This window comes from Oncorhynchus keta, unplaced genomic scaffold, assembly GCF_023373465.1.
Source record: "Oncorhynchus keta strain PuntledgeMale-10-30-2019 unplaced genomic scaffold, Oket_V2 Un_scaffold_2042_pilon_pilon, whole genome shotgun sequence".
NCBI classification, from domain to species: Eukaryota; Metazoa; Chordata; class Actinopteri; order Salmoniformes; family Salmonidae; genus Oncorhynchus; species Oncorhynchus keta.
Window position 1 is genome coordinate 122183 of NW_026290857.1, and position 60948 is coordinate 183130.

The following is a 60948-nucleotide window of genomic DNA, read 5'->3' on the forward strand; positions in this document are numbered from 1 at the left end:
AGTCCCTACCTGCACCACCATATCAGTATGTACTGACTGAGTCCCTACCTGCACCACCATATCAGACAACTGTACTGTCCTGAGTCCCTACCTGCACCACCATATCAGGCTTACTGTCCTGGAAACCAGCCCTGCACCACCATATCAGACATACTACTGTCCTGGTCCCTACCTGCACCATATCAGACATACTGTGACTGTCCTGAGTCCCTACCTGCACCACCATATCAGACATACTGTACTGTCCTGAGTCCCTACCTGCACCACCATATCAGACATACTGTACTGTCCTGAGTCCCTACCTGCACCACCATATCAGACATACTGTACTGTCCTGAGTCCCTACCTGCACCACCATATCAGACATACTGTACTGTCCTGAGTCCCTACCTGCACCACCATATCAGACATACTGTACTGTCCTGAGTCCCTACCTGCACCACCATATCAGACATACTGTACTGTCCTGAGTCCCTACCTGCACCACCATATCAGACATACTGTACTGTCCTGAGTCCCTACCTGCACCACCATATCAGACGTACTGTACTGTCCTGAGTCCCTACCTGCACCACCATATCAGACATACTGTACTGTCCTGAGTCCCTACCTGCACCACCATATCAGACATACTGTCCTGAGTACTGTCCTGTACTGTCCCTACCTGCACCACCATATCAGACATACTGTACTGTCCTGAGTCCCTACCTGCACCACCATATCAGACATACTGTACTGTCCTGAGTCCCTACCTGCACCACCATATCAGACATACTGTACTGTCCTGAGTCCCTACCTGCACCACCATATCAGACATACTGTACTGTCCTGAGTCCCTACCTGCACCACCATATCAGACATACTGTACTGTCCTGAGTCCCTACCTGCACCACCATATCAGACATACTGTACTGTCCTGAGTCCCTACCTGCACCACCATATCAGACATACTGTACTGTCCTGAGTCCCTACCTGCACCACCATATCAGACATACTGTACTGTCCTGAGTCCCTACCTGCACCACCATATCAGACATACTGTACTGTCCTGAGTCCCTACCTGCACCACCATATCAGACATACTGTACTGTCCTGAGTCCCTACCTGCACCACCATATCAGACATACTGTACTGTCCTGAGTCCCTACCTGCACCACCATATCAGACATACTGTACTGTCCTGAGTCCCTACCTGCACCACCATATCAGACATACTGTACTGTCCTGAGTCCCTACCTGCACCACCATATCAGACATACTGTACTGTCCTGAGTCCCTACCTGCACCACCATATCAGACATACTGTACTGTCCTGAGTCCCTACCTGCACCACCATATCAGACATACTGTACTGTCCTGAGTCCCTACCTGCACCACCATATCAGACATACTGTACTGTCCTGAGTCCCTACCTGCACCACCATATCAGACATACTGTACTGTCCTGAGTCCCTACCTGCACCACCATATCAGACGTACTGTACTGTCCTGAGTCCCTACCTGCACCACCATATCAGACATACTGTACTGTCCTGAGTCCCTACCTGCACCACCATATCAGACATACTGTACTGTCCTGAGTCCCTACCTGCACCACCATATCAGACATACTGTACTGTCCTGAGTCCCTACCTGCACCACCATATCAGACATACTGTACTGTCCTGAGTCCCTACCTGCACCACCATATCAGACATACTGTACTGTCCTGAGTCCCTACCTGCACCACCATATCAGACATACTGTACTGTCCTGAGTCCCTACCTGCACCACCATATCAGACATACTGTACTGTCCTGAGTCCCTACCTGCACCACCATATCAGACATACTGTACTGTCCTGAGTCCCTACCTGCACCACCATATCAGACATACTGTACTGTCCTGAGTCCCTACCTGCACCACCATATCAGACATACTGTACTGTCCTGAGTCCCTACCTGCACCACCATATCAGACATACTGTACTGTCCTGAGTCCCTACCTGCACCACCATATCAGACATACTGTACTGTCCTGAGTCCCTACCACCATATCAGACATACTGTACTGTCCTGAGTCCCTACCACCATATCAGACATACTGTACTGTCCTGAGTCCCTACCTGCACCACCATATCAGACATACTGTACTGTCCTGAGTCCCTACCTGCACCACCATATCAGACATACTGTACTGTCCTGAGTCCCTACCTGCACCACCATATCAGACATACTGTACTGTCCTGAGTCCCTACCTGCACCACCATATCAGACATACTGTACTGTCCTGAGTCCCTACCTGCACCACCATATCAGACATACTGTACTGTCCTGAGTCCCTACCTGCACCACCATATCAGACATACTGTACTGTCCTGAGTCCCTACCTGCACCACCATATCAGACATACTGTACTGTCCTGAGTCCCTACCTGCACCACCATATCAGACATACTGTACTGTCCTGAGTCCCTACCTGCACCACCATATCAGACATACTGTACTGTCCTGAGTCCCTACCTGCACCACCATATCAGACATATCAGACATACTGTACTGTCCTGAGTCCCTACCTGCACCACCATATCAGACATACTGTACTGTCCTGAGTCCCTACCTGCACCACCATATCAGACATACTGTACTGTCCTGAGTCCCTACCTGCACCACCATATCAGACATACTGTACTGTCCTGAGTCCCTACCTGCACCACCATATCAGACATACTGTACTGTCCTGAGTCCCTACCTGCACCACCATATCAGACATACTGTACTGTCCTGAGTCCCTACCTGCACCACCATATCAGACATACTGTACTGTCCTGAGTCCCTACCTGCACCACCATATCAGACATACTGTACTGTCCTGAGTCCCTACCTGCACCACCATATCAGACATACTGTACTGTCCTGAGTCCCTACCTGCACCACCATATCAGACATACTGTACTGTCCTGAGTCCCTACCTGCACCACCATATCAGACATACTGTACTGTCCTGAGTCCCTACCTGCACCACCATATCAGACATACTGTACTGTCCTGAGTCCCTACCTGCACCACCATATCAGACATACTGTACTGTCCTGAGTCCCTACCTGCACCACCATATCAGACATACTGTACTGTCCTGAGTCCCTACCTGCACCACCATATCAGACATACTGTACTGTCCTGAGTCCCTACCTGCACCACCATATCAGACATACTGTACTGTCCTGAGTCCCTACCTGCACCACCATATCAGACATACTGTACTGTCCTGAGTCCCTACCTGCACCACCATATCAGACATACTGTACTGTCCTGAGTCCCTACCTGCACCACCAGTTCTACCTGCACCACCATCAGACATACTGTACTGTCCTGAGTCCCTACCTGCACCACCATATCAGACATACTGTACTGTCCTGAGTCCCTACCTGCACCACCATTCAGACTGTCTCTCCTGTACTGTCCACCAGGTTCACTTGCCTGCAGTCCCTACCTGCACCACCAAATCAGACATACTGTTTCTGAGTCCCTACCTGCACCACCATATCAGACATACTGTACTGTCCTGAGTCCCTACCTGCACCACCATATCAGACATACTGTACTGTCCTGAGTCCCTACCTGCACCACCATATCAGACATACTGTACTGTCCTGAGTCCCTACCTGCACCACCATATCAGACATACTGTACTGTCCTGAGTCCCTACCTGCACCACCATATCAGACATACTGTACTGTCCTGAGTCCCTACCTGCACCACCATATCAGACATACTGTACTGTCCTGAGTCCCTACCTGCACCACCATATCAGACATACTGTACTGTCCTGAGTCCCTACCTGCACCACCATGGCGTCTTGTTGCCCTTGCCCAGTGAGTCCTGCAGCAGGTATGTGAGGCGACTGTTTCTGAAGGGGATGTGTTTCTCCTTCCCCCTCAGAGCCTGGATAACGTCCCCCAGAGCCAGCAGGGAGCGGTTGATGTTCTGGGCCTCCTTCAGCCTCTCTCCCTCAGCTCCTGACTTCCAGACCCTCTCAGAGCCAGCCAGGTCCACCAGGTTCAACTTGCCTGCAGACGTCACAAAACAAATCACCCGTTAACATAACATTTTCTGGTCCCTTGAATCGTGTCAATATTTGGAATGACTGACAACACAGCTCTTAGCTCCCTCAGTAGATGCCTACTGGATAACTTATTTGTATTGCTTTTAATCTTTTAAATGAATTTATCTTATTAACACTTTGTTCTAGCTAGCTATTTGTGTAGGTAGCTATCAAGTAAACGCAATGATAATGATCACAGGCAAAACAACCACCTGACAAACGGTGAAAAGTCTCAGGTGTGACATACCTGCGTAGGACAACCATGGTTAGTTGGTGATTCGGTGGTGATTCAGCATGTAGAATCACGTGATGAACAGAAAATGACAGCCGCTGTTCTGATCACAGGCAATAGGACAGCCACCTGCTGCTTCTAACGGTTAGTTGGCACTGTGTGTCCCGTCTCTAAGGTGTGACGTACCTGATCACAGGCAATAGGACAACCACCTGCTGCTTCTAACGGTTAGTTGGTACTGTGTGTCCCGTCTCTAAGGTGTGACATACCTGATCACAGGCAATAGGACAACCACCTGCTGCTTCTAACGGTTAGTTGGCACTGTGTGTCCCGTCTCTAAGGTGTGACATACCTGATCACAGGCAATAGGACAACCACCTGCTGCTTCTAACGGTTAGTTGGTACTGTGTGTCCCGTCTCTAAGGTGTGACGTACCTGTGGTCTTGGCCCCGCTGGCCAGGTCAGTCCCCAGCACAGTGATCATGAGGAGGGCATGAGAACGAGAGCTGTGCTGGTTCATCTGGGTCCCGAAGGTGATCCGGTTACGACGCGCCTGCGCCAGAAGCTACACAGGAAGTGACAGATTTAATGGAAATGTGATATAGAATTATAGGAAACTTGCATGTGGTATATTTTCATATGATTGTATACACTTTCCCATTACAGTAAATTAACCATTAGGGTTCTGATGGAGATGTATGGCTCAGCAGGTAGAGCACGGCTCTTGCAACACCAGGATTGTGGGTTCTACTCCCTGGGCAACCCATATGTAAAATGTTTGCCGGTTGACTGTAAGTTTCTTTGAATAAAAGCATCGGTTAAATGGCTTAATACAGTATATTAAATTATTATCATATTCGAGGTCGAAAAGTCAAGGAAATTATCTATTGCTATAGTTGGAGAAATCAGTCTCACTGAAAAAAGTATACAGTTGCCAAATTCCGGTAACTATCCCCAAATTCCCAGGTTTTCCAGAAATAATGGTTGGAAGATTCTACCGATCAGCAGGGAATAAACTGGAAAGTTACCAGGACTTTCACCCTGAGAAAAATAAATGTGAGTCTCCTCACTTTCTTGATGTGTTGGAAGCTCTTGACCTCTATGAGCCGGAGTCCAGGGACGTGCAGCTGTCCTGTTCCGTCTGGGTTGATCTTAATGTCCAGCTTCTCTCCATCCTTACTCAGCAGGTCTCTGGGGACAGAACAGGAACAGGAAGTTATTGTCAGTTTATCACAACACTAACTTAAAGCACTTTTCATATATTTAAGGCCTCCTTTACTAATATAAAACAATATAGTAGCACAAATATAAAACAGAAGACTTGAATAATGAATGATAAAACATATCACCACTTCTAAATGCTGGGATATTTTTCTGCCAGTCATTGAGAGGGAAGGAGAGCAGCTGGGAAGGTACCTGAGCACCTCGTTGTAGATCTCCACAGAGCTGACAGTCACGGTGTACGTCCACATGTCCTTCCTGTCCTCTATCTCACTAAACAGGTGTTTCAGAGCACGCTGGTTGATGCCTGGGTTCTCTGTGCTGCCCTGACGACAACAAAGGATGGAGATTTTGATACAACGAGTCAATTTCAGTCAAATATTCAGCCTTATTTAACAACAACACATTTATAAACCTTACATTACACATTCGTATGCAGTGCTACAACACACCTCCATGGTGTAGGTCTTCCCAGAGCCAGTCTGCCCATAGGCAAAGATGCAGACATGATATCCATCTATACAGGATGTCACCAGGGGCTCGATCTCCTGGAAGACCTTAGACACATTAGAAAACCAACGGTTAGCGAGTGTGTATCGTTCACAGTCACTGCTGTTTTTTGAGTCACACCACAGAAACTGAAATACCACCCCTGAGCCATCATGGCGTCCACTCATTGAAATAGATAGAGAAGTGACAGCACTGTGTCTCGTAATGGAGGCTGAGTTTCTCAGTACCTCTTCCTGAGTGGCCTGAGGGTGGAAGACACGGTCCAGTTCAAAGTTATGGCTTCGGCCCTGCCCTTTCAGCACGGAGAGAGCTGATTCGTTGTTGGGGTCCGTGGTTACCACCACCGATTGGCCCTCCTCATGCTGGTCCTCCTTCAGAACCGGCTTCACACGGCACAGCACACGGATGTTGCCTAGCAACAATGACAGTTTATTTTAATAATGATACAGAGTTATATATAATTGCCTTTTTTTTTCAATAGAACAAAGAGACTCCCTCCTCCAGTCTCTTCCTTCATCTGGAAGTTGTTTCACCTTTGAGCTCGACCAGCTGCTCGTGGTACTTCCTCCGCAGTGCCACCTCCTTCCTGTACTTCTCCAGGAGGTCCTTGTTGGCCTCCGACATCTCACTCATAGCTGCTGATATCTACACAGACAGGCCAGAGATAAACGGTGAAATCTCACTCATAGCTGCTGATATCTACACAGACAGGCCAGAGATAAACGGTGAAATCTCACTCATAGCTGCTGATATCTACACAGACAGGCCAGAGATAAACGGTGAAATCTCACTCATAGCTGCTGATATCTACACAGACAGGCCAGAGATAAACGGTGAAATCTCACTCATAGCTGCTGATATCTACACAGACAGGCCAGAGATAAACGGTGAAATCTCACTCATAGCTGCTGATATCTACACAGACAGGCCAGAGATAAACGGTGAAATCTCACTCATAGCTGCTGATATCTACACAGACAGGCCAGAGATAAACGGTGAAATCTCACTCATAGCTGCTGATATCTACACAGACAGGCCAGAGATAAACGGTGAACACACACCGCACCTTTTCAGCTTGGCCTTTAATTAATGTTCTATCTTTACTGTAACTTCAGACGTTGTTTTCTCTTTACATCTGTTCTGCTGCCTTCTGTTTTTTTTTTATCTCTTTCATTTGATTGATTTACAGTTTTGTGGGTTTAAATGTCACTTTAAATAAAGTTTGATTTGACTTGAAACAACGCAGGTTAATCCAGCAGCAGTGTTTTGTGGGACCTGTTTCTTGGCGTCGGTGATGGCTGCTCCGTAGAAGTCGGAGAAGTTGCGGACCTGACTCCTCAGGCTGGCGTAGTCTGTCTTCATGGTGCGCAGGGTCGGAGGGAGCGCTGTCAGACGCTTCTGCAGGTCTGCCACAGGACACACACACACACACACACAGACACACACACACACAGGCACACACACACAGGCACACACACACACAGGCACACACACACACAGGCACACACACACACAGGCACACACACACACAGGCACACACACACAGGCACACACACACACACACACACACACACACACACAGGCACACACACACACAAAGAAAGAAAGAGATAAAGAAAGAGAAAGAGAGACTGTCACAGATGCTCAATGGTGATGTGATGAGCATGAAGCACAACATCCTATGAATCAACAGCGCTCCCAGATTCAACAAGCCCATCATAGCATATCTGCACAGCCTGTAGAAGCTTCTGAAGGTTGTACTAGATGGGACTCACTAAAGAACTGGTCCTGCAGGCTCTGGAAGTGTTCTACGGAGCAGGTCGCTGCAGCCTTCACAGCCTCCTCCTTCTTCTCCTCCAGGTGACCTATCTCCTTCAGCAGTTCCTCCTGCAGTACACTGATCTCCCGCTCGTACGCTGCAATCTGGGAGAGGCAGTGCCATTCACATTCAGCATATGATGATGAGGTTCATGAATTGGAATGCGTCCCAAATGCCACCCTGCTCCCTATTTCGTTCACTACTTTAGACCAGGACCCATTGGGCTCCAGCCAACCTGGGTCCAGTAGTACGTGACATAGGGAATAGGATGCCATATTGGATGCAGACAATAACTTTGCATAGCTTGGTAAGAATGAAGGTTAGTATTATACACTTTAGTTTCTAATTCTGGTTAGTAATTTAACTGTTAAATCTCGTCATTGTGAACTTTGAAGTAGAATACATTTTTTGTCAGGAATGTAATATTTCTTCATGAATATTTCACAGAACATATTGACCTTTTTCTGAGGACATTCAAACCAATATGGTGACTTTTCATTGGTTCTCACCTTGTGTTGCAGGCGACTTTTCATTGGTTCTCACCTTGTGTTGCAGGTGACTTTTCATTGGTTCTCACCTTTTGTTGCAGGTGACTTTTCATTGGTTCTCACCTTGTGTTGCAGGCGACTTTTCATTGGTTCTCACCTTGTGTTGCAGGCGACTTTTCATTGGTTCTCACCTTGTGTTGCAGGTGACTTTTCATTGGTTCTCACCTTGTGTTGCAGGCGACTTTTCATTGGTTCTCACCTTGTGTTGCATGCAACTTTTCATTGGTTCTCACCTTGTGTTTCAGGTGACTTTTCATTGGTTCTCACCTTGTGTTGCAGGTGACTTTTCATTGGTTCTCACCTTGTGTTGCAGGTTACAGCTGAATTCATCTGACTTCCTGATGTGCTCCTCCAGTTGTCTGCACTTCTCGTTCTGATTGGTCAGTTTCTCTGACAGCTGCTCGTTCCTCTCTCTGGCCTCAGCCAACTGCCTCAGAGTCACCGGTGACTCCACCTCCACAGTTTGAGTGACAATCTGTCCCGGAAAATACCAATGAAGGTTATAACCTCATTTAATATAAAACCATTTATTCAACAAGACCAGTTTCTGATTCCAAACCATCAGAAAACTGTTATCAGATTCATTTGAATGAATCCGGGACCGAGTGGCGCAGCAGTCTAAGGCACTGTATCGCAGTGTTAGAGGCATCACTACAGACCGGGGTTCGATCCCGGGCTGTATCACAACCGGCTGTGATCGGGAGTCCCATAGAGCGGGGCACAGTTGTCCGGGTTTGGCCGGGGTAGGCCTGACTTGTCTAGTTAAATAAAGGTAAAATAAGAGAATGAGAAGGTATTGTATATACAGCAAGGTGTCTTTTTCAGACAATCCCTACCTTGACCTGTGGCTCTTTGGCCCTCTCTTTATCCAGCTCTAGCTGCAGCTCCCTCACTCTCTCCTCTCTTCTCCTCTGCTCCTCTCCTCTCCTCCACTCGCTTTGTTCGCTCTGTCGCTCCAGGTGAGACAGCTGATCAGCCCTCTGCTGCAGGGAACTCTCCAGGTGCTGCACCCGGCTGCGCAGGTTCTCATTCTCCTACAGGGGGAGACGTTCAATTTTTACGCTGTTTCAGCTTCAAACAGCTTAAAATTCAATATTTGTGGTTATTGTATAGGGACTAGTGTTCCGTTTGGGACTGCTTCTCACCTTGATGAGTACAGAGCTGGACTGGGAGGGGATGACAGAGAGCTGCTGCAGGAGGCCCTGGGTGACAGTCAGACTCTGTTTCAGACTCTCGTTCTCCGCTGACAGACAGACAACCCGCTTCTCCGAGTCTGTAGCTCCCTGAGGAGGAACACAATGGATTACAGTAAGCATGACGAACAGGTTATATCACACTAAAGCATGACGAACAGGTTATATCACACTAAAGCATGACGAACAGGTGATATCACACTAAAGCATGATGAATAGGTTATATCACACTAAAGCATGATGAATAGGTTATATCACACTAAAGCATGATGAACAGGAGATATCACACTAAAGCATGATGAACAGGTTATATCACACTAAAGCATCACGAACAGGTGATATCACACTAAAGCATGATGAACAGGTTATATCACACTAAAGCATGATGAACAGGTTATATCACACTAAAGCATGATGAACAGGTTATATCACACTAAAGCATGATGAACAGGTGATATCACACTAAAGCATGATGAACAGGTGATATCACACTAAAGCATGATGAACAGGTTATATCACACTAAAGCATGACGAACAGGATATATCACACTAAAGCATGATGAACAGGATATATCACACTAAAGCATGATGAACAGGTTATATCACACTAAAGCATGATGAACAGGTTATATCACACTAAAGCATGACGAACAGGATATATCACACTAAAGCATGATGAACAGGTGATATCACACTAAAGCATGATGAACAGGTTATATCACACTAAAGCATGATGAACAGGTTATATCACACTAAAGCATGATGAACAGGTTATATCACACTAAAGCATGCTGAACAGGTGATATCACACTAAAGCATGATGAATATAGGTTATGTCACACTAAAGCATGCTGAACAGGTTATATCACACTAAAGCATGATGAACAGGAGATATCACACTAAAGCATGATGAACAGGTTACATCACACTAAATCATGCTGAACAGGATATATCACACTAAAGCATGATGAACAGGTTATATCACACTAAAGCATGACGAACAGGATATATCACACTAAAGCATGATGAACAGGTGATATCACACTAAAGCATGATGAACAGGTTATATCACACTAAAGCATGATGAACAGGTGATATCACACTAAAGCATGACGAACAGGATATATCACACTAAAGCATGATGAACAGGAGATATCACACTAAAGCATGATGAACAGGTTATATCACACTAAATCATGCTGAACAGGATATATCACACTAAAGCATGATGAACAGGTTATATCACACTAAATCATGATGAACAGGTGATATCACACTAAAGCATGACGAACAGCATGACGAATACTGGTCCCACAATATTGCCTGTTTGTTGCCTAACCAGTATGATTTCCCTATAGGTTTAAAACCAAGCCAGTTAAAGATACCTCAATGCTGACACACCGCAGGGATTTTCACACGACACCATTTTGTCTCTGACTACAGCAGCAGTGTAAACATGTACCGCGGCAGCTTTGCTGATAACAAATGGAGCAGATTGTCTCGAATGCTTACAGAGTCCGTTCTCAGTCTGGACAGCTCCTCCTCCCGCTCCTCGATGCAGCTCTTCAGTTCGTCGATCTGGGGAGGAAACAGGGAAAGTATGTCGTCTGTAGTCTTGTACAAGAAGCTTAAAGGGAAGACGATGGGATTTAAAAGGACGGATTGGATGCTGAAAAAGAGAGTAGTTTTTTTTGTTCATTGATTGGAAATGTGCATTTGACAGTGTGCGGGTACTGTCATAATGTTTTTAAAAGAATATGAATTGTGACTCATAGCACGCTAACTTCAATCATCTCCAAACTGCACGCAGAAACATTTACATTTACATTTAAGTCATTTAGCAGACGCTCTTATCCAGAGCGACTTACAAATTGGTGCATTCACCTTATGACATCCAGTGGAACAGTCATACAAATGGTATTCATGAGGTCACCTGTCTCTGGGGAAGTAGAAAAAAGACCTACATCTCTAAATCTCTCATTATCCTTTTAAACATGAACACCCCATAACAGGGTTTTGGGCCAATTTAAATTCAATCAATTGAAGATGTTAACTTTATTACACTTTATAGTCAGATGGCTGACAAAACAACTGTGGGGGCTGATAATGGCAATTAGACAAAGTTCTGTGTTTGTGGCCAAATCCCCTGAAGTTAATAGTGGCTATTTAAACCACTCTGAACCATGGAATACAGTTACAGTATGGATGGATTACATGGATTACAGTTCGAATATGGATGGATTACAGTTAGAGTATGGATGGATTACATGGATTACAGTTACAGTATGGATGGATTACAGTTAGAGTATGGATGGATTACATGGATTACAGTTACAGTATGGATGGATTACAGTTACAGTATGGATGGATTACATGGATTACAGTTAGAGTATGGATGGATTACAGTTACAGTATGGATGGATTACATGGATTACATGGATTACAGTTACAGTATGGATGGATTACATGGATTACAGTTGATCCTGGCCCATAGACGACTTCCAGGGTAAGGAACTGTGCTGCCAACCCACAGCTCTCTGCGTCCTCCCCCAACAGGACGGGTAGCCTACTCTCATCAGAGAGGTTTTTGAAACCTTGGGGAAATGACACTCTAATTGTTTTATATATATTTTTTTTTTATTCAGGAAATGCAGCTCTGTCTCAGGTTCTGCTGTTGTGCAGTGGATACACAGTCTTTCCTCTACAGGGAGCCAGGTTTTCCTGTGTCTACCCTTCTCAATGGCAAGGCTGTGATCACTGAGCCTGTACTTTCTCTCCCTCTCTCGCTCTCTCTCTCTCTCTCGGTGTGCATGCGTGTTTACATTCGTGCATGCATATGCATGTGTGATGGACTGTACCTGATGTTGGAAGACCTGTACTCGTGAGTGTCGGTCCTGTTCTCTCTGCTCCAGTTGGGAGTGCAGCAGCCGTAGTTCTCCCCTCAGCTGGCTCTTCTCTCCCTGTAGTCCATACAGAGACTCTACCAGCCTGTGGAGCCCTGCCCCGGCACCAGGGACATCAGCACCACACTCACCTAAAGGCAGACAATACTCTAGGATTATGACAGACATCTTTGTCATTATACTCATTATCATCAGCAGCAGTATTATCATCATCACCACCATCATCATCATCATCATCATCATCATCATCATCATCATCATCATCATCATCATCATCATCACTATTGCCACTATTATCATCATCACCAACATTAGCATCAACATTATCATCACCCACTTTCATCATCATCATCATCATCATCATCATCATCATCATCATCATCATCATCATCATCATTATCAACATTATTATCACCACCATCATCACTATCACCACTATCATCATCACCACTATTGCCTCTATCCCTCACTATCACCACTACCACTATCACTCCTATCACCACTATTATCATCACCACTATCACCACCATCATCACTATCACCACTATCATCATCACCACTATTGCCTCTATCCCTCACTATCACCACTATCACCATTACCACTATCACTCCTATCACCACTATTATCATCACCACTATCACCACTATTATCATCACCACCATCACCACTATTATCATCACTATTATCATCACCACCATCACCACTATTATCATCACCACTATCACCACTATTATCATCACCACTATCACCATTACCACTATCACCACTATTATCATCACCACCATCACCACTATCATCACCACTATCACCATTACCACTATTATCATCACCACTATCATCATCACCACTATCACCATTACCACTATCACCACTATTATCATCACCACTATCATCACCACTTTCACCATTACCACTATCACCCATGTTATCATCACCACTATCACCATTACCACTATCACTCCTATCACCACTATTATCATCACCACTATTATCATCACCACTATCATACTATCACCACTATTATCATCACAACTATCATCATAACCACTATCACCATTACCACTATCACCACTCTCACCACTATCATCATCACCACTATCACCCTTATTATCATTACCACTATCACTCCTATCACCACTATTACCATCACCACTATCATCATCACCACTATCACCATTACCACTATCACCACAACCACCACTATCATCATCACCACTATCACCCCTATTATCATTACCACTATCACTCCTATCACAACTAGTATCATCACCACTATCACCACTATTATCATCACCACTATCACCTTTACCACTATCACCACTACCACCACTATCATCATCACCACTATCACCACTATCACCCCTATTATCATCACCACTATCACCACTACCACCCCTATTATCATCACCACTATCATCATCACCATTACTACTATCACTCTTATCACCACTATTATCATCACCACTATCACCATGACCACTATCACTCCTATCGCCACTATTATCATCACCGCTATCACCACTATCACTCCTACCACCACTATTATCATCATCACTATCATCATCAGCACTATCACCATTATCACCACTATCACCATTATCACCACTATCATCATCACCACTATTATCATCACCGCTATCACCACTATCACTCCTATCACCACTATTATCATCATCATCACTATCATCATCACCACTATCACCATTATCACCACTATCACCATCACCACTATCACCCCTATTATCATCACCACTATCACCATTACCACTATCACTCTTATCACCACTATTATCATCACCACTATCACCATTACCACTATCACTCCTATCACCACTATTATCATCATCACCACTATCACCATTATCACCACTATCATCATCATGTAGAAATACAATGTATCAACATCACTATTACCTGACCTTAATTAAACTCATTGTGCACTTAAAACACAGTATAGTAATCACACACACAATGTACACATACATAGTAGTCACACAGTAGTCATAGTAGTCACACAGCCATCATAGTAGTCACACAGCAGGCATAGTAGTCACACAGCCATCATAGTAGTCACACAGTAGTCATAGTAGTCACACAGTAGTCATAGTAGTCACACAGCCATCATAGTAGTCACACAGTAGTCATAGTAGTCACACAGCCATCATAGTAGTCACACAGTAGTCATAGTAGTCACAAAGCCATCATAGTAGTCACACAGCCATCATAGTAGTCACACAGCCATCATAGCAGTCACACTGTAGTCATAATAGTCCCACAGTAGTCATATTAGTCACACAGTAGTCACATAGTAGTCACACAGTAGTCATACTGGTCACACAGTAGTCATGGTAGTCAGATAGTAGTCACATAGTAGTCAGACAGTAGTCAGATAGTAGTCACATAGTAGTCAGACAGTAGTCAGATAGTAGTCACATAGTAGTCAGACAGTAGTCAGACAGTAGTCACATAGTAGTCAGACAGCAGTCACTCAGTAGTCACATACCAGTGACATGGTAGTTACTCAGTAGTCATACAGTAGTCAGACAGTAGTCACACAGTAGATTAGTCGGATAGTAGTCACATAGTAGTCAGACCGTAGTCATACAGTAGTCAGACAGTAGTCAGACGGTAGTCACATAATAGTCAGACAGTAGTCACACAGTAGACACATAGGAGTGACATGGTAGTTACTCAGGGGTCATACAGTAGTCAGACAGTAGTCACACAGTAGAGTAGTCAGATAGTAGTCACATAGTAGTCATAGTAGTCAGACAGTAGTCACATAGTAGTCAGACAGTAGTCACATAGTAGTCAGACAACAGTCACTCAGTAGTCACACAGCAGTGACTTGGTAGTTACTCAGTAGTCAGACAGTAGTCACACAGTAAAGTAGTCAGATAGTAGTCACATAGCAGTCACTCAGCAGTCACACAGTAGTTCATACAGCAGTGACATGCTAGTTACTCAGTAGTCAGACAGTAGTCACAGGGTCGTCACATTTTAGTCACATAGTAGTGACTAAGTAGTCACATAGTCATCGCACAGTAGTCACATCTAATGCACAAAGTGAAGGTGTATGGTCCACACTCACAAGCACTGCCTTTAGTCTACAACCTTTATAAAGTTCAGGCAAAGCAAGTGAGACCAGTTCTGTGTCCCAGATGGCACCCTATCCTCTTTGTAGTGCACTATTTAACCAGAGCTACAGTACTTTAGGGCCCTGGTCAAAAGTAGTGCACTAGAAAGGGAATAGGGTGCAACCCTCTCAGAACATGGTGCCCAGTAGATGTTTTAATCAGTTTCCTCCTCCTGCATGATTTATGGTGTTCTGTCTCTGCCAGGACTGTTTCTGTTTCTCTTTCCTGTTCTCTACACTAATCAACCACACAGCCTCTGGTTGAGCCACGCAGCCACACATCCTCTGTCAGCTCTGCTGTGCCGTGTCACTGTTTTAGGAGGTGGGGAGAGGTGGTGATTGGAGAGAGACAGGGGAGGAAGAGGAGAGGGGGGTGGGGGCCTACATAGCCAGAGGAGAGGGGGGGACTACATAGCCAGAGGAGAGGGGGGTGGGGGTCTACATAGCCAGAGGAGAGGGGGGTGGGGGACTACATAGCCAGAGGAGAGGGGGTGGGGGCCTACATAGCCAGAGGAGAGGGGGGTGGGGGCCTACATAGCCAGAGGAGAGGGGGGTGGGGGTCTACATAGCCAGAGGAGAGGGGGGTGGGGGTCTACATAGCCAGAGGAGAGGGGAGGTGGGTTCTACATAGCCAGAGGAGAGGGGGGTGGGGGTCTACATAGCCAGAGGAGAGGGGGGTCTACATAGCCAGAGGAGAGGGGGGTGGGGGTCTACATAGCCAGAGGAGAGGGGGTGGGGGTCTACATTGCCAGAGGAGAGGGGAGGTGGGTTCTACATAGCCAGAGGAGAGGGGGGTGGGGGCCTACATAGCCAGATGAGAGGGGGGTGGGGGTCTACATAGCCAGAGGAGAGGGGGGTGGGGGTCTACATAGCCAGAGGAGAGGGGGGTGGGGGTCTACATAGCCAGAGGAGAGGGGGTGGGGGCCTACATAGCCAGATGAGAGGGGGGTGGGGGTCTACATAGCCAGAGGAGAGGGGGGGGGGGGTCTACATAGCCAGAGGAGAGGGGGGTGGGGGTCTACATAGCCAGAGGAGAGGGGGGGTGGGGTTCTACATAGCCAGAGGAGAGGGGGGGTGGGGGTCTACATAGCCAGAGGAGAGGGGGGGGGTATACATAGCCAGAGGAGAGGGGGTGGGGGTCTACATAGCCAGAGGAGAGGGGGGTCTACATAGCCAGAGGAGAGGGGGGGGGGGGGTCTACATAGCCAGAGGAGAGGGGGGTGGGGGTCTACATAGCCAGAGGAGAGGGGGGGTGGGGGTCTACATAGCCAGAGGAGAGGGGGGGGGTCTACATAGCCAGAGGAGGGGGGGGGGGTATACATAGCCAGAGGAGGGGGGGGTATACATAGCCAGAGGAGAGGGGGGGGGGTCTACATAGCCAGAGGAGAGGGGGGTCTACATAGCCAGAGGAGAGGGGGTGGGGGTCTACATAGCCAGAGGAGAGGGGGGTGGGGGTCTACATAGCCAGAGGAGAGGGGGGGTCTACATAGCCAGAGGAGAGGGGGGGGGGGGGGGTCTACATAGCCAGAGGAGAGGGGGGTGGGGGTATACATAGCCAGAGGAGAGGGGGGGGGTATACATAGCCAGAGGAGAGGGGGGTCTACATAGCCAGAGGAGAGGGGGGTCTACATAGCCAGAGGAGAGGGGGGGGGGTGGGGGTCTACATAGCCAGAGGAGAGGGGGGGTTCTACATAGCCAGAGGAGAGGGGAGGTGGGGGTCTACATAGCCAGAGGAGAGGGGGGTGGGGGTCTACATAGCCAGAGGAGAGGGGGTGGGGGTCTACATAGCCAGAGGAGAGGGGGGGGGGTAGCCAGAGGAGAGGGGGGTCTACATAGCCAGAGGAGAGGGGGGGGGGTATACATAGCCAGAGGAGAGGGGGGGGGGGGGTATACATAGCCAGAGAGGGGGGGGGGGTATACATAGCCAGAGGAGAGGGGGGGGGGGTCTACATAGCCAGAGGAGAGGGGGGGGGGTATACATAGCCAGAGGAGAGGGGGGGTCTACATAGCCAGAGGAGAGGGGGTCTACATAGCCAGAGGAGGGGGGGTGGGGGTCTACATAGCCAGAGGAGAGGGGGGTCTACAAAGCCAGAGGAGAGGGGGGTCTACATAGCCAGAGGAGAGGGGGGTCTACATAGCCAGAGGAGGGGGGGGTATACATAGCCAGAGGAGAGGGGGGTCTACATAGCCAGAGGAGAGGGGGTCTACATAGCCAGAGGAGGGGGGTCTACATAGCCAGAGGAGAGGGGGGTCTACATAGCCAGAGGAGAGAGGGGGGGTGGGGGTCTCCATCATTTACAGATAGCCAGGGGCAGACTCCAACACTCAGACATCATTTACAGATAGCCAGGGGCAGACTCCAACACTCAGACATCATTTACAGATAGCCAGGGGCAGACTCCAACACTCAGACATCATTTACAGATAGCCAGGGGCAGACTCCAACACTCAGACATCATTTACAGATAGCCAGGGGCAGACTCCAACACTCAGACATCATTTACAGATAGCCAGGGGCAGACGCCAACACTCAGACATCATTTACAGATAGCCAGGGGCAGACTCCAACACTCAGACATCATTTACAGATAGCCAGGGGCAGACTCCAACACTCAGACATCATTTACAGATAGCCAGGGGCAGACTCCAACACTCAGACATCATTTACAGATAGCCAGGGGCAGACTCCAACACTCAGACATCATTTACAGATAGCCAGGGGCAGACTCCAACACTCAGACATCATTTACAGATAGCCAGGGGCAGACTCCAACACTCAGACATCATTTACAGATAGCCAGGGGCAGACTCCAACACTCAGACATCATTTACAGATAGCCAGGGGCAGACTCCAACACTCAGACATCATTTACAGATAGCCAGGGGCAGACTCCAACACTCAGACATCATTTACAGATAGCCAGGGGCAGACTCCAACACTCAGACATCATTTACAGATAGCCAGGGGCAGACTCCAACACAGAACAACCAAACAACCTTTCCTTTCCTGCACCAGGATCACAACACTGGGAAGTGTGGGAAGTGCCCCCCTCCCATCCCTGTCCCAGGGATATTTATATCTGACACGTACACGTGGAGGTCTAGCATCTAGCATGTGACGGAGGCTGGTATGTAAGTGCTCTACTCACAGTGGAGGGAAGAGAAAGCAGCACTCACAGGGATAGTTTATTCATGATATAACAACTGATTCCCTGGCCAAGTACCATAGTACCATTGTACCATACATCCATCCATCTCTTTATCTAACTCTGTCTAACACTCACAGGGATAGGTTATAACAACTGATTCCCTGGCCAAGTACCATAGTACCACCATCCATCTCTTTATCTAATGCTGTTTGACGCGTATAATGAGAGGAAGTGATGCCTGAGGTCTCCCACTTAGGAAAGCCACACATTCTGCTGCAGAGCAGAGAGAACCATGTTTTGGTTCATCAAGTGGCATGTTTCTCCAGGGTTATACTGTACTAGTCAGAGAGGAGTATACTGTATTAGGAGAGAGGAGGGATCACTTACTATGCAGAGCCCACTGTCACTGTCACACCAAGCTGTCATTACATCCTAAACACTCAAATGAGTAACTCATTTGATTTTGTGTGCCGACATTACTGTCACACATACAGCCAACACACACATTACAGAACGTTTATGATATTATACACATACAGCCAACACACACATTACAGAACGTTCATGATATTATACACATACAGCCAACACACACATTACAGAACGTTCATGATATTATACACATACAGCCACACACACAAGCATGGGCATATATGCTACAGACGTGCGCGTACGACCACACACACACACACACACACACACACACACACACACACACACACACACACACACACACACACACACACACACACACACACACACACACACACACACACACACACACACACACACACACACACACACACACACACACACACACACACACACACACACACACACACACACACACACACAGAGATAGGTTGATAAGGGTGAGGGTTACCATAAATCTCCTTAAAAGGACTCCTTCCATTTTCTCCTCCTCTGTCTTCCACTTCCTTTCCATCGACTCCCCCCACCTAACACCTCCATCCCCTGCTCCACCTCTCTCACTCTGTCGTTCCTTCTCTTCCTATGATCCTGGGCTCAAACCCCCTTGAAATGTAATCCCCCCACCTAACACCTCCATCCCCTGCTCCACCTCTCTCACTCTGTCGTTCCTTCTCTTCCTCTGATCCTGGGCTCAAACCCCCTTGAAATGTAACCCCCCCACCTAACACCTCCATCCCCTGCTCCACCTCTCTCACTCTGTCGTTCCTTCTCTTCCTCTGATCCTGGGCTCAAACCCCCTTGAAATGTAATCCCCCCACCTAACACCTCCATCCCCCACTCCACCTCTCTCACTCTGTCGTTCCTTCTCTTCCTCTGATCCTGGGCTCAAACCCCTTGAAATGTAATCCCCCACCTAACACCTCCATCCCCCACTCCACCTCTCTCACTCTGTCGTTCCTTCTCTTCCTCTGATCCTGGACTCAAACCCCTTTCCTCCTCCTGGACTCAAATCCCCCCACCTCCTCCCACTTCACACCATGTACCACCAATACCTCCCTCCAACCCCCTCCCAAACCCATTCTCTCTCTCTCCTCTTGTCTCACCTCCCCGCCTCCCTTCTCCTCCTACTTCCTTGTACCCCCCTTCCCTCCCTCCCCTGTCTCACCGTCGCTCCCCGGGGTGCTCGGTGTGTATTGCTGGGTGGCGATGACCTCCTCCAGGCTGTCGATGACGCTGTTCTTATCTCTCAGCCTCTGACGGTACGATGTCCTCAGGGTCTTCATCTGGCGGCGGTGCTGGGCCCGGTGCCTCTTCAGCTGGACCCGGTACTGATCAGCCTGCTGCTGCAGCTGCTGGAGGTGGGAGTACTGCTCCAGAAAACTCAGCAAGTGGGACATCACCGCCACCAAGGGAGACTCAGACATCAACTGGACCAGGAGGAAATGTGGGTTCAGATGGATTTCATCTAACAAGGCCAAGGCTTGAAGCAAGAAACTGTAGTAATTATTGCATGTGTACTTAACCAAGGGAGACTCCCACAACTAGACCAGCAGGAAGTTAGATACAGCATCAGTTCTAAGAAGGTCATGGCTACAACTAGACCAGCAGGAAGTTTAAATGTAAATTTAAATGTAAATGAGACCCTATATTGACCCTATATTGAGCACTACTTTTGACCAGGGCCTATAGGGAATAGGATGCCAAAGTGTTTGTGGTGAAGCCTACCTTTCCTGCCGTCTCTAGCTGCACCTGGACCTCCCTCCTTTTCTCGTTCTCTTGTTTAAAGGACAGGAAGGCACCCAGAGGAGTGCATGCTGGGATATCGGGCACTTCACCACCTCCACCATCATCTTCATCACTCAGGGACAGGCCGTCACTATCACTGCTACTGCCTTGAAGAAAATACATCAGCATTTTAATAAGGGCATGAATTCATATGATCAATCACTGTGAAATCACCATGAGAAATCACCATGAGAAATCACCATGAGAAATCACCATGAGAAATCACCATGAGAAATCACCATGAGAAATCACCATGAGAAATCACCATGAGAAATCACCATGAGAAATCACCATGAGAAATCACCATGAGAAATCACCATGAGAAATCACCATAAATCACCATGAGAGATATACCACATCAAAACACTAGCTATTATCATTCCTGTTATTCCTATTCTACAGTAGCTATTGGGGTCCTGAGTGGCACAGTGGTCTAAGGCACTGCTTCTCAGTGCAAGAGGCATCACTACAGTCCCTGGCTCAAATCCAGGCTGTATCACATCCGGCTGTGATTGGGAGTCCCATAGGGCAGCGTACAATTGGCCCAGCGTTGTCTGGGTTTGGCCAGGGTAGGCCATCATTGTAAATAAGAATTAGTTCATAACTGACTTGCCTCGGTAAATGAAGGTAAAACATTTTTTAAGCCTGGTATTTAAGTGTCTATTGATCACCATGAGAAATATCTATCTATACCATAATAACAGCAATTATCACTGATATCTGTCAGTAGTAAGTACAGTAGTTAAGTATTTAACCAGTGTTACAGATGCTTCTATTTATAGACATTGTTGTCAAAAAGCATCCACTCACTGGAGTCACTCAACCTGCTGCCACGCCCCCTTTTCCTCCTCTCCTTCCTGGGGGTGTGGCCTTTTCTTCTCCTGCTCCTTGTTTCCATGGAAACACGTCCTGGCTCCTGATCACAGCAACAGACAGACAGGGGGATGTCAGAGAGGAGAAACAGACATTAGTGTTACTAAATACTGTGTTAACCTCCAACACAGACACGACACACACGTACACACTGCCAGCCTGCAATGACACTGCCAGCCCAGATGCTGTTCACCATATACAATAAACCTACACAACATGTATGACAGCATGAACATCTCTCTCTACCGACATAAAATAGCATTTCAGATGTACGTCTGTGAGAGTAGCAGTAAACATATCCCCCAGACAGCAGACTTACAGAAATAGCTCAGTATCTATACAGTTTCCCTGCTGTCATGGGATTGGTTGTCCTGCTGATGGTTACCATCAGATGACAAGACAAAGGAACCGCGTGGGGCTGTAGATAAACCCTGTTACTAGACTCTATTGAGGGCTGTAGATAAACCCTGTTACTAGACTCTACTGAGGGCTGTAGTTATACACTGTTACTAGACTCTACTGAGGGCTGTAGATAAACACTGTTACTAGACTCTACTGAGGACTGTAGATAAACCCTGTTACTAGACTCTACTGAGGACTGTAGATAAACCCTGTTACTAGACTCTACTGAGGGCTGTAGTTGAACACTGTTACTAGACTACTGAGGACTGTAGATAAACCCTGTTACTAGACTCTACTGAGGGCTGTAGTTATACACTGTTACTAGACTCTACTGAGGGCTGTAGATAAACACTGTTACTAGACTCTACTGAGGACTGTAGATAAACCCTGTTACTAGACTCTACTGAGGACTGTAGATAAACCCTGTTACTAGACTCTACTGAGGGCTGTAGATATACCCCATTACTAGACTACTGAGGACTGTAGATAAACCCTGTTACTAGACTCTACTGAGGGCTGTAGATATACCCCATTACTAGACTACTGAGGACTGTAGATAAACACCATTACTAGACTACTGAGGACTGTAGATAAACCCTGTTACTAGACTCTACTGAGGACTGTAGATAAACCCTGTTTCTAGACTCTACTGAGGACTGTAGATAAACCCTGTTACTAGACTCTACTGAGGACTGTAGATAAACACTGTTACTAGACTCTACTGAGGACTGTAGATAAACACCGTTACTAGACTACTGAGGACTGTAGATAAACCCTGTTACTAGACTCTACTGAGGACTGTAGATAAACCCTGTTTCTAGACTCTACTGAGGACTGTAGATAAACCCTGTTACTAGACTCTACTGAGGAGTGTAGATAAACCCTGTTACTAGACTCTACTGAGGGCTGTAGATAAACACTGTTACTAGACTACTGAGGGCTGTAGATAAACCCTGTTACTAGACTCTACTGAGGACTGTAGATAAACCCTGTTACTAGACTCTAATGAGGGCTGTAGATATACCCCATTACTAGACTACTGAGGACTGTAGATAAACACCATTACTAGACTACTGAGGACTGTAGATAAACCCTGTTACGAGACTCTACTGAGGACTGTAGATAAACCCTGTTTCTAGACTCTACTGAGGACTGTAGATAAACCCTGTTACTAGACTCTACTGAGGACTGTAGATAAACCCTGTTACTAGACTCTACTGAGGACTGTAGATAAACCCTGTTACTAGACTCTACTGAGGACTGTAGATAAACACTGTTACTAGACTCTACTGAGGGCTGTAGAGAAACACTGTTACTAGACTCTACTGAGGACTGTAGATAAACCCTGTTACTAGACTCTACTGAGGGCTGTAGATAAACACTGTTACTAGACTACTGAGGGCTGTAGAGAAACACTGTTACTAGACTCTACTGAGGACTGTAGATAAACCCTGTAACTGGACTCTACTGAGGACTGTAGATAAACGCTGTTACTAGACTCTACTGAGGGCTGTAGAGAAACACTGTTACTAGACTCTACTGAGGGCTGTAGAGAAACACTGTTACTAGACTCTACTGAGGACTGTAGATAAACCCTGTTACTAGACTACTGAGGGCTGTAGATAAACACTGTTACTAGACTCTACTGAGGGCTGTAGAGAAACACTGTTACTAGACTCTACTGAGGACTGTAGATAAACCCTGTTACTAGACTCTACTGAGGGCTGTAGATAAACACTGTTACTAGACTACTGAGGGCTGTAGAGAAACACTGTTACTAGACTCTACTGAGGACTGTAGATAAACCCTGTAACTGGACTCTACTGAGGTATCTGTATACTACACATTGTGAGCTTCAAAGTGCATTATATTAGTGCCCTGTAGTGCCCTTTATAGGGAATAGGATTCCATTTGGGCGTAGACGCTGTGACTAGACTCACCGCTGAGGCTCCGCCCTGAGCAGCTCCCAGGGATTCTTCCTCCTCCTTCTTGAAGACAGTGTAGAAGATGTAAACTAGCAGGGAGTAGAAGGCATACATCTCCCCTCCGTCTGGGACTCACTGTTACAGTGACAGTCACGGAACTAGATACCCAGGGAAACACTGTCACGGTCCAGCACTGCCTCGGCTCACTCTGCAGAGAGGAGAAAGAGAGAGATAAAAGGAAGAGAGAGAGAAAGGAAAGAGAGAGAGGGAGAGAGAGAGAGAGAGAGAGAGGATGACAATGTCGTTCTATAGCCGATTCATTTTCAAAACACCAAATCTCCCAAGGAGTGACGCCTATTCACTGACAACAAAGGCTCTGGCAGCTAAAATATCAAATGCTGACGGATGAGGATGCCACAGAGAAAGACCGATTAGCATAGATCTGTCTAAATAGATCTGGCTGGTTACTGTTGATCTTTCCTCAGAGATCATCCTTCCATCTTCCTCTTTAATCTGTTTTCTGATCTTAAAACGCTCCTCCTCTCCATCTGTCAGAAACATTTTGTCTTCTCCTTTCTTACCCATACTTGTCTTCATGTCATTAATGATGTCCTGTCCAGACAATCCAACATTCTGCATTCCACCACAACATTCTGCATTCCACCACAACATTCCATGTTCTCCCTGTTTGGTCTGTTATTGTTCATTCCTTTGCAGCCCCTCTCCTCTCTGCTGCAGCAGCATCACTGCACTGACCAGCAGCTCCTGTGTGATTCTCTGTCTCTCCTTCTCTCCTCCTCCTCCTCTCTACTCCATCCATCCACAGGCTGCAGATGCAGTGGGCATGCTCAGTGCAGCTCTCTGCAGTGCTGAAGCAAGCAGCTGAGATGGAGATTGATTGTGTTGGGGAACATGTGGCCTCATGCTGTCAGCAGTATGCAGCAGCCACGGTTGCTTCACAAATGGCACCCTTTTCCCCACAGGGCTCTGGTCAAAAGTAGTGCACTATGTAAGGAAAAAGGTGCCATTTGGGATGCAACCCAGGAGTCTGAGCTGGAGGAGAGGAGAGACAAGACAGTCACTGATACTCTCTGATGGGCACTCACATGGAAAGGATCAGGAGCCATTGTTTATGTGTACAGACACGAGTCGCAACAACACATTGTTTATGTACTGTATCTACAGACACGAGTCACAACAACACATTGTTTATGTACTGTATCTACAGACACGAGTCACAACAACACATTGTTTATGTACTGTATCTACAGACACGAGTCGCAACAACACATTGTTTATGTACTGTATATACAGACACGAGTCACAACAACACATTGTTTATGTACTGTATATACAGACACGAGTCACAACAACACATTGTTTATGTACTGTATATACAGACACGAGTCACAACAACACATTGTTTATGTACTGTATATACAGACACGAGTCACAACAACACATTGTTTATGTACTGTATATACAGACACGAGTCGCAACAACACATTGCTTATGTACTGTATATACAGACACGAGTCACAACAACACATTGTTTATGTACTGTATGTACAGACACGAGTCACAACAACACATTGCTTATGTACTGTATATACAGACACGAGTCACAACAACACATTGCTTATGTACTGTATGTACAGACACGAGTCGCAACAACACATTGCTTATGTACTGTATGTACAGACACGAGTCGCAACAACCCATTGTTTATGTACTGTATATACAGACACGAGTCACAACAACACATTGTTTATGTACTGTATATACAGATGCGAGTCGCAACAACACATTGTTTATGTACTGTATCTACAGACACGAGTCACAACAAACCATTGTTTATGTACTGTATCTACAGACACGAGTCGCAACAACACATTGTTTATGTACTGTATGTACAGACACGAGTCGCAACAACACATTGCTTATGTACTGTATATACAGACACGAGTCGCAACAACACATTGTTTATGTACTGTATATACAGACACGAGTCACAACAACCCATTGTTTATGTACTGTATGTACAGACACGAGTCACAACAACACATTGTTTATGTACTGTATATACAGACACGAGTCACAACAACCCATTGTTTATGTACTGTATCTACAGACACGAGTCGCAACAACACATTGTTTATGTACTGTATGTACAGACACGAGTCGCAACAACACATTGCTTATGTACTGTATATACAGACACGAGTCGCAACAACACATTGTTTATGTACTGTATATACAGACACGAGTCACAACAACCCATTGTTTATGTACTGTATGTACAGACACGAGTCACAACAACACATTGTTTATGTACTGTATATACAGACACGAGTCACAACAACCCATTGTTTATGTACTGTATGTACAGACACGAGTCACAACAACCCATTGTTTATGTACTGTATGTACAGACACGAGTCGCAACAACACATTGTTGTTATACTGTATATACAGACACGAGTCGCAACAACACATTGTTTATGTACTGTATGTACAGACACGAGTCACAACAACCCATTGTTTATGTACTGTATGTACAGACACGAGTCGCAACAACACATTGTTGTTATACTGTATATACAGACACGAGTCGCAACAACACATTGTTTATGTGTACAAACGTGAGTCGCAACAACACATTGTTTATATACTGTATATACAGACACGAGTCGCAACAAACATTGTTTATGTACTGTATATACAGACACGAGTCACAACAACCCATTGTTTATATACTGTATGTACAGACACGAGTCACAACAACCCATTGTTTATGTACTGTATATACAGACACGAGTCACAACAACGCATTGTTTATGTGTACAAACGTGAGTCGCAACAACACATTGTTTATGTACTGTATGTACAGACACGAGTCGCAACAACACATTGTTTATGTACTGTATCTACAGACACGAGTCACAACAACCCATTGTTTATGTACTGTATCTACAGACACGAGTCGCAACAACCCATTGTTTATGTACTGTATCTACAGACACGAGTCGCAACAACACATTGTTTATGTGTACAGACACGAGTCACAACAACACATTGTTTATGTACTGTATGTACAGACACGAGTCACAACAACCCATTGTTTATGTACTGTATATACAGACACGAGTCACAACAACACATTGTTTATGTACTGTATATACAGACACGAGTCACAACAACCCATTGTTTATGTACTGTATATACAGACACGAGTCACAACAACCCATTGTTTATGTGTACAGACACGAGTCACAACAACACATTGTTTATGTACTGTATGTACAGACACGAGTCACAACAACCCATTGTTTATGTGTACAGACACGAGTCACAACAACACATTGTTTATGTGTACAGACACAAGTCAATGCTAAGGACCAAATTACATCATTGGGTTCGATGTTTCTGACAATTACTGTTTCTGTGTGTATACCCAACAACATATTGTCATTTTTGTTAACAAATGATGCACCAGTACAGAAATGACTTAAATCCCAAACGATGCCAATATCCAAAAAAGGTTCATTCAAGCATCTAATGACTATAGGTATTACTCATCCACTACAATGTAAATAAGGACATGAATTAACAGGTAGATATCCTTAGTTAAGTCTGGCCCTATTTATGTTTGGCTGAGCTGGGCTTAGAGCTTTGGGAGGAAGTCTGCACAAAAGAGCAAGTCTTGTAAATAGCAGATCGAGGCTGGCGCTGTGCTATCCTGGAGTCCTGGGAATTACAGCAGTTCCGTTCTGCAGTGTCCACTCAGCGTCTCTATCCAATACAGAATTAAATTCTTCCTTGGCTGTGCTTTGAGGAGAAGAAAATCTTGATGCATCCCAAAATGCATCAAACTGAGCATCTATCTGACAATCAAATAGTCATTTATTCACAAGTCATCACAAATACAACATAATTTACACAGAGGGTTAACCAATTAGCATCCCAAAATCAATGCACAATCCTCAAACTAGTATCGAATATCATTTTATTGGTCGGGTACACAAATTTATCAGATATTAATGTGGTTGTAGTGAAATGCTTGTGTTCCTAGTTCCAACAGTGGAGTAATATCTAACAATACACACAAATCTAAACGTAAAAAAAAATAATACATTAATATTGAAATATTAGAACGAGTAATGTCGGAGTCCAGAGTATAAATATATATATATATATATATATACAGTACCAGTCAAATGTTTGGACACACCTACTCATTCCAGGGTTTTTCTTTATTTTTGCTATTTTCTGTATTGTAGAATAATAGTGAAGACATCACAACTATGAAATAACACATGGAATCATGTAGTAACCAAAAAAGTGATAAACAAATCAAAATATATTTTATAATTGAGATTCTTCAAATAGCCGCCCTTTGCTTTGATGACAGTTTTGCACAGTCTTGGCATTCTCTCAACCAGCTTCACCTGGAATGATTTTCCAACAGTCTTGAAGGAGTTCCCACATAAGCTGAGCACTGCTTTTCTTTTACTCCGCGGTCCAACTCATCCCAAACCATCTCAATTTAGTTGCGTGATTGTGGAGGCCAGGTCATTCTGACTCAGCACTCCATCACTCTACTTCTTGATCAAATAGCCCTTACACAGCCTGGAGGTGTGTTGGGTCATTGTCCTGTCGAAAAACAAATGATAGTCCCACTAAGCGCAAACCCGATGGGATCGCGTATCACTGCAGAATGCTGTGGTAGTCACGCTGGTTAAATGTGCCTTGAATTCTAAATAAATCACAGACAGTATCACCAGCAAAGCACCACCACACCATCACACCTCCTCCTCCATGCTTCACGGTGGGAACCACACATGCGGATATCATTCGTTCACCTACTCTGCTTCTCACAAAGACACAGCGGTTGGAACCAAAAGTTTCACATTTGGACTCATCAGACTAAAGGACAGATTTCCACCAGTCTAATGTCCATTGCTCGTGTTTCTTGGCCCAAGCGAGTCTCTTTTTCTTACTGGTGTCCTTTAGTTGTGGTTTCTTTTCAGCAATTCGACCATGAAGGCCTGATACCCACAGTCTCCTCTGAACAGTTGATGTTGAGATGTGTCTGTTTACTTTGTAAAACATTTATTTGAGATGCAATTTCTGAGGCTGGTAACTCTAATAAATGTATCCTCTGCAGCAGAGGTAACTGGGTCTTCCTTTCCTGTGGCAGTCCTCAGGAGAGCCAGTTTCATCATAGTGATTTATGGTTTTTGCAACTGCACTTGAAGAAACTTTCAAAGTTCTTGAAATCATCCTGATTGACTGACCTTCATGGTTTAAAGTAATGATGGACTGTCGTTTCTCTTTGCTTATTTGAGGGTTCTTGCCATAACATGGGTACAGCTGTTAATCGAAATGTATTCCAGGTGACTACCTCATGAAGCTGGTTGAGATAATGCCAAGAGTGTGCAAAGCTGTCATCAAGGCAAAGGGTGGCCACTTCATCTCATTTGCTCACATTGTATATCGACTTACTTTTCCACTGTGTTATTGACTGTATGTTTGTTTACTCCATGTGTAACTCTGTGTTGTTGTATGTGTCGAACTGCTTTGCTTTATCTTGGCCAGGTCGCAGTTGTAAATGAGAACTTGTTCTCAACTTGCCGCCTGGTTAAATAAAGGTTAAATAAATAAACTTTGAAGAATCTGAAATATAAAATATATTTTGATTTGTTTAACATTTTTTTTTGGTTACTAAATGATTCCATATGTGTTATTTCATAGTTTTAATGTCTTCACTATTATTCTATAATGTATAAAATAGTAGAAATAAAGAAGAACCCTTCTTGTATAGACATTATGGACAGTATGTGGATATAATATGCAGTATATCTGAAGAATCAATGAATATAGATCCATAGTGTTAGTGGTGTGAACTCTGCAGATGTATCTAGTTAAATCTCACTGTATACAGTAGCTATCTGCTGATGCTTCAGAATTAACAGGATCCTGAATCTGAGGCGACTTAGGGGTATGCGTCCCAAATGGCACCCTATTCCCTTTATAGTGCACTACTTTTGACCAGGGCCCATATAGAGCTCTGGTCAAAAGAAATGTGGCTATATCGGGGATAGGGTGCCGTTTGGGACGCGGCCCCGACTGTTTTGGTACCTCGGCCATGTACCCCGGCCATGTACCCGGCAATGTACCCTGGCCATGTACCCCGGCCAACTAAAGCTATCGGCTCTCAGACGTGTCCTTTCTGTCAATGACATTGTCTTCACAGTGAGCATAGTCTAGTACAAGCTGTTTGGCTTCACAGTGAGCAGTCTAGTACAAGCTGTTTGGCTTCACAGTGAGCATAGTCTAGTACAAGCTGTTTGGCTTCACAGTGAGCATAGTCTAGTACAAGCTGTTTGGCTTCACAGTGAGCAGTCTAGTACAAGCTGTTTGGCTTCACAGTGAGCATAGTCTAGTACAAGCTGTTTGGCTTCACAGTGAGCATAGTCTAGTACAAGCTGTTTGGCTTCACAGTGAGCATAGTCTAGTAAAAGCTGTTTGGCTTCACAGTGAGCATAGTCTAGTACAAGCTGTTTGGCTTCACAGTGAGCATAGTCTAGTATAAGCTGTTTGGCTTCACAGTGAGCATAGTCTAGTACAAGCTGTTTGGCTTCACAGTGAGCATAGTCTAGTATAAGCTGTTTGGCTTCACAGTGAGCATAGTCTAGTACAAGCTGTTTGGTGCTCATCGTAGGACAAGACACTGAAGTCAAGCCAGCCCAGGTTCAACCAGAGTGTGCCCCAAAATGCCACCCTATTCCCAAAATGGGCTCTGATTAAAAGTAGTGCTCTACATAGGGAATAGGGTGATATTTGGGAGGCAAAATGGGCTCTGATTAAAAGTAGTGCACTACATAGGGAATAGGGTGATATTTGGGGGGCACCCTCATAGACATAGACAGTAGTAAATGTCTGGAAGGCACTTCCATCCTCCTCATAGAGCCACCGTTGGGAGGATATTTTCACAGAGTAAGCAGATAGAATCTTTTATAGCCAATTGGTAATGACACTGTCCTGTAAATCAACATCCAGAGATGAGTTAGACTTTCTAACATGCGGAGTGGAAGAGGTTGGGAGTATTAGTGACCCATGACAATCAGTACATACAAGCGTTAGATCCAAGCACTACTCCTTTTGTTGATACTTTAGCAAATCAATATTTTAGCACATAAAATATTATCAACCGCTGTTACTAATATCATCAATAATGTTTACAGTTTTAGAATTAGACACCAGTGCTTCTTCGACTTGCATAGATGACAGTACTTGGATAACAGAGCAGAGCTCCCTGGCCATGACGATAAGCTGAACAAGTAGAACAACGTCCTTGACAGTGCTCATACACTGGCAACAGCCACCTGTCCCAATGGTGGATCATGTCACCTCCAAATTGGCAGAATGGCATCCTTATATGGATCATATGGATAATGTCTTGGAAAGGTCATTGGCCAGTAGGAATTGGAAAGGTCATTGGCCAGTAGGAATTGGAAAGGTCATTGGCCAGTAGGAATTGGAAAGGTCATTGGCCAGTAGGAATTGGAAAGGTCATTGGCCAGTAGGAATTGGAAAGGTCATTGGCCAGTAGGAATTGGAAAGGTCATTGGCCAGTAGGAATTGGAAAGGTCATTGGCCAGTAGGAATTGGAAAGGTCATTGGCCAGTAGGAATTGGAAAGGTCATTGGCCAGTAGGAATTGGAAAGGTTATTGGCCAGTAGGAATTGGAAAGGTCATTGGCCAGTAGGAATTGGAAAGGTCATTGGCCAGTAGGAATTGGAAAGGTCATTGGCCAGTAGGAATTGGAAAGGTCATTGGCCAGTAGGAATTGGAAAGGTCATTGGCCAGTAGGAATTGGAAAGGTTATTGGCTACAGATCAAAGGCAAGCCACAGTGCTAGAATACGTAGAACAAGCGTGCTCATTTTGAGTGCACCCATGACTTTACCAGTCATATCGCCAGGGTCAGAGATTCCAGACCGTTCTATTCGTTCTACTTCTATGAGGCAAGGCCCTGCAGGACAAAATAAATAGACCCTCCATCTGGTTCTCTTCTGTCAGCAGCTCTATGTGCACATCATGAGACCACATCAACTTAACAATCAGTCATGATCATGTGTGAGGGACTATTGAACTGTTCAGACAGTCAGTAACTGTTACAGTGATGTTACAGTTTCCCAAACTCCATGCCCGGGACTCCAAGGGGTGCACCTTTTGGTTTTTGCCCAAACACTACAAAGCTTGATGATTAGTTGATTATTTGAATAAGCGGTGTAGTGCTTAGGAAAGAAAGGAAACCCCGGGGTCCTGAGAACTGAGTTTGGGGAAACCCTGAGTTACAGTGGTAACAAGTTAAAATGGGGAGTCCAGGTCCTTCAGTTCCAACAGGTACTTGCTAAGTGCCTTCTCAGAGGCCCAGCACCCTACAGCCATGGAGCCCTTCAGGAGCCACTGAAGCAGTCCCACGGTGGCCCCTGGAGAGACAAGGGGAGCCAGAGTCTTGACCCCCACCATGGGGGCCACCATTTGGGGCAGGCTGAGGGCCACACTGCCCAGGGCCCCGACAGCGTTTCCCGCAAACAGACACACAGTGAGCGAGCAGGAGACGGCAGACAGCGCCAGACAGCGTGACATCAGCATCAACTCGTCCGCTGACAGCCAATCGCAGAGCACCGGGAGGAGAGCTGAGCCAATAAGGAGGGTGTTGGCTGTGGTGCGGTCTTCGCTGAGCCACAGGAAGCCGAAGGAGACTAGCGGTGGAGCCAGGACCTCGCCGGCCCACTCCAGGTCCCCCTGTACAGAGGTCAGGTATGGGCTGAAGGAGAGAGGCAGGGTGCAGAGGCCTGAGGAGAGACCGAGCAGAAAGAAACCCACTGCTGGAGCTCTGTGGTCCTACGAGAGAAAGAGGGAGATGAGGGAACAGTCAGGGTGAGGAGAAAGAACGAGTCATGACAATAATCAGTGGCAAAGGGGTTGAGAATGGTTTAATGGTACACAAGAGTTACACTCAAGTGAACACCAATATATCCCAAAATTACCTTGAAGAGCTGATATGCTGTGTACAGGGCAGAGACGGACAGTGTGATGTTGGAACATGCTGTGATCAACTCTGTCAGACAGCCTGCCATTGGTCTTGACTCAAATCCAAAGCTACAGTTGGAGGATCACTGTTCATTTCATATGAAGAGACTGAGTGGGATTTGGGAAAGAGAAGAAGTTTTCAGATATCTGCAAGTTAACTGTTGAATACCATACCAAAGTTGAGAAAACACTGTTGAAAGTAAGCTAGTAGTCTTGTCTTGCACCATAGCTATGTGTACAGTGTTAACATTCTAAACGGCTATGTTTCAGGTAAGTAGCCACGTTTAGAATGACCAAAGTCAAGACTGAAACTAATATGTGAGCTGAAAAATATCTGTTATCATTCAACATTACCTTTCTCTGTTCCGCTTGTTTGAACACGTGAGACAAGCAGTACCAGGATGTGGGCGTTCCCAGACCGTAAACAACTGCGCATGCTCGGCTCGGATTCCACCAAATTGGAAAAATATGGCGGCGCTGTTGACAACAGTAACAGAGCAGTGGATACGAGAGAAGCTACATCTAAATCACCATTGCCTTGGTAATATATTTGACACTTAAATTATAGCTTGTAAGTTGGTAGCCTAGATGTATGATTAGTTTGATTTAAAACCAGTTTTAAACTTCCATTAATAGCTAATTAACGCACAGAGACTTTGCTTAGTGCTAACGTTAGCTCGCCTGCTAGGCTAGCTGACAAAACAGTGCTTTGAATTTGTCTGGCCACAGTGAAAGATGGACAACGTTACCATGGGTCTACAACTACCCAACTACTCTACTACTTTGATTGCTGGCTACTAACATTCATGACCACTTTACAGCAGATGTGAGATCACTGAGCCTCCCAGGATCATACAAGGAGAAAATCAGACATCTGGGAATCTCACTAAAGAACTTTGTCCGTTTGAAAACCCTGAACCTCTCCTGTAATGCACTAATCTCTGTCGAGGTGAGATGTCTATCAACAGACAAATGTATATACAGTACATGGTGAAATGGTCACTGAAGTCTGAATGTGTAGATGTGTAGATCTGATTGCGTCCACAATGGTACGCCATTACATATTATTCCCTATATAGTGCACTACTTCTAACCAGGGTTCTGGGCAAAAGTAGTTCACTATGTAGGGAATAGGGCACAATTTGGGACATACACTGAATGTGTAAGTCACATTTGTTTGAGTGGGTATAATTTGTGGAACGTTCCAACAGGAATCTGGTTTCCAACAAACAACGCATAGTAATACAAAGTAGCATGATCAAGTCACCTCGCTAACTAGCTGCCGAATAGGCATCAACTCACCACGTAGCTAACTAGCTGCCGAATAGGCATCAACTCACCACGTAGCTAACTAGCTGCCGAATAGGCATCAACTCACCACGTAGCTAACTAGCTGCCGAATAGGCATCAACTCACCACGTAGCTAACTAGCTGCCGAATAGGCATCAACTCACCACGTAGCTAACTAGCTGCCGAATAGGCATCAACTCACCACGTAGCCAACTAGCTGCCGAATAGGCATCAACTCACCACGTAGCCAACTAGCTGCCGAATAGGCATCAACTCACCACGTAGCTAACTAGCTGCCGAATAGGCATCAACTCACCACGTAGCTCAACTAGCTGCACGAATAGGCATCAACTCACCACGTAGCTAACTAGCTGCCGAATAGGCATCAACTCACCACGTAGCCAACTAGCTGCCGAATAGGCATCAACTCACCACGTAGCTAACTAGCTGCCGAATAGGCATCAACTCACCACGTAGCATCAACTAGCTGCCGAATAGGCATCACTCACCACTCACTCACCACGTAGCTAACTAGCTGCCGAATAGGCATCAACTCACCACGTAGCTGCCGAATAGGCATCAACTCACCACGTAGCTAACTAGCTGCCGAATAGGCATCAACTCACCACGTAGCTAACTAGCTGCCGAATAGGCATCAACTCACCACGTAGCCAACTAGCTGCCGAATAGGCATCAACTCACCACGTAGCCAACTAGCTGCCGAATAGGCATCAACTCACCACGTAGCTAACTAGCTGCCGAATAGGCATCAACTCACCACGCATCAACTCAGCGTAACTAGCTGCCGAATAGGCATCAACTCAGCCACGAATAGGCATCAACTCACCACTAGCTAGCTGCCGAATAGGCATCAACTAGGCATCAACTCACTCCACGTAGCCAACTAGCTGCCGAATAGGCATCAACTCACCACGTAGCCAACTAGCTGCCGAATAGGCATCAACTCACCACGTAGCCAACTAGCTGCCGAATAGGCATCAACTCACCACGTAGCTAACTAGCTGCCGAATAGGCATCAACTCACCACGTAGCCAACTAGCTGCCGAATAGGCATCAACTCACCACTAGCTAACTAGCTGCCGAATAGGCATCAACTCACCACAGCCAACACGAATAGGCATCAACTCACCACTAGCCAACTAGCTGCCGAATAGGCATCAACTCACTAGCTGCCGAATAGGCATCAACTCACCACGTAGCCAACTAGCTGCGAATAGGCATCAACTCAGCACGTAGGCAGCTCATAGGCATCAACTCACCACGTAGCTCAACTAGCTGCCGAATAGGCATCAACTCACCACGTAGCCAACTAGCTGCCGAATAGGCATCAACTCACCACGTAGCTAACTAGCTCGAATAGGCATCAACCACGTAGCCAACTAGCTGCCGAATAGGCATCAACTCACCACGTAGCAACTAGCTGCCGAATAGGCATCAACCACCACGTAGCCAACTAGCTGCCGAATAGGCATCAACTCACCACGTAGGCAGCTGCCGAAAGGCTCACTCACACGTAGCCAACTAGCTGCCGAATAGGCATCAACTCACCACGTAGCCAACTAGCTGCCGAATAGGCATCAACTCACCACGTAGCCAACTAGCTGCCGAATAGGCATCAACTCACCACGTAGCTCAACTAGCTGCCGAATAGGCATCAACTCACCACGTAGCTTATTCTAGCTGCCGAATAGGCATCAACTTTGTCCGAATAGGCATCAACTCACCCAGAGTGAGACATTTTTCAGGAGCTTATAATGTTTGTCCATAGGCTACCAGAGTGAGGACAGACATTTTTTGGTGAGGTGATTTAAAAACGTAATGAAATAGCCCATTCCCTACCCGGTATCTTAATCTGCCTCTATACAACTTTGTGTGTGTTGTTTGTTGGAAAACTTGTTATTTACAAAGTTTTTGTAACAGATTCCTGTTGGAATGTTCCACAGATTATACCCCCCCTATTTGTTTCTTTCTATGTTTGTTCATCTATAGGGGGTCCAACACTTGAAGAGGCTGGAGAGGCTGAACTTGTACTACAACAGCATTCCCTCCCTTCAGGAGGTCAAAGTGCTCTGGCAGCTGACTGCTCTGAGAGAGCTGGACCTGAGGCTCAACCCTCTGGCTAAAACAGATCCACACTACCGCCTGTACTTTGTGCATGCACTGTCCAACCTTCGCAGGCTTGGTACCTATAGCTACCCCATGTTCATTGTGGGTCCGATTGGCTGTCCAATGACTTTGCTGTTAGATAGTTCTTCTTCACAATCTGACATTTGATGTTTGTTTTATATTGTTTTCTTCCTGTAGATGACTGTCCAGTCAGGGACAGTGAGAGAAGAGCTTCAATCATGCATTTCTCCTCAGACTCTGTGCTCAGACCCCAACAGACGAGCTCCTCGGAGACAGACATCACTGACCAGAGGTACTGTACTCTACAGTATTAGACATCACTGACCAGAGGTACTGTACTCTACAGTATTAGACATCACTGACCAGAGGTACTGGACTCTACATTACTCTACAGTGTTACAGTATTAGACATCACTGACCAGAGGTACTGTACTCTACAGTATTAGACATCACTGACCAGAGGTACTGTACTCTACAGTATTAGACATCACTGACCAGAGGTACTGTACTCTACAGTATTAGACAGACATCACTGACCAGAGGTACTGTACTCTACAGTATTAGACATCACTGACCAGAGGTACTGTACTCTACAGTATTAGACATCACTGACCAGAGGTACTGTACTCTACAGTATTAGACATCACTGACCAGAGGTACTGTACTCTACAGTATTAGACATCACTGACCAGAGGTACTGTACTCTACAGTATTAGACATCACTGACCAGAGGTACTGTACTCTACAGTATTAGACAGACATCACTGACCAGAGGTACTGTACTCTACAGTATTAGACAGACATCACTGACCAGAGGTACTGTACTCTACAGTATCTACAGTATTAGACAGACATCACTGACCAGAGGTACTGTACTCTACAGTATTACAGTATTAGACATCACTGACCAGAGGTGCTGGACTCACTGACCAGTGTTAATAGACAGACATCACTGACCAGAGGTTGCTAATGACATCACTGACCAGAGGGTCTTACAGTTTAGACATCACTGACCAGAGGGACTCTCTTGTCTGCATTAGATATTGATTTGTATTATTAGAAAACACCCGGAAAGGCAAACTTCAGATTTCATTTTATTTAACTAGTAAGCTGTTCTTTATGTGGCATTGTTTCCAATAGTGTGTACAGTGACGTTACAGTGTTATAGATTGTATTGTACAATATTCTTCTCGTAGTGCTATGTTATGACGTAATGCGTGTTTGATTGGTGTGTTCCAGGAGCAGTAAGCTGAGGATGGCCTCAGTAAATCGCCTGGCCAAGAAGCTCTCTGTCCTGGATGACAACGATGACATAGTGTTGAACCTTGTCGCTAAGAGCAACTGGGACCAAAGTGAACCTCTGTTCCTGACTGGCTCTTCCCACAAGGAGCCAGAGTCCCAGCTCTATCATCAGATCAAAGAGGAGTGTGAGTTTATGTTGATCACAGAATGGTACATAATTTGTTTTTATAATGACAAATGACAGTATGAAGTGGTATTAAGAGTGTGATGTACACCATGACTGTTAATGTAGGGACAGTCCACCAGGGGGAGACAAATGTTCTTGTTTTTTCCCTAGGAACATGGGGAATTTAGCTAATTTATGGCAAGATTTCAGAGATTTACCCTTAATTGATTTCATTCAGTACTTGATGAATTGTATGTTTAACTAGTTACATTTACGGTCTACCTTTTTTCAAGTGAGCAAACAAGCCTTCAGTATAAAATGTGCATGTTTTATTTTCATTATGATCAGCTTGTCATTCCCAGTCCAATGGTCAACGTTTAAGAGAAGGATCTCGAAGGAAAGGTTCTTCCTCCTCGTTGAAAACGTCAGAGGGGCCGAGGGTAACCTTTAACCCCCGCGTAGAGAAGCACAGCGGGAGGAGCGAGAGAAACTCCCCAAACACCTGAGAGTCACGGCCAAGGGCCACTTCACCCCTCACCCTGGTGAGGTGACACTGAATATCCTCTCTGTCACTGACCAAATCAGATGGCATGAATGGCCTAATACAACATTCTGAGTGTTTTGCATTGGCTTCCTCCTCCTTTAGATAAAGTTGACCAGCAGAAGTCTTCCTTAGTGAAGATCCGCCCCCCCAGTCCAAGAAGTCCCTGTCCCAGTAGGTCTGATGCCACCAACCCCATCCTGCACCCTCCCAGACTGTCCTACCATAACACCCAGCAGACAGCAGGGGGCTCCACCTCACCACAGAAACATGCCAAGCAACAGAAGGTGAGACGTTTCAGAGAGAGAACCCACTTATCCCTACCATACCATTCATCCACCCTAGAGAAAACCCACTTATCCCTACCATACCATTCATCCACCCTAGAGAAAACCCACCTATCCCTACCATACCATTCATCCACCCTAGAGAAAACCCACTTATCCCTACCATACCATTCATCCACCCTAGAGAAAACCCACCTATCCCTACCATACCATTCATCCACCCTAGAGAAAACCCACTTATCCCTACCATACCATTCATCCACCCTAGAGAAAACCCACTTATCCCTACCATACCATTCATCCACCCTAGAGAAAACCCACCTATCCCTACCATACCCTTCATCCACCCTAGAGAAAACCCACTTATCCCTACCATACCATTCATCCACCCTAGAGAAAACCCACTTATCCCTACCATACCATTCATCCACCCTAGAGAAAACCCACCTATCCCTACCATACCCTTCATCCACCCTAGAGAAAACCCACCTATCCCTACCATACCCTTCATCCACCCTAGAGAAAACCCACCTATCCCTACCATACCCTTCATCCACCCTAGAGAAAACCCACCTATCCCTACCATACCATTCATCCACCCTAGAGAAAACCCACTTATCCCTACCGTACCATTCATTAATCATAGAGAAAACCCACCTATCCCTACAGTACCATTCATTAATCATAGAGAAAACCCACCTATCCCTACAGTACCATTCATTAATCATAGAGAAAACCCACCTATCCCTACAGTACCATTCATTAATCATAGAGAAAACCCACCTATCCCTACAGTACCATTCATTAATCATAGAACAAAACCCACCTATCCCTACAGTACCATTTATTAATCATAGAGAAAACCCACCTATCCCTACAGTACCATTCATTAATCATAGAGAAAACCCACCTATCCCTACAGTACCATTCATTAATCATAGAGAAAACCCACCTATCCCTACAGTACCATTCATTAATCATAGAGAAAACCCACCTATCCCTACAGTACCATTCATTAATCATAGAGAAAACCCACCTATCCCTACAGTACCATTCATTAATCATAGAGAAAACCCACCTATCCCTACAGTACCATTCATTAATCATACAGTACCATTCATTAATCATAGAAAACCCACCTATCCCTACAGTACCATTCATTAATCATAGAGAAAACCCACCTATCCCTACAGTACCATTCATTAATCATAGAGAAAACCCACCTATCCCTAAGTACCATTCATTAATCATAGAGAAAACCCACCTATCCCTACAGTACCATTCATTAATCATAGAGAAACCCAGTACATTCATTAATCATAGAGAAAACCCACCTATCCCTACAGTACCATTCATTAATCATAGAGAAAACCCACCTATCCCTACAGTACCATTCATTAATCATAGAGAAAACCCACCTATCCCTACAGTACCATTCATTAATAATGGAGAAAACCCACCTATCCCTACAGTACCATTCATTAATCATAGAGAAAACCCACCTATCCCTACAGTACCATTTATTAATCATAGAGAAAACCCACCTATCCCTACAGTACCATTCATTAATCATAGAGAAAACCCACCTATCCCTACAGTACCATTCATTAATCATAGAGAAAACCCACCTATCCCTACAGTACCATTCATTAATCATAGAGAAAACCCACCTATCCCTACAGTACCATTCATTAATAATGGAGAAAACCCACCTATCCCTACCGTACCATTCATTAATCATAGCGAAAACCCACCTATCCCTACAGTACCATTCATTAATCATAGAGAAAACCCACCTATCCCTACAGTACCATTCATTAATCATAGAGAAAACCCACCTATCCCTACAGTACCATTTATTCATCATAGGTCTTACTGTTCATTATAACCAGTCTTTTTTTGTAATTGTATCAAATCTGTCTCCTAGGGAAGCTATAGGAAACCAATGGATTTGCTGCTGAGCCTAGTGAACAAGCACTGGACAGGGGAGAGGCCTCTGCACCATGACAACAACTTCCTCTGTGAGTATGAAACCCCCATGTACTGTGTAGCTTACCTGCTTAATGGAGAATCTGGCCCTAATAGTATGTATCTGACCTGCCTCCAGCTCAGGCAGTCCAGATCCTGTCCATGATGGAACGAGACATCTCCGGTGGAGAAGCTGAGGTCAGGACGTTGAGAGGGAACGTTGAAGAGCTGAAGGAGCAGGCAGAGATACGAGACCAAGACCACAGGACAGAGACCCAGAGACTAACTACACAGCTGGAGGAAGCACACATGTCTGTTGTAAGATTCAGACTGTTCAAAGCAGCATCTTCCATGATATTACCTCATGTTTGAAAAGGCATGAGACCCTGACTCCACAAAGAGTTCAGAATAAATGGATGGAATTATCTTCAATGTCTGATTGATTGATTGATTGATTGATTGATTGATTGCAGGACAGTTTGAATGAGCAGCTGAGGATACTATTGGAGGATAACGTCTCTCTACAGAAGCAGATGATCAGATTAGAAAAACAATATCTCAACTCTATGATGAAAAGTTCACCCAACACTGAGATATGTGGTGAGTGAAAAAGCAATAGCTTTTTGATATTCCTGGTCAGTGGTCACTACTGGGCAGAATCTGACCGTGACATAGAGCACGTGTAACCGCGATATAGAGCACGTGTAACTGTGACATAGAGCACGTGTAACCGTGATATAGAGCACGTGTAACTGTGACATAGAGCACGTGTAACTGTGATATAGAACACATGTAACTGTGACATAGAGCACGTGTAACCGTGACATAGAGCACGTGTAACCGTGACATAGAGCACGTGTAACTGTGACATCGAGCACGTGTAACCGCGATATAGAGCACGTGTAACTGTGACATAGAGCACGTGTAACTGTGACATAGAGCACGTGTAACCGTGACATAGAGCACGTGTAACCGTGACATAGAGCACGTGTAACCGTGATATAGAGCACGTGTAACTGTGACATAGAGCACGTGTAACCGCGATATAGAGCACGTGTAACTGTGACATAGAGCACGTGTAACTGTGATATAGAGCACGTGTAACCGTGATATAGAGCACGTGTGACTGTGACATAGAGCACGTGTAACCGTGACATAGAGCACGTGTAACCGTGACATAGAGCACGTGTAACCGTGATATAGAGCACGTGTAACCGTGACATAGAGCACGTGTAACCGTGACATAGAGCACGTGTAACCGTGACATAGAGCACGTGTAACCGTGACATAGAGCATGTGTAACCGTGACATAGAGCACGTGTAACCGTGTAACCGTGACATAGAGCATGTGTAACCGTGACATAGAGCACGTGTAACCGTGTAACCGTGACATAGAGCACATGTAAGAGTAATGCAAGATGTTCCATAAATCTCTTAAGATTCGTACAAGTTAAACATGCATATCTCAAGGCAGTGTTGACCACGTGACGGATTGGATTTGATTTCAGTCTGTTGTTATATCCGTTGATGTTGCAAGTCAATGTGCATTTGTATTGCTGAAGCGTTATCATCATGTGCTAACCGTGGCCCATGTGAATCTGTATTGCTGCTAGCATCATGTGCTAACTGTGGCCCATGTGAATCTGTATTTCTGCTAGCATTATGTGCTAACTAACTTGTGGTCCATGTGGATCTGTATTTCTGCTAGCTTCATGTTCTAATCGTGGTTCATGTGGATCTGTATTGCTGCTAGCTTCATGTACTAACTAACCGTGGCCCATGTGGATCTGTATTGCTGCTAGCATCATGTACTAACTAACTGTGGCTCATGTGGATCTGTATTTCTGCTAGCTTCATGTGCTAACTAACTGTGGCCCATGTGGATCTGTATTTCTGCTAGCATCATGTGCTAACTAACTGTGGCCCATGTGGATCTGTATTGCTGCTAGCTTCATGTACTAACTAACCGTGGCCCATGTGGATCTGTATTGCTGCTAGCATCATGTACTAACTAACTGTGGCTCATGTGGATCTGTATTTCTGCTAGCTTCATGTGCTAACTAACTGTGGCCCATGTGGATCTGTATTTCTGCTAGCATCATGTGCTAACTAACTGTGGCCCATGTGGATCTGTATTTCTGCTAGCATCATGTGCTAACTAACTGTGGCCCATGTGGATCTGTATTTCTGCTAGCATCATGTGCTAACTAACTGTGGTCCATGTGGATCTGTATTTCTGCTAGCTTCATGTACTAACCGTGGTTCATGTGGATCTGTATTGCTGCTAGCATCATGTGCTAACTAACTGTGGTCCATGTGGATCTGTATTTCTGCTAGCTTCATGTACTAACCGTGGTTCATGTGGATCTGTATTGCTGCTAGCATCATGTGCTAACTAACTGTGGTCCATGTGGATCTGTATTTCTGCTAGCTTCATGTACTAACCGTGGTTCATGTGGATCTGTATTGCTGCTAGCATCATGGACTAACTAACCGTGGCCCATGTGGATCTGTATTTCTGCTAGCTTCATGTGCTAACTAACTGTGGCCCATGTGAATCTGTATTGCTGCTAGCATCATGTGCTAACTAACTGTGGTCCATGTGGATCTGTATTTCTGCTAGCTTCATGTACTAACCGTGGTTCATGTGGATCTGTATTGCTGCTAGCATCATGTGCTAACTAACCGTGGTCCATGTGAATCTGTATTGATGCTAGCATCATGTGCTAACTAACTGTGGTCCATGTGAATCTGTATTGCTGCTAGCATCATGTGCTAACTAACTGTGGTCCATGTGGATCTGTATTTCTGCTAGCTTCATGTTCTAACCGTGGTTCATGTGGATCTGTATTTCTGCTAGCTTCATGTACTAACTAACTGTGGTCCATGTGGATCTGTATTTCTGCTAGCATCATGTACTAACTAACTGTGGTCCATGTGGATCTGTATTTCTGCTAGCATCATGTGCTAACTAACTGTGGTCCATGTGAATCTGTATTGCTGCTAGCATCATGGACTAACTAATCGTGGCCCATGTGAATCTGTATTGCTGCTAGCATCATGTGCTAACTAACTGTGGTCCATGTGAATCTGTATTGCTGCTAGCATCATGGACTAACTAACCGTGGCCCATGTGAATCTGTATTGCTGCTAGCTTCATGTGCTAACTAACTGTGGTCCATGTGGATCTGTATTTCTGCTAGCTTCATGTGCTAACTAACTGTGGTCCATGTGTTCTTCTCTCCAGAGAAACAGGCAGAGGTGGATGAGCTGAGGAAGAAGGTTGAGGAGGGGGAGAGAGTCAAGGAGCTGGCAGGTATGCTGCAGGAGAACCATAGGTAAGCACACACACTACTCTATGTCCAGTACCACCTGGTGCTAAGATACTACACTATGTCCAGTACCACCTGGAGCTAAGATACTACACTACACTATGTCCAGTACCACCTGGAGCTAAGATACTACACTACAATATGTCCAGTACCACCTGGTGCTAAGATAATACACTACACTATGTCTAGTACCACCTGGTGCTAAGATAATACACTACACTATGTCCAGTACCACCCGGTGCTAAGATACTACACTATGTCCAGCACCACCTGGTGCTAAGATACTACACTATGTCCAGCACCACCTGGTGCTAAGATACTACACTATGTCCAGCACCACCTGGTGCTAAGATACTACACTATGTCCAGCACCACCCGGTGCTAAGATACTACACTATGTCCAGCACCACCCGGTGCTAAGATACTACACTATGTCCAGCACCACCCGGTGCTAAGATACTACACTATGTCCAGCACCACCCGGTGCTAAGATACTACACTATGTCCAGCACCACCCGGTGCTAAGATACTACACTATGTCCAGCACCACCCGGTGCTAAGATACTACACTATGTCCAGCACCACCCGGTGCTAAGATACTACACTATGTCCAGCACCACCCGGTGCTAAGATACTACACCCGGTGCTAAGATATGTCCAGCACCACCCGGTGCTAAGATACTACACTATGTCCAGCACCACCCGGTGCTAAGATACTACACTATGTCCAGCACCACCCGGTGCTAAGATACTACACTATGTCCAGCACCACCCGGTGCTAAGATACTACACTATGTCCAGCACCACCCGGTGCTAAGATACTACACTATGTCCAGCACCACCCGGTGCTAAGATACTACACTATGTCCAGCACCACCCGGTGCTAAGATACTACACTATGTCCAGCACCACCCGGTGCTAAGATACTACACTATGTCCAGCACCACCCGGTGATAAGAATAACATTCAACCACTCTAGGGACAATAAAAGTCCTTGACTTTTGGGATAATACAAATCTTAACACGGTCTGACTAAAAGCAACCTAATGAGATATTCATTACAGGAGATGCCAGATTATTTGTTCTAATATAAAGAGAAAACACCAGAACCCAATGGGTGAAGAAAGTGCTTGTTAGTGTTTGTGACTAAGTGGTGTTGTGTTTGTGCTTCAGGTCACTGGTTGCGACTAATGAGCATTTGCTGAGTGAATTGGAGAGGACTGTGAGACGGCTCTGAGTAGGAGAGGGAGGGGCAGCTACACGTCACAACTACAACAACTAGAGAGAACTGGAGGAGACTAGGAGACGACTCTGAGGAGCTACACGTCACAACTACAACAACTAGAGAACTGGAGGAGACTAGGAGACGGCTCTGAGGAGCTACACGTCACAACTACAACAACTAGAGAGAACTGGAGGAGACTAGGAGACGACTCTGAGGAGCTACACGTCACAACTACAACAACTAGAGAACTGGAGGAGACTAGGAGACGGCTCTGAGGAGCTACACGTCACAACTACAACAACTAGAGAGAACTGGAGGAGACTAGGAGACGGCTCTGAGGAGCTACACATCACAACTACAACAACTAGAGAACTGGAGGAGACTAGGAGACGGCTCTGAGGAGCTACACATCACAACTACAACAACTAGAGAACTGGAGGAGACTAGGAGACGGCTCTGAGGAGCTACACATCACAACTACAACAACAAGCAGACCCACAACTACAACACCAGGGCCACATTCCGTAGGTAAACGTTATGGAACATTGCAAATAGAAATGTCATGAATAGAGCCAATTCCTTACTCTACATGATGTCAGAGAGGAATGTTTGTTCTACATTTCTATCTAAACGTTCCAGAACGTTGTCCTGCTGAACGAGCACCAGCACCAGATTCTCTTATTTTAGCTCTATATACACTGCTGCCAACATTTACACTGTTCCTTACTGACTGTATCCACACCTTTACACTGTTCCTGACTGACTGTATCCACACCTTTACACTGGTCCTTACTGACTGTATCCACGCCTTTACACTGTTCCTTACTGACTGTATCCACGCCTTTACACTGTTCCTTACTGACTGTATCCACACCTTTACACTGTTCCTTACTGACTGTATCCACGCCTTACACTGTTCCTTACTGACTGTATCCACACCTTTACACTGTTCCTTACTGACTGTATCCACGCCTTACACTGTTCCTACTGACTGTATCCACGCCTTACACTGTTCCTGACTGACTGTATCCACACCTTTACACTGTTCCTTACTGACTGTATCCACACCTTTACACTGTTCCTTACTGACTGTATCCACACCTTTACACTGTTCCTTACTGACTGTATCCACACCTTTACACTGTTCCTTACTGACTGTATCCACACCTTTACACTGTTCCTTACTGACTGTATCCACACCTTTACACTGTTCCTTACTGACTGTATCCACACCTTTACACTGTTCCTTACTGACTGTATCCACACCTTTACACTGTTCCTTACTGACTGTATCCACACCTTTACACTGTTCCTTACTGACTGTATCCACACCTTTACACTGTTCCTTACTGACTGTATCCACACCTTTACACTGTTCCTTACTGACTGTATCCACACCTTTACACTGTTCCTTACTGACTGTATCCACACCTTTACACTGTTCCTTACTGACTGTATCCACACCTTTACACTGTTCCTTACTGACTGTATCCACACCTTTACACTGTTCCTTACTGACTGTACTGTATCCACACCTTTACACTGTTCCTTACTGACTGTATCCACACCTTTACACTGTTCCTTACTGACTGTATCCACACCTTTACACTGTTCCTTACTGACTGTATCCACACCTTTACACTGTTCCTTACTGACTGTATCCACACCTTTACACTGTTCCTTACTGACTGTATCCACACCTTTACACTGTTCCTTACTGACTGTATCCACACCTTTACACTGTTCCTTACTGACTGTATCCACACCTTTACACTGTTCCTGACTGACTGTATCCACACCTTTACACTGTTCCTGACTGACTGTATCCACACCTTTACACTGTTCCTGACTGACTGTATCCACACCTTTACACTGTTCCTGACTGACTGTATCCACACCTTTACACTGTTCCTGACTGACTGTATCCACACCTTTACACTGTTCCTTACTGACTGTATCCACACCTTTACACTGTTCCTTACTGACTGTATCCACACCTTTACACTGTTCCTTACTGACTGTATCCACACCTTTACACTGTTCCTTACTGACTGTATCCACACCTTTACACTGTTCCTGACTGACTGTATCCACACCTTTACACTGTTCCTTACTGACTGTATCCACACCTTTACACTGTTCCTTACTGACTGTATCCACGCCTTTACACTGTTCCTTACTGACTGTATCCACACCTTTACACTAAACACTGACTGTATCCACACCTTTACACTGTTCCTTACTGACTGTATCCACACCTTTACACTGTTCCTTACTGACTGTATCCACACCTTTACACTGTTCCTTATTGACTGTATCCACACCTTTACACTGTTCCTTACTGACTGTATCCACACCTTTACACTGTTCCTTACTGACTGTATCCACACCTTTACACTGTTCCTTATTGACTGTATCCACACCTTTACACTGCACATTGAATCTTAATATTTATGACTCTAGACATGTTTAAATGATAAAGTATTTATTGTGTTCACGCTGTTTCTGCCTCTGTGTTTATGGAAACTGAAGTGTGGAAATGGCTTCTTCACTAAACACAATGATGTTTGAGGTCAGTTCTAGCAAGTAAAGCCTGTCTTGGTAGAACATATTGTGGGGATAATATATTATTTTAACATATCAATGAGGAGAGAACAGGCATGGTGTTCATCACAAATGGCACCCTATTCCCTATAAAATTGTATGGAAGGATTCCGTCCAGACGGGATGTAATAACATACAACTGATCCCCTCAAAAAGTAATCAGATCAGTAGAGGAGACAACTGATCCTCTCAATAAGTCATCAGATCAGTAGAGGAGACAGCTGATCCTCTCAATAAGTAATCAGATTAGTAGAGGAGACAACTGATCCTCAATAAGTCATCAGATCAATAGAGGAGACAACTGATCCTCTCAATAAGTAATCAGATCAGTAGAGGAGACAACTGATCCTCTCAATAAGTAATCAGATCAGTAGAGGAGACAACTGATCCTCTCAATAAGTCATCAGATCAATAGAGGAGACAACTGATCCTCTCAATAAGTCATAAGATCAGTAGAGGAGACAACTGATCCTCTCAATAAGTAATCAGATCAGTAGAGGAGACAACTGATCCTCAGTAAGTAATCAGATCAGTAGAGGAGACAACTGATCCTCTCAATAAGTAATCAGATCAGTAGAGGAGACAACTGATCCTCTCAATAAGTAATCAGACCAGTAGAGGAGACAACTGATCCTCTCAATAAGTCATAAGATCAGTAGAGGAGACAACTGATCCTCTCAATAAGTAATCAGATCAGTAGAGGAGACAACTGATCCTCAGTAAGTAATCAGATCAGTAGAGGAGACAACTGATCCTCTCAATAAGTAATCAGATCAGTAGAGGAGACAACTGATCCTCTCAATAAGTAATCAGATCAGTAGAGGAGACAACTGATCCTCTCAATAAGTCATCAGATCAGTAGAGGAGACAACTGATCCTCTCAATAAGTAATCAGATCAGTAGAGGAGACAACTGATCCTCTCAGTAAGTCATCAGATCAGTAGAGGAGACAACTGATCCTCAGTAAGTAATCAGATCAGTAGAGGAGACAACTGATCCTCTCAATAAGTAATCAGATCAGTAGAGGAGACAACTGATCCTCTCAATAAGTAATCAGATCAGTAGAGGAGACAACTGATCCTCTCAATAAGTAATCAGATCAGTAGAGGAGACAACTGATCCTCTCAATAAGTAATCAGATCAGTAGAGGAGACAACTGATCCTCTCAATAAGTAATCAGATCAGTAGAGGAGACAACTGATCCTCTCAATAAGTAATCAGATCAGTAGAGGAGACAACTGATCCTCTCAATAAGTAATCAGATCAGTAGAGGAGACAACTGATCCTCTCAATAAGTCATCAGATCAGTAGAGGAGACAACTGATCCTCTCAATAAGTCATCAGATCAGTAGAGGAGACAACTGATCCTCTCAGTAAGTAATCAGATCAGTAGAGGAGACAACTGATCCTCTCAATAAGTCATCAGATCAGTAGAGGAGACAACTGATCCTCTCAGTAAGTCATCAGATTAGTAGAGGAGACAACTGATCCTCTCAATAAGTAATCAGATCAGTAGAGGAGACAACTGATCCTCAGTAAGTAATCAGATCAGTAGAGGAGACAACTGATCCTCAGTAAGTAATCAGGTCAGTAGAGGAGACAACTGATCCTCTCAGTAAGTAATCAGACCAGTAGAGGAGACAACTGATCCTCTCAATAAGTAATCAGATCAGTAGAGGAGACAACTGATCCTCTCAGTAAGTAATCAGATCAGTAGAGGAGACAACTGATCCTCTCAATAAGTCATCAGATCAGTAGAGGAGACAACTGATCCTCTCAGTAAGTCATCAGATTAGTAGAGGAGACAACTGATCCTCTCAATAAGTAATCAGATCAGTAGAGGAGACAACTGATCCTCTCAATAAGTAATCAGATCAGTAGAGGAGACAACTGATCCTCTCAGTAAGTAATCAGATCAGTAGAGGAGACAACTGATCCTCTCAGTAAGTAATCAGATCAGTAGAGGAGACAACTGATCCTCTCAGTAAGTAATCAGATCAGTAGAGGAGACAACTGATCCTCTCAGTAAGTAATCAGATCAGTAGAGGAGACAACTGATCCTCTCAGTAAGTAATCAGATCAGTAGAGGAGACAACTGATCCTCTCAATAAGTAATCAGATCAGTAGAGGAGACAACTGATCCTCTCAGTAAGTCATCAGATTAGTAGAGGAGACAACTGATCCTCTCAATAAGTAATCAGATCAGTAGAGGAGACAACTGATCCTCTCAATAAGTAATCAGATCAGTAGAGGAGACAACTGATCCTCTCAGTAAGTAATCAGATCAGTAGAGGAGACAACTGATCCTCTCAAGTAAGAGACAATCAGATCAGTAGAGGAGACAACTGATCCTCTCAATAAGTAATCAGATCAGTAGAGGAGACAAATCAGATCAGTAGAGGAGACAACTGATCCTCTCAATAAGTAATCAGATCAGTAGAGGAGACAACTGATCCTCTCAATAAGTAATCAGATCAGTAGAGGAGACAACTGATCCTCTCAATAAGTAATCAGATCAGTAGAGGAGACAACTGATCCTCTCAATAAGTAATCAGATCAGTAGAGGAGACAACTGATCCTCTCAATAAGTAATCAGATCAGTAGAGGAGACAACTGATCCTCTCAATAAGTAATCAGATCAGTAGAGGAGACAACTGATCCTCTCAATAAGTAATCAGATCAGTAGAGGAGACAACTGATCCTCTCAATAAGTAATCAGATCAGTAGAGGAGACAACTGATCCTCTCAATAAGTAATCAGATCAGTAGAGGAGACAACTGATCCTCTCAATAAGTAATCAGATCAGTAGAGGAGACAACTGATCCTCTCAATAAGTAATCAGATCAGTAGAGGAGACAACTGATCCTCTCAATAAGTAATCAGATCAGTAGAGGAGACAACTGATCCTCTCAATAAGTAATCAGATCAGTAGAGGAGACAACTGATCCTCTCAATAAGTAATCAGATCAGTAGAGGAGACAACTGATCCTCTCAATAAGTAATCAGATCAGTAGAGGAGACAACTGATCCTCTCAATAAGTAATCAGATCAGTAGAGGAGACAACTGATCCTCTCAATAAGTAATCAGATCAGTAGAGGAGACAACTGATCCTCTCAATAAGTAATCAGATCAGTAGAGGAGACAACTGATCCTCTCAATAAGTAATCAGATCAGTAGAGGAGACAACTGGTAAGTAATCAGATCAGTAGAGGAGACAACTGATCCTCTCAATAAGTAATCAGATCAGTAGAGGAGACAACTGATCTCTCTCAATAAGTAATCAGATCAGTAGAGGAGACAACTGATCCTCTCAATAAGTAATCAGATCAGTAGAGGAGACAACTGATCCTCTCAATAAGTAATCAGATCAGTAGAGGAGACAACTGATCCTCTCAATAAGTAATCAGATCAGTAGAGGAGACAACTGATCCTCTCAATAAGTAATCAGATCAGTAGAGGAGACAACTCAGATAGAGGAGACCTCTCAATAAGTAATCAGATCAGTAGAGGAGACAACTGATCCTCTCAATAAGTAATCAGATCAGTAGAGGAGACAACTGATCCTCTCAATAAGTAATCAGATCAGTAGAGGAGACAACTGATCCTCTCAATAAGTAATCAGATCAGTAGAGGAGACAACTGATCCTCTCAATAAGTAATCAGATCAGTAGAGGAGACAACTGATCCTCTCAATAAGTAATCAGATCAGTAGAGGAGACAACTGATCCTCTCAAGTAATCAGATCAGTAGAGGAGACAACTGATCCTCTCAATAAGTAATCAGATCAGTAGAGGAGACAACTGATCCTCTCAGTAAGTAATCAGATCAGTAGAGGAGACAACTGATCCTCTCAATAAGTAATCAGATCAGTAGAGGAGACAACTGATCCTCTCAATAAGTAATCAGATCAGTAGAGGAGACAACTGATCCTCTCAATAAGTAATCAGATCAGTAGAGGAGACAACTGATCCTCTCAATAAGTAATCAGATCAGTAGAGGAGACAACTGATCCTCTCAATAAGTAATCAGATCAGTAGAGGAGACAACTGATCCTCTCATAAGTAATCAGATCAGTAGAGGAGACAACTGATCCTCTCAATAAGTAATCAGATCAGTAGAGGAGACAACTGATCCTCTCAATAAGTAATCAGATCAGTAGAGGAGACAACTGATCCTCTCAATAAGTAATCAGATCAGTAGAGGAGACAACTGATCCTCTCAATAAGTAATCAGATCAGTAGAGGAGACAACTGATCCTCTCAATAAGTAATCAGATCAGTAGAGGAGACAACTGATCCTCTCAATAAGTAATCAGATCAGTAGAGGAGACAACTGATCCTCTCAATAAGTAATCAGATCAGTAGAGGAGACAACTGATCCTCAGTAAGTAATCAGATCAGTAGAGGAGACAACTGATCCTCTCAATAAGTAATCAGATCAGTAGAGGAGACAACTGATCCTCTCAATAAGTAATCAGATCAGTAGAGGAGACAACTGATCCTCTCAGTAAGTAATCAGATCAGTAGAGGAGACAACTGATCCTCTCAATAAGTAATCAGATCAGTAGAGGAGACAACTGATCCTCTCAATAAGTCATCAGATCAGTAGAGGAGACAACTGATCCTCTCAATAAGTAATCAGATCAGTAGAGGAGACAACTGATCCTCTCAATAAGTAATCAGATCAGTAGAGGAGACAACTGATCCCTCTCAATAAGTAATCAGATCAGTAGAGGAGACAACTGATCCTCTCAATAAGTAATCAGATCAGTAGAGGAGACAACTGATCCTCTCAATAAGTAATCAGATCAGTAGAGGAGACAACTGATCCTCTCAAGTAATCAGTCATCAGATCAATAAGTAATCAGATCAGTAGAGGAGACAACTGATCCTCAGTAAGTAATCAGATCAGTAGAGGAGACAACTGATCCCTCAATAAGTAATCAGATCAGTAGAGGAGACAACTGATCCTCTCAATAAGTAATCAGATCAGTAGAGGAGACAACTGATCCTCTCAATAAGTAATCAGATCAGTAGAGGAGACAACTGATCCTCTCAATAAGTCATCAGACAACTGATCCCTCAGTAAGTAATCAGAGAGACAACTGATCCTCTCAGTCATCAGATCAGTAGAGGAGACAACTGATCCTCTCAGTAAGTAATCAGATCAGTAGAGGAGACAACTGATCCTCTCAATAAGTAATCAGATCAGTAGAGGAGACAACTGATCCTCTCAGTAAGTCATCAGATCAGTAGAGGAGTAATCAACTGAGGATCTGATCCTCTCAATAAGTAATCAGATCAGTAGAGGAGACAACTGATCCTCTCAATAAGTAATCAGATCAGTAGAGGAGACAACTGATCAGATCAGATCAGTAGAGGAGACAACTGATCCTCTCAGTAAGTCATCAGATCAGTAGAGGAGACAACTGATCCTCTCAATAAGTAATCAGATCAGTAGAGGAGACAACTGATCCCTCAGTAAGTAATCAGATCAGTAGAGGAGACAACTGATCCTCTCAATAAGTAATCAGATCAGTAGAGGAGACAACTGATCCTCTCAATAAGTAATCAGATCAGTAGAGGAGACAACTGATCCTCTCAATAAGTAATCAGATCAGTAGAGGAGACAACTGATCCTCTCAGTAAGTAATCAGATCAGTAGACTGATCCTCTCAATAAGAGACAACTGATCCTCTCAATAAGTCATCAGATCAGTAGAGGAGACAACTGATCCTCTCAGTAAGTCATCAGATTAGTAGAGGAGACAACTGATCCTCTCAATAAGTAATCAGATCAGTAGAGGAGACAACTGATCCTCTCAATAAGTAATCAGATCAGTAGAGGAGACAACTGATCTCTCAATAAGTAATCAGATCAGTAGAGGAGACAACTGATCCTCTCAATAAGTAATCAGATCAGTAGAGGAGACAACTGATCCTCTCAGTAAGTAATCAGATCAGTAGAGGAGACAACTGATCCTCTCAGTAAGTAATCAGATTAGTAGAGGAGACAACTGATCCTCTCAATAAGTAATCAGATCAGTAGAGGAGACAACTGATCCTCTCAGTAAGTCATCAGATTAGTAGAGGAGACAACTGATCCTCTCAATAAGTAATCAGATCAGTAGAGGAGACAACTGATCCTCTCAATAAGTCATCAGATCAGTAGAGGAGACAACTGATCCTCTCAATAAGTAATCAGATCAGTAGAGGAGACAACTGATCCTCTCAATAAGTCATCAGATCAGTAGAGGAGACAACTGATCCTCTCAGTAAGTCATCAGATTAGTAGAGGAGACAACTGATCCTCTCAGTAAGTCATCAGATCAGTAGAGGAGACAACTGATCCTCTCAATAAGTAATCAGATCAGTAGAGGAGACAACTGATCCTCAGTAAGTAATCAGATCAGTAGAGGAGACAACTGATCCTCTCAATAAGTAATCAGATCTGTAGAGGAGACAACTGATCCTCTCAATAAGTAATCAGATCAGTAGAGGAGACAACTGATCCTCAGTAAGTAATCAGATCAGTAGAGGAGACAACTGATCCTCTCAATAAGTAATCAGATCAGTAGAGGAGACAACTGATCCTCTCAATAAGTAATCAGATCAGTAGAGGAGACAACTGATCCTCTCAATAAGTCATCAGATCAGTAGAGGAGACAACTGATCCTCAGTAAGTAATCAGATCAGTAGAGGAGACAACTGATCCTCAATAAGTAATCAGATCAGTAGAGGAGACAACTGATCCTCTCAGTAGAGGAGACAACTGATCCTCTCAATAATCATCAGATCAGTAGAGGAGACAACTGATCCTCTCAATAAGTAATCAGATCAGTAGAGAGACAACTGATCCTCTCAATAAGTAATCAGATCTGTAGAGGAGACAACTGATCCTCTCAATAAGTAATCAGATCTGTAGAGGAGACAACTGATCCTCTCAATAAGTAATCAGATCAGTAGAGGAGACAACTGATCCTCTCAATAAGTAATCAGATCAGTAGAGGAGACAACTGATCCTCTCAATAAGTAATCAGATCAGTAGAGGAGACAACTGATCCTCTCAATAAGTAATCAGATCAGTAGAGGAGACAACTGATCAGAGTAATCAGTCAGTAGAGGAGACAACTGATCCTCTCAATAAGTCATCAGATCAGTAGAGGAGACAACTGATCTCTCAGTAAGTAATCAGATCAGTAGAGGAGACAACTGATCCTCAGTAAATAATCAGGTAGAGGAGACAACTGATCCTCTCAATAAGTCATCAGATCAGTAGAGGAGACAACTGATCCTCTCAATAAGTAATCAGATCAATAGAGGAGACAACTGATCCTCTCAATAAGTAATCAGATCAGTAGAGGAGACAACTGATCCTCTCAATAAGTAATCAGATCAGTAGAGGAGACAACTGATCCTCTCAATAAGTAATCAGATCAGTAGAGGAGACAACTGATCCTCTCAATAAGTAATCAGATCAGTAGAGGAGACAACTGATCCTCTCAATAAGTAATCAGATCAGTAGAGGAGACAACTGATCCTCTCAATAAGTAATCAGATCAGTAGAGGAGACAACTGATCCTCTCAATAAGTAATCAGATCAGTAACTGTCAATAAGTAATCAGATCAGTAGAGGAGACAACTGATCCTCTCAATAAGTAATCAGATCAGTAGAGGAGACAACTGATCCTCTCAATAAGTAATCAGATCAGTAGAGGAGACAACTGATCCTCAGTAAGTAATCAGATCAGTAGCAGGAGACAACTGATCCTCTCAGTAAGTAATCAGATCAGTAGAGGAGACAACTGATCCTTTCAAAAAGTAATCCGATCTGTAGAGGAGACAACTGATCCTCTCAATAAGTCATCAGATCAGTAGAGGAGACAACTGATCCTCTCAATAAGTCATCAGATCAGTAGAGGAGACAACTGATCCTCAGTAAGTAATCAGATCAGTAGAGGAGACAACTGATCCTCTCAATAAGTCATCAGATCAGTAGAGGAGACAACTGATCCTCTCAATAAGTAATCAGATCAGTAGAGGAGACAACTGATCCTCAATAAGTAATCAGATCAGTAGAGGAGACAACTGATCCTCTCAATAAGTCATCAGATCAGTAGAGGAGACAACTGAATCAGTAAGTAATCAGATCAGTAGAGGAGACAACTGATCCTCTCAATAAGTCATCAGATCAGTAGAGGAGACAACTGATCCTCTCAGTAAGTCATCAGATTAGTAGAGGAGACAACTGATCCTCTCAATAAGTAATCAGATCAGTAGAGGAGACAACTGATCCTCAGTAAGTAATCAGATCAGTAGAGGAGACAACTGATCTCTCAGTAAGTAATCAGATCAGTAGAGGAGACAACTGATCCTCTCAATGTAAGTCATCAGATCAGTAGAGGAGACAACTGATCCTCTCAATAAGTAATCAGATCAGTAGAGGAGACAACTGATCCTCTCAGTAAGTAATCAGATCAGTAGAGAGACAGATCAGTAGAGGAGACAACTGATCCTCTCAATAAGTCATCAGATCAGTAGAGGAGACAACTGATCCTCTCAATAAGTCATCAGATCAGTAGAGGAGACAACTGATCCTCTCAATAAGTAATCAGATCAGTAGAGGAGACAACTGATCCTCTCAATAAGTAATCAGATCAGTAGAGGAGACAACTGATCCTCTCAGTAAGTAATCAGATCAGTAGAGAGACAACTGATCCTCTCAATAAGTAATCAGATCAGTAGAGGAGACAACTGATCCTCAGTAAGTAATCAGATCAGTAGAGGAGACAACTGATCCTCTCATAAGTAATCAGATCAGTAGAGGAGACAACTGATCCTCTCAATAAGTAATCAGATCAGTAGAGGAGACAACTGATCCTCTCAGTAAGTCATCAGATCAGTAGAGGAGACAACTGATCCTCTCAATAAGTAATCAGATCAGTAGAGGAGACAACTGATCCTCTCAATAAGTAATCAGATCAGTAGAGGAGACAACTGATCCTCAGTAAGCAATCAGATCAGTAGAGGAGACAACTGATCCTCTCAATAACTGTAATCAGATCAGTAGAGGAGACAACTGATCCTCTCAGTAAGTCATCAGATTAGTAGAGGAGACAACTGATCCTCTCATAAGTCATCAGATCAGTAGAGGAGACAACTGATCCTCTCAATAAGTAATCAGATCAGTAGAGGAGACAACTGATCCTCAGTAAGTAATCAGATCATAGAGGAGACAACTGATCCTCTCAATAAGTAATCAGATAGAGAGGAGACAACTGATCCTCTCAATAAGTAATCAGATCAGTAGAGGAGACAACTGATCCTCTCAATAAGTAATCAGATCAGTAGAGGAGACAACTGATCCTCTCAATAAGTAATCAGATCAGTAGAGGAGACAACAACTGATCCTCTCAATAAGTAATCAGATCAGTAGAGGAGACAACTGATCCTCTCAGACAACTAAGTAATCAGATCAGTAGAGGAGACAACTGATCCTCTCAATAAGTCATCAGATCAGTAGAGGAGACAACTGATCCTCTCAATAAGTAATCAGATCAGTAGAGGAGACAACTGATCCTCTCAATAAGTAATCAGATCAGTAGAGGAGACAACTGATCCTCTCAATAAGTCATCAGATCAGTAGAGGAGACAACTGATCCTCTCAATAAGTAATCAGATCAGTAGAGGAGACAACTGATCCTCTCAATAAGTAATCAGATCAGTAGAGGAGACAACTGATCCTCTCAATAAGTAATCAGATCAGTAGAGGAGACAACTGATCCTCTCAATAAGTAATCAGATCAGTAGAGGAGACAACTGATCCTCAGTAAGTAATCAGATCAGTAGAGGAGACAACTGATCCTCTCAATAAGTCATCAGATTAGTAGAGGAGACAACTGATCTCTCAATAAGGAGATCAGTAGAGGAGACAACTGATCCTCTCAATAAGTAATCAGATCAGTAGAGGAGACAACTGATCCTCTCAATAAGTAATCAGATCAGTAGAGGAGACAACTGATCCCTCAATAAGTAATCAGATCAGTAGAGGAGACAACTGATCCTCAATAAGTAATCAGATCAGTAGAGGAGACAACTGATCCTCTCAGTAAGTCATCAGATCAGTAGAGGAGACAACTGATCTCTCAGTAAGATCCTCTCAATAAGTAAAGAATCAGATCAGTAATCAGATCAGAGGAGACAACTGATCCTCAATAAGTAATCAGATCAGTAGAGGAGACAACTGATCCTCAGATCAGTCAGTAGGAGACAACTGATCCTCTCAATAAGTAATCAGATCAGTAGAGGAGACAACTGATCCTCTCAATAAGTAATCAGATCAGTAGAGGAGACAACTGATCCTCTCAATAAGTAATCAGATCAGTAGAGGAGACAACTGATCCTCTCAATAAGTAATCAGATCAGTAGAGGAGACAACTGATCCTCTCAATAAGTAATCAGATTAGTAGAGGAGACAACTGATCTCAGTAAGTAATCAGATCAGTAAGTAATCAGATCAGTAGAGGAGACAACTGATCCTCTCAATAAGTAATCAGATCAGTAGAGGAGACAACTGATCCTCTCAATAAGTAATCAGATCAGTAGAGGAGACAACTGATCCTCTCAATAAGTAATCAGATCAGTAGAGGAGACAACTGATCCTCTCAATAAGTAATCAGATCAGTAGAGGAGACAACTGATCCTCTCAGTAAGTAATCAGATCAATAAGTAGAGGAGACAGACTGATCCTCTCAATAAGTAATCAGATCAGTAGAGGAGACAACTGATCCTCTCAGTAAGTCATCAGATCAGTAGAGGAGACAACTGATCCTCTCAATAAGTAATCAGATCAGTAGAGGAGACAACTGATCCTCTCAATAAGTAATCAGATCAGTAGAGGAGACAACTGATCCTCTCAATAAGTAATCAGATCAGTAGAGGAGACAACTGATCCTCTCAGTAAGTAATCAGATCAGTAGAGGAGACAACTGATCCTCTCAATAAGTAATCAGATCAGTAGAGGAGACAACTGATCCTCTCAATAAGTAATCAGATCAGTAGAGGAGACAACTGATCCTCTCAGTAAGTCATCAGATCAGTAGAGGAGACAACTGATCCTCTCAGTAAGTAATCAGATCAGTAGAGGAGACAACTGATCCTCTCAATAAGTAATCAGATCAGTAGAGGAGACAACTGATCCTCTCAGTAAGTAATCAGATCAGTAGAGGAGACAACTGATCCTCTCAATAAGTAATCAGATCAGTAGAGGAGACAACTGATCCTCTCAATAAGTAATCAGATCAGTAGAGGAGACAACTGATCCTCTCAGTAAGTAATCAGATCAGTAGAGGAGACAACTGATCCTCTCAGTAAGTAATCAGATCAGTAGAGGAGACAACTGATCCTCTCAATAAGTAATCAGATCAGTAGAGGAGACAACTGATCCTCTCAGTAAGTAATCAGATCAGTAGAGGAGACAAGATCCTCTCAATAAGTCATCAGATCAGTAGAGGAGACAACTGATCCTCTCAGTAAGTAATCAGATCAGTAGAGGAGACAACAGATCAGTAGAGGAGACAACCTCTCAATAAGTAATCAGATCAGTAGAGGAGACAACTGATCCTCTCAGTAAGTAATCAGATCAGTAGAGGAGACAACTGATCCTCTCAATAAGTAATCAGATCAGTAGAGAGACAACTGATCCTCTCAATAAGTAATCAGATCAGTAGAGGAGACAACTGATCCTCTCAGTAAGTAATCAGATCAGTAGAGGAGACAACTGATCCTCTCAATAAGTAATCAGATCAGTAGAGGAGACAACTGATCCTCTCAATAAGTAATCAGATCAGTAGAGGAGACAACTGATCCTCTCAATAAGTAATCAGATCAGTAGAGGAGACAACTGATCCTCTCAATAAGTAATCAGATCAGTAGAGGAGACAACTGATCCTCTCAATAAGTAATCAGATCAGTAGAGGAGACAACTGATCCTCTCAATAAGTAATCAGATCAATAAGTAAGTAGAGGAGACAACTGATCCTCTCAATAAGTAATCAGATCAGTAGAGGAGACAACTGATCCTCTCAGTAAGTAATCAGATCAGTAAGTAATCAGATCAGTAGAGACAACTGATCCTCTCAATAAGTAATCAGATCAGTAGAGGAGACAACTGATCCTCTCAATAAGTAATCAGATCAGTAGAGGAGACAACTGATCAGATCTCAATAAGTAATCAGATCAGTAGAGGAGACAACTGATCCTCTCAATAAGTAATCAGATCAGTAGAGGAGACAACTGATCCTCTCAATAAGTCATCAGATAAGAGGAGACAACTGATCCTCTCAATAAGTAATCAGAGTAGAGGAGACAACTGATCCTCTCAATAAGTAATCAGATCAGTAGAGGAGACAACTGATCCTCTCAATAAGTAATCAGATCAGTAGAGGAGACAACTGATCCTCTCAATAAGTAATCAGATCAGTAGAGGAGACAACTGATCCTCTCAATAAGTAATCAGATCAGTAGAGGAGACAACTGATCCTCTCAATAAGTAATCAGATCAGTAGAGGAGACAACTGATCCTCTCAATAAGTAATCAGATCAGTAGAGGAGACAACTGATCCTCTCAATAAGTAATCAGATCAGTAGAGGAGACAACTGATCCTCTCAATAAGTAATCAGATCAGTAGAGGAGACAACTGATCCTCTCAATAAGTAATCAGATCAGTAGAGGAGACAACTGATCCTCTCAATAAGTAATCAGATCAGTAGAGGAGACAACTGATCCTCTCAATAAGTAATCAGATCAGTAGAGGAGACAACTGATCCTCT

At 44.2% G+C, this 60948-nt stretch overlaps 3 protein-coding genes and 3 long non-coding RNA genes across 16 annotated transcripts in view; 1 reads left to right on the forward strand and 5 right to left on the reverse strand.

The window, feature by feature from the left end:
• LOC127928057 (uncharacterized) overlaps positions 1–1605 on the reverse strand; it is a 4850-nt gene extending 3245 nt beyond the window's left edge. The window contains exons 1-2 of the long non-coding RNA XR_008130164.1: positions 1369–1605; positions 523–566 (exon numbers count right to left, since the gene is read on the reverse strand). This is a non-coding gene — a long non-coding RNA (uncharacterized LOC127928057). The remainder of the gene's footprint in view (positions 1–522; positions 567–1368) is intronic.
• si:ch211-257p13.3 (kinesin-like protein KIFC3) overlaps positions 1–24989 on the reverse strand; it is a 29542-nt gene extending 4553 nt beyond the window's left edge. The window contains exons 1-19 of the mRNA XM_052514952.1: positions 24793–24989; positions 24227–24419; positions 21822–21927; positions 20952–21118; positions 20392–20653; positions 12464–12639; positions 11118–11183; positions 9558–9695; positions 9249–9446; positions 8714–8887; positions 7821–7968; positions 7321–7451; positions 6579–6690; positions 6273–6457; positions 5988–6092; positions 5731–5861; positions 5385–5505; positions 4750–4879; positions 3819–4047 (exon numbers count right to left, since the gene is read on the reverse strand). Coding sequence (XP_052370912.1) covers positions 3819–4047; positions 4750–4879; positions 5385–5505; positions 5731–5861; positions 5988–6092; positions 6273–6457; positions 6579–6690; positions 7321–7451; positions 7821–7968; positions 8714–8887; positions 9249–9446; positions 9558–9695; positions 11118–11183; positions 12464–12639; positions 20392–20653; positions 20952–21118; positions 21822–21927; positions 24227–24325 — 2678 coding nt within the window. The 5' untranslated portion in view covers positions 24326–24419; positions 24793–24989. The remainder of the gene's footprint in view (positions 1–3818; positions 4048–4749; positions 4880–5384; positions 5506–5730; positions 5862–5987; positions 6093–6272; positions 6458–6578; positions 6691–7320; positions 7452–7820; positions 7969–8713; positions 8888–9248; positions 9447–9557; positions 9696–11117; positions 11184–12463; positions 12640–20391; positions 20654–20951; positions 21119–21821; positions 21928–24226; positions 24420–24792) is intronic.
• Positions 24990–28200: 3211 nt separating this feature from the next.
• LOC118376741 (transmembrane protein 276-like) lies at positions 28201–33785 on the reverse strand. Its single transcript, XM_035763499.2, has 3 exons — positions 33670–33785; positions 33273–33423; positions 28201–33126 (listed from the first exon to the last, which is right to left on the reverse strand). Exons 2-3 carry the CDS (start codon positions 33360–33362, stop codon positions 32587–32589), a joined length of 630 nt encoding a protein of 209 aa, XP_035619392.1. The 5' UTR covers positions 33363–33423; positions 33670–33785; the 3' UTR covers positions 28201–32586.
• Positions 33701–47023, forward strand: cep72 (centrosomal protein 72). Its single transcript, XM_052514955.1, has 12 exons — positions 33701–33856; positions 34137–34264; positions 36616–36808; positions 36931–37045; positions 37993–38180; positions 38510–38659; positions 38808–38989; positions 40917–41010; positions 41097–41275; positions 41431–41557; positions 44205–44295; positions 45463–47023. Exons 1-12 carry the CDS (start codon positions 33784–33786, stop codon positions 45524–45526), a joined length of 1584 nt encoding a protein of 527 aa, XP_052370915.1. The 5' UTR covers positions 33701–33783; the 3' UTR covers positions 45527–47023.
• Positions 38996–39611, reverse strand: LOC127928056 (uncharacterized). Of its 2 annotated transcripts, none has more exons than XR_008130162.1 (4): positions 39563–39611; positions 39353–39436; positions 39227–39310; positions 38996–39184 (listed from the first exon to the last, which is right to left on the reverse strand). It is a non-coding gene; the product is annotated as an uncharacterized LOC127928056 (long non-coding RNA). The 2 variants fall into 2 exon arrangements; XR_008130161.1 differs by having other exon boundaries at positions 38996–39100; positions 39143–39310.
• On the reverse strand, positions 39619–40902 carry LOC127928055 (uncharacterized). 10 transcript variants are annotated; one of them, XR_008130155.1, is made up of 7 exons: positions 40744–40902; positions 40534–40659; positions 40450–40491; positions 40324–40407; positions 40129–40212; positions 39858–40067; positions 39659–39772 (listed from the first exon to the last, which is right to left on the reverse strand). It is a non-coding gene; the product is annotated as an uncharacterized LOC127928055 (long non-coding RNA). The 10 variants fall into 10 exon arrangements; XR_008130160.1 differs by having other exon boundaries at positions 39619–39688; positions 39816–40067; positions 40450–40659; XR_008130157.1 differs by having other exon boundaries at positions 39624–39730; positions 39816–40067; positions 40450–40659.
• Positions 47024–60948: the final 13925 nt, after the last annotated feature.

Excerpts from the sequence above, each read along its gene's own strand:
- LOC118376741 (XM_035763499.2), bottom strand. The coding sequence starts at position 33,362 with ATGGCAGGCTGTCTGACAGAGTTGATCACAGCATGTTCCAACATCACA. Across the intron at positions 33,127-33,272 it reads CAGCATATCAGCTCTTCAAG|GACCACAGAGCTCCAGCAGT; the intron begins GTAATTTTGGGA and ends TTTCTCTCGTAG.
- cep72 (XM_052514955.1), top strand. The coding sequence starts at position 33,784 with ATGGCGGCGCTGTTGACAACAGTAACAGAGCAGTGGATACGAGAGAAG. Across the intron at positions 38,181-38,509 it reads TCATCAGATCAAAGAGGAGT|CTTGTCATTCCCAGTCCAAT; the intron begins GTGAGTTTATGT and ends CATTATGATCAG. Across the intron at positions 41,276-41,430 it reads AGGAAGCACACATGTCTGTT|GACAGTTTGAATGAGCAGCT; the intron begins GTAAGATTCAGA and ends GATTGATTGCAG.